This window comes from Hyperolius riggenbachi, chromosome 11, assembly GCF_040937935.1.
Source record: "Hyperolius riggenbachi isolate aHypRig1 chromosome 11, aHypRig1.pri, whole genome shotgun sequence".
Taxonomy (NCBI): Eukaryota; Metazoa; Chordata; class Amphibia; order Anura; family Hyperoliidae; genus Hyperolius; species Hyperolius riggenbachi.
The window spans coordinates 140,079,077-140,151,165 of NC_090656.1; the positions used below are offsets into that span (position 1 = coordinate 140,079,077).

The 72,089-nt window shown below is 44.9% G+C and overlaps 2 protein-coding genes across 5 annotated transcripts; one reads left to right on the forward strand and one right to left on the reverse strand.

Annotated features, from left to right (window-relative positions):
• Positions 1 to 23,210: 23,210 nt before the first annotated feature.
• NAA40 (N-alpha-acetyltransferase 40, NatD catalytic subunit) lies at positions 23,211 to 44,459 on the forward strand. Of its 4 annotated transcripts, none has more exons than XM_068261314.1 (8): positions 23,211 to 23,283; positions 30,235 to 30,330; positions 32,941 to 32,993; positions 33,070 to 33,165; positions 38,090 to 38,248; positions 42,050 to 42,133; positions 44,004 to 44,081; positions 44,154 to 44,459. In XM_068261314.1, the coding sequence occupies exons 2-8, from the start codon at positions 30,292 to 30,294 to the stop codon at positions 44,290 to 44,292; spliced, it is 648 nt and encodes a 215-aa protein (XP_068117415.1). In that variant the 5' UTR covers positions 23,211 to 23,283; positions 30,235 to 30,291; the 3' UTR covers positions 44,293 to 44,459. The 4 variants fall into 4 exon arrangements, with proteins under 4 accessions (XP_068117415.1, XP_068117414.1, XP_068117416.1 ...); XM_068261313.1 differs by lacking the exon at positions 23,211 to 23,283 and adding an exon at positions 23,307 to 23,427; XM_068261312.1 differs by lacking the exon at positions 23,211 to 23,283 and adding an exon at positions 23,640 to 23,972.
• Positions 44,460 to 47,728: 3,269 nt separating this feature from the next.
• LOC137538507 (actin, alpha skeletal muscle 3) lies at positions 47,729 to 54,597 on the reverse strand. The gene is made up of 7 exons (XM_068260724.1): positions 54,498 to 54,597; positions 53,234 to 53,381; positions 50,643 to 50,967; positions 49,748 to 49,909; positions 49,388 to 49,579; positions 49,103 to 49,284; positions 47,729 to 47,954 (listed from the first exon to the last, which is right to left on the reverse strand). Exons 2-7 carry the CDS (start codon positions 53,360 to 53,362, stop codon positions 47,811 to 47,813), a joined length of 1,134 nt encoding a protein of 377 aa, XP_068116825.1. The 5' UTR covers positions 53,363 to 53,381; positions 54,498 to 54,597; the 3' UTR covers positions 47,729 to 47,810.
• Between the last annotated feature and the right edge of the window lie 17,492 nt (positions 54,598 to 72,089).

The window sequence follows — 72,089 nt, forward strand, 5'->3', positions numbered from 1 at the left end:
CACCCGAGACACTCAAATAGCCGGCGGTCATTGCTTCAGTGTGATACGCAAGCCCCTTCACCGCGGCAAGGTAATGATCACGAAAGGGGATGGGCACATGTACATGCCTTTTGTTTATTTGTTGCAGCCGACCGCAGTGCAGCCAGAAAAGTTAGGCAGGCATGTACACGCACCAGATAAATCAGTGTAGTGGCCACTGCTAGCAGCGGCCTTAAAAATTCAGGAATCCGCCTACAGTCCTGGACCCTGTTGGTGGTGGTGGAGAAGGCAAGCGGCCTGCAGGCAGAGATGCTGTGTGTGGGGACTGCCTTAGTCTTCGGTCGTGCAGTAGCCCTCCATGATCCATTCCTCATTCATTTTGATAAAGGTCAGGTACTGAACACTGTCGTGACTTAGGCGACTTCTCTTCTCAGTAACTATGCCTCCAGCTGCACTGAAGGTCCTTTCTGACAGGACGCTTGCGGCAGGGCAAGAGAGAAGTTGTATGGCAAATTGGGACAGCTCTGGCCACAGGTCAAGCCTGCGCAACCAGTAGTCCAAGGGTTCATCGTCGCTTTTCGCAGTGTCTACATCCACACTCAAGGCCAGGTAGTCGGCTACCTGCCGGTCCAGGCATTGGTGGAGGTTGGATCCAGAAGGACTATGGCGAGGAGTTGGACTAAAGAATGTCCGACATCACCCTGAGATCGCTGGAGCGTCCTGTCCTTGCCTGCGTGGACTTGGGAGGAGGAGGGTTACTGCCAGTGGTACCTTGATTGCGTTGTGCAGCCACATCACCCTTAAACGCATTGTAAAGCTTTATCGACAGCTTGTTCTGCAAGTGCTGCATCCTTTCGGCCTTCTGTTGAGTTGGTAACAGGTCCACCACTTTGTGCCTGTACCGAGGGTCTAGTAGCGTGGCCACCCAGTACAGGTCATTCGCCTTGAGTTTTTTGATATGGGGGTCCCTCAACAGGCTGGACAACATGAAAGAGGACATCTGCACAAAGCTGGATGCAGACGTACTCTCCATCTCCTCTTGCTCTTCCTCAGTGACGGGACGCAACTCCTCTTCCTCCCCCCAGCCACGAACAATACCACGGGAACGTGGAGCAGCAGAACCCCCCTGTGATGGCTGCCGCGGTTGTTCTTCTTCCGCCGCCTCTTCCTCCTCCACAGAAACACCTTCCTCATCATCACCATCATCAGAGTCTGACTCCTATCCTTCCCCACACGACTCCTCTTCTTCCTCTTCCTCCTCCTCCCCCTCTGTGCTGCCGCAGGTGTTGTGGAAACATCGGGTTCGGATGTAAATCGCTCCCACAACTCCTGCTGCTGTAACTGTTCTCGTTCACGCTCCTCCACAGATGTATCCACCACTCTACGCACGGCATGCTCCAGGAAGTAGGCGTAGGGGATCAAGTCGCTGATGGTGCGCTCATCGCGACTCACCAGTTTGGTCACCTCCTTAACCACTTGAGGACCCACCCTTTACCCCCCCTTAAGGACCAGCGGCGTTTTAGCTGATCTGTGCTGGGTGGGCTCTGCAGCCCCCAGCAGCGGGTTCAGGGTGCAGGCAGAGCGACCAGATCGCCCCCCTTTTTTCCCCACTAGGGGGATGATGTGCTGGGGGGGTCTGATCGCTCCTGCCTGATGGGTGTTGCGGGGCAGGGCACCTCAAAGCCATCCTCCGCGGCGAGATTCCCCCCCTCCCTCTCCCCCCTGGTGATCTGGGCTGCACAGGACACTATCCGTCCTGTGCAGCCAGTGACAGACTGTCCCCTGTCACATGGCGGCGATCCCCGGCCGCTGATTGGCCGAGAGCGCCGTTCTGCCTTACGGCGCTGCTGCGCAGCAGCGCCGTACAATGTAAACAAAGCGGATTATTTCCGCTTGTGTTTAAATTTAGCCTGCGAGCCGCGATCGGCGGCCTGCAGGCTATTCACGGAGCCCCCCGCCGTGAATTGACACGCGCGAGCGGCTGCTTCCTGATTAATTAGCCTGCAGCCGGCGACGCAGAACTGCGTCGCTGGTCCTGCAGCTGCCGCTTTGCCGACGCGTGGTATGAGTGCGCGGTCGGCAAGTGGTTAAAGGGCTCCATGACCCTGCATGCATTTCGCATCAGTGTCCAGTTGTTGGGCCACAACATCCCCATCCTCCCAGATTGTGTCCTTGTACTGTAATGATACAGGTACTGGGTGACGGCTTTCTCCTGGTCTAGCAGGCGAGAGAACATCAGCAGGGTGGAATTCCAGCGAGTCGGGCTATCGCAAATCAGGCGTCTCACCGGCAAGTTGTTTCTATGCTAAATGTCCGCAAAGCGTGCCATGGCCTTGTAAGAGCGCCTGAAATGCCCACACAACTTCCTGGCCTGCTTCTGGACGTCCTCTAAGTCTGGGTACTTGGACACAAATCTTTGCACGACCAGATTCAGCACATGTGCCATACAGGGTATGTGTGTCAGCTTTCCCAAATTCAACGCAGCAATGAGAATGCTGCCGTTGTCACACACCACGTTGCCGATCTCAAGCTTGTGCGGGGTCAGCCATTGCTCCACCTGTTTGTTAAGAGCAGCCAGGAGAGCTGCTCCAGTGTGACTCTCCGCTTTCAGGCAAGACATGTCTAATACTGCGTGACACCGTCGTACCTGGCATGCAGCATAGGCCCTGGGGTGCTGGGGCTGTGTAGCTGGAGAGGAGATCGCGGCACCAGCCAAGGAGGAGGAGGAGGATGACGACAGCGAAGCGGTGGTAGCAGGTGGAGAGGAGGTGGCTGGAGGCCTGCCTGCAAGCCGTGGAGGTGTGACAAGTCGGTCCGCTGCGCAGCCACGTACTCCCTGCTTGCTGCCATCGGTCACCAGGTTGACCCAATGGGCTGTGTATGTAATGTAGTGACCCTGCCCGTGCTTGGCAGACCAGGCATCCGTGGTCAGGTGGACCCTTGAACCAACGCTGTGTGCCAGAGATGACACCACTTGCCTCCCAACTGCACGGTACAGTTTGAGTATGGCCTTTTGTGAAAAATAATTGCGGCCTGGTATCTTCCACTGCGGTGTACCAATGGCCACAAACTTACGGAAAGCCTCCGACTCAACCAGCTTGTATGGTAATAGCTGGTGAGCTAATAGTTCCGCCACGACAGCTGTCAGACGCTGGGCAAGAGGGTGACTGGCAGACATTTGCTTCTTACGCTCAAATACTTCCTTCACTGACAGCTGGGTACTGCTGTGGGCAGAGGAGAAGGAACCGCTGAAGGGAAGAGGCGGTGTGGAGGAGGGTGGCTGTGAAGGTGCACGGGAGAAAGTGGATGAAGATGATGCACCTGAAGGAGGAAGAGGAGAAGGAGGGTGGCTTGTCTTTTGAGGGGTACTGCTTTTCCTCAGGTGTTCTTGCCATAGCTGTTTGTGCCTTCTCTCCAGGTGCCTTCGTAAGGCACTTGTCCCTACGTGAGAGTTGGCCTTTCCACGGCTCAATTTTTGCTGGCAGAGACAACAGATGGCTTTGCTCCGATCTGAGACACACGTGAAAAAATTTCCAAACCGCTGAGCCCCTCTGGGGTGATGGCGCTACGGTGGCATCAGCAGATGACATTGAAGGGCATGTTGGCTGGCTGGCCATAGCTGGCGATTCATGGCGCCGGACACTGCCCCCAGCTGTTTCGCAGGACGAGCTCCCTCTGCTTCTATCATGGAGTCCTCTCCTCCTACTCCTCTCTGACTCCCCCTCTGAACTGTCCCCCTGGTCATCTCCTCTACCGGGAACATATGTGGTATCCGTATAATCGTCATCATAATCCCCCTGGCCAGCTTCGCTTTCCTCAGACACCTCCTCAACTGCACCAACTTCAGGTGGTTCATCATCCCCCTCCTCACATGATACGTCCATAGTATCGCCACCTAACTCAGACGTATGAGGTGGTGTACCTGCGCCTTCTTCTTGTAGTTGCAGTAGTGGCTGTGAATCAGTGATTTCACCACCACCACCAAATAACTCCTGCGAAGTGTCAAATTCAGCGGATGTTGTGCTTATTGTAGCGCTGGTGGCTGAGGGAGATTAGGTGTTCTGTGTTAAATAGTCAAGCACGTCCTGATCTTGGGAAGTGATGGCACGTGCCTTCTTCTGAGCACTGTATTTTGGGGCAGGTCCGCACGAAATTACAGCAACACCACCTCGCACAGACCTGCCGGTGCCTGATGGCCTTCCTCTGGGTCTGCCTCTACCTCTTCCTCTACCTGGTTTGTCCATTTTGTCCATCTCGGGTGGATGCTAGGTATATGCAGTGAGGTGGGTTCACTCAACACAACAGGTAGTAGGATCCAGTGAGCTGGATTCACTGAACAGTAAAGGTACTTAGATGCAGTGAGGTGGGTTCACTCAACACAACAGGTAGTAGGATGCAGTGAGCTGGGTTCACTGAACAGTAAAGGTACTTAGATGCAGTGAGGTGGGTTCACTCAACACAACAGGTAGTAGGATGCAGTGAGCTGGGTTCACTGAACAGTAAAGGTACTTAGATGCAGTGAGGTGGGTTCACTCAACACAACAGGTAGTAGGATGCAGTGAGCTGGGTTCACTGAACAGTAAAGGTACTTAGATGCAGTGAGGTGGGTTCACTCAACACAACAGGTAGTAGGATGCAGTGAGCTGGGTTCACTGAACAGTAAAGGTACTTAGATGCAGTGAGGTAGGTTCACTCATCACAGCAGGTAGTAAGATGCAGTGAGCTGGGTTGAACTCGATGGACGTATGTCTTTTTTCAACCAAAATAACTATGTAACTATGTAACAGTAAAGGTACTTAGATGCAGTGAGGTGGGTTCACTCAACACAACAGGTAGTAGGATGCAGTGAGCTGGGTTCACTGGACAGTAACGGTACTTAGATGCAGGGAGGTGGGTTCACTCAACACAACAGGTAGTAGGATGCAGTGAGCTGGGTTCACTGAACAGTAAAGGTACTTAGATGCAGTGAGGTAGGTTCACTCAACACAGCAGGTAGTAAGATGCAGTGAGCTGGGTTGAACTCGATGGACGTATGTCTTTTTTCAACCAAAATAACTATGTAACTATGTAACAGTAAAGGTACTTAGATGCAGTGAGGTGGGTTCACTCAACACAACAGGTAGTAGGATGCAGTGAGCTGGGTTCACTGGACAGTAAAGGTACTTAGATGCAGTGAGGTGGGTTCACTCAACACAACAGGTAGTAGGATGCAGTGAGCTGGGTTCACTGAACAGTAAAGGTACTTAGATGCAGTGAGGTGGGTTCACTCAACACAACAGGTAGTAGGATGCAGTGAGCTGGGTTCACTGAACAGTAAAGGTACTTAGATGTAGTGAGGTGGGTTCAATCAACACAACAGGTAGTAAGATGCAGTGATGAGGTGGGTTAAGTAAACACAACAGGTACTGGGTAGTACAATGTGCAGCTCCCTGTCACACACACAGGTAGTCACTGAATGTGCTGGGCTGCTGGCAGTGGCACACACACACTATCAATTGCAAGGCTGTGCATGCAACAAAAGTGTCAGTTTGACACACAGAAAAAAAAAAGTACAGGATGAGCTCTGAAAAGAGCTATTGAGGGGTGCTATAAAAGCAATAACAATCAGCCAGGAGCAAGATAAGCAGCCAAGAGCCTAACTAATCTGTCCCTAGAAGAACAAGTCTGCAGCAGCTGTCCCTACTCTGTCTCTAGCAGGCACACAAGTGAGGCTAATGGCTGCCGGAGCCTGCCTTATATAAGGGGGGGGTGGGGCTCCAGGGCTTAGTGTAGCCTGAATGGCTACAATGTGCCTGCTGACTGTGATGCAGAGGGTCAAAGTTGACCCTCATAGTGCATTATGGGGCGAATCGAACTTCCGCAAAAGTTCGCCTGGAACACGAACCCCCAAAGTTCGCCTGGAACCGTTCGCAGGCGAACTGTTCGCTACATCTCTAGTTATTTAATGTAAAATATTGAATATTGTATATTTGAGTCCAAATGGATTGTGATTCTCCATCCTTCACTGCACAGAAATGTATGTATATACCTTTATGTATGTGTTTTAATGAATATGTCTCTTTCTTATCAGAGCCGCATTGGATGCGGATCTGTTTGTAAGCGTATGGATTGCGCTGAACAGATCCGCATGATAGGCGTACCCTGCTTGTACTTTGGCACCACCTAGCGGTTATCCAACTGCTACGCATAGACCAGTTGTAGGTATGCATAGTATAGAGCCAGCGTGGAAGGCTCCATCTTCCTAGATGCTGACGTCAGTATGACGCGACATCCACCAGAAATGGGGCGGGCGGCAAGGTCCGGCGCGTCACTTGCAAGAGGACGGGAGTCCATTTAAATTACCCGATGTACGGAGCAACCAAGTGCGCGGAAGCCTCTGAAGACGCTCAAGGAGCGAAACGGTCGTTAGGCGACCCCTCTGCCCCCCACCTCACCCCACAGCCGTCAATAGCAGGGTAGGCATTACAGCCTTTTATGAAGATAAATGTATGTTTTTGTATGCATCAGCCGGAGTTATTAAAGCTGTTTTAATGCTTTGGAAATTGCATGTGCCAGCCTGCTTTCTTCTATACAAGTTACTAATTATTACAGTACCCCCCTTGAGGCGTGGACTCCGGACACGTCCTGCATGGCTTCTCCGGATGCAATTTATGAAACTCCTGTCTCAAATCCTCAGCGTGCATGCGGCGATCTGGCACCCAAGACCTCTCCTCAGGCCCATACCCCTTCCAATGAACTAAATATTGAACTGAGTTGCGTACCCAGTGAGAATCTAATATTTGCTCAATCTCGTACTCGGGTTCACCATCAATTACCACAGGGGGGGGGGGGGGGGGGGAGAGGAATCCACATGCGCAGACGGCTTCAACAAAGACACATGAAAAGATTTTGTACCTCTCATACTAGCTGGCAGTGCAATCACATACGTCGCATCGTTGATCTTTTTGGAGACTGGGTATGGGCCTACAAATCTGGGGCCCAATTAGGCCGAGGGTTGATTCAATGCCAGATGCCGGGTTGAAACTCACACCATGTCCCCAGGAACAAACTCCCATTCTACAGATCGCTTCTTATCAGCTTGTCTTTTCTGGGTTAGAAAGGCCTTTTCCAGATTTATTTTAACCATAGTCCAGATCTCCCTAAAAGATCTCTGCCAATCTTCCATCGCAGGAAGAGAAGAGGACACTACTGGTAACAGGGAAAATTTAGGAGATCTCCCCGAGACCACCTGGAAAGGAGAGAAGCCTGAAGAGGTACTTTTTAGATTATGTGCAAATTCTGCATACGGCAGGAATTTTGCCAATTCCAACTAAGCATCGGCCACATAGCACCTAAGGAACTGTTTGAGTGACTGGTTGACCCTTTCAGTTTGCCCATTGGTCTGTGTGTGATAGCCGGACGAGAATGACAGGTTCATTCCCAGATGAGGACAAAACGCTCTCCAGAACCTGGACACGAATTGGACTCCCCTATCTGACACCACATTTTCTGGTATCCCATGCAACCGAAAAATGTGTTGGATGAAGAGATCTGCCAGTTCCTGAGCTGAGGGGAGTCCGTCCAGTGGAATAAAATGAGCCATTTTGCTGAACCTGTCGACTACCACCCAGATGACAGTTTTACCTTCAGATCTAGGAAGTTCGCCCACAAAGTCCATGGACAGATGGTCCATGGTTGCTCAGGCACCGGCAATGACTGGAGCGTGCCCACCGGAGCCTGTCTGGAAGGTTTATTTCTGGCACAGACTGAACAATCTCTGATGAACTCCTTACAATCTGAGACCAGGGACGGCCACCAGACGCATCTAGCAAGCAAATCCTGCGTTCTAGCCACCCCAGGATGCCCTGCATTCTTATGTGCATGAAACAATTGTAAAAGTTGCAAGCGATAATGCAGTGGCACAAACCGAACCCCATCTGGTTTCCCCTCGGGAATGTCCTGTTGATAGGGACCCAATGTAGACAACCAATCCTCCCATGTGTCGGTGGCTGCTAAGACAACTTTCTCAGGCAGGATGTTCTCAGGGGTTGGTGGCTGTACTGTCTCAGGCTCAAAACATCTAGACAGAGCATCTGCCTTGATGTTTTTACTTCCTGGCTTGTAGGTAATGATGAATCTGAATCTCGAGAAGAGTAAAGACCAGCGAGCTTGTCGGGGGCTAAGTCTTTTGGCCCCCTCAATATATTCTAAATTATTGTGGTCAGTATAGACCGTAATCGTATGTTCTGCCCCTTCGAGCCAATGGCCCCATTCCTCAAACTCGAGTTTGATGGCCAACAACTCTCGGTTTCCAATATCATAATTTCTCTCGGCGGGAGAAAACTTCTGAGAGAAAAGTGCACAGGGATGCAATCTGCCCTGAAGACCAGAGTGTTGAGACAGTACAGCCCCAACCCCAACCTCTGATGCATCCACCTCCACAATAAAGGGAAAAGTGACATCAACATGCCGCAAAATGGGGGCAGAACAAAACAACTTTTTCAATGATGAAAAGGCAGAATGCGCTTCAGCTGACCAATTATAAGTGTCTGCCCCCTTCTTGCTAAGTTCCGTGAGAGGTGACACCACAGAAGAAAATCCCTTGATAAATTTTCTATAATAATTGGCAAAGCCAAGGAACCTCTGGAGTGCCTTCAGCCCTAGAGGCTGTGGCCACTCCAGCACAGCAGATACTTTTTTGGGGTCCATGGAGAGTCCGGCGGTAGAAATGATATATCCCAAAAAGGGAACCTCAGACACTTCAAAGAGGCATTTGTCTAGTTTTGCATATAAAGAATTCTTCCTCAGTTTCCTTAAAACAAACTTTACATGCTCCCTGTGTTCAGCCAAATTGGGTGAGAAAATAGGTATGTCGTCCAAGTAAACAAGGACGAACCGCCCTAGGACTTCTCTGAAGACCTCATTGATCAACTCCTGGAAGACAGCGGGAGCGTTACACAACCCGAAGGGCATAACTAGATACTCGTAGTGCCCGTCGGATGTGTTGAACGCCGTCTTCCATTCGTCACCCTCCCTTATGCGTACCAGGTTGTATGCTCCTCTTAGGTCGAGTTTAGAGAAGATACATGCATCAGTAACCTGGGAAAACAAGTCATCGATTAAAGGGAGTGGTTAACGATTTTTTATAGTAATCTGTCATCTCAGTAATCCATACATGGCCGGAGCCCACCGTCCTTCTTTTGTACAAAAAAGAATCCTGCTCCGGCCGGAGACTTTGAAGGACGGATGAACCCCTTGGCTAAGTGTTCTTTAATGTAATCCTGCATAGCAAGTTTTTCAGGACCAGAAAGGTTTTATAAATGGCCTCTAGGGGGCATACAACCTGGTCTTAACTCAATGGGACAGTCAATACTTCTATGTGGAGGAAGTTTGTCTGCCGGTTTAGGACAAAAGACATCAGTGAATTCAGTATATGGTGCAGGCAATCCTTCCATTTGAACCTTGGTAATGCAAATAGCAACTTTCTCCAAGCAATGATGATGACAGAAGGAGGACCAGCTTAATAGCTGCCCGGAACTCCAGTCAATCTGAGGGGAGTGCTTTTGCAACCAGAGCCGGGACAAGGTCCTTCAGCACCCAAGGCTGAGACAGCAAAGTGCGCCCCTCCATCCCTTCCACCCCAGCCATCACACACTGATTGCTATTAGACTAAGAGGTGCCCCAGGGCCCCCAACCTCCCCAACACCTTCATCTCTAGCTATCTGGCTTGCAGTCACTGTCATGTATCCCCTTTTCTTATTTCTCTCTGCTTCAAACACAATAGGGGAATGACAGCTGAATGAATTGTGCACCCCCTCCTACACTGTGCCCTGAGGCTGGAGCCTCTCCAGCCTCTGCCTCGGCCCGGCCCTGTTTGCAACCATGGCATACCAAGGATCACTGTGGAAGTGGCTATCTTGAGTACAAAAAATTGTATTTGCTCCTTATGAAGTACCCCCACTTGACATAACAATACAGGAGTCTGGGACAGAGGTTGTTTCCCCTGAAGTGGAGAGTCATCCACTGCAGTAACAAAAATCTGTCTATTCAAAGAAACAATGGGAATTCCCAACCTCATAGTGAAATCATAATCTATAAAATTCTATGAATGCCTGGTTAGACAAAACTCGATCTTCCCAGGTAATAGAACAAGGGAGAAGTAAACGATTCTCATTTAGAGGTAACACAGGCTCGCCTAGGGTAGAACCTCTAGCTACACCTAGGCGGCAGAGTTTTCCGCCTTCTTGGGGCAATTCTGTACCACATGGCCCTTCTCCGCACAGTATAAAGCAGAGCCTCTCTGTTCGTCTCCGATTTTTCTGTACCTCAGACAATTTGGAATGTCCGATCTGCATCGGCTCGTCCTGAGGAAGAGAAGGAGATGGAGAAGGAGAGGTGATAGAGACGGACCTCCCCGAGAATCTACCTCGAGTTTGTCTTTGATAACGAACCCGGCGATCTATTTTAACTGCTAATGAGATTGCATCGTCAATAGTCTTAGGTTCTGGATGACTTAACCTCCCTGGCGGTTAATTTTTTTTGCCAAATTGGCAAAAAAACTTTTTTTTTTTATTTTTTTTTTTTGTTTCATGTAAAGCTACCAGAGTGGTAGCTACATGAAACACCACTAGAGGGCGCATGTGTCCCTCTAGTGCGATCGTCGCCGGCATCTATAGCAAACAGGGGAACGCGTATACAACACGTTCCCGTTTGGCTTCTCCTGTCGCCATGGCGACGATCGGGATGACGTCATGGACGTCAGCCGACGTCCTGACGTCAGACACCTCCGATCCAGCCCATAGCGCTGCCCGGAACTCATTGGTCCGGGCAGCGCAGGGCTCTGGCGGGGGGGGGCCCTCTTTCGCCGCTGCGTGCGGCCGATCGCCGCAGAGCGGCGGCGATCAAGCTGTGCGCGCGGCTAGCAAAGTGCTGGCACAGCAATTTACAGAATAAAAATCGCCCCACCAGGGGCTGAGATCTCCCCCTGCGCGGCATAGCCCGAGCTCAGCTCAGGCTTACCGCCAGGGAGGTTAACATAAGATCAGCAACCGCATCAGATACGAAAGGCAGCGATTTCTGAAATTCTGAAAATCAGACCTGTGCCCTGAAAACTTTTCAGGGAGAGGTATCCTGGGCTCCATAACAACGGGATGGCACTGGTGCATTAGTTGCTTGAAGGGTGCGCACCACCTCAGACAACTGGTTGATCTGTGTCTGCTGAGCGTTTACCGTGTTGGTTAGGCCGTTAACGGCCGTGGTCAAAACTTTAACCTGACTGCAGTGTCTCCATAGACATTTTTTGGTCTGCTGTTCTGTAACGATTGGTGTCAGCAAATACAGAGTTCTGATTATTTGGTGATCTGCAGTATCGCCAAATAATGCAGATACTATATCTGATTATATGGTGATCTGCAGAATCACCAATAATACAAATATAGCAACACAAAGAAAATAACGTGACCTTAAACACACTTTATTGCACTGAGTGTAGTAATTGGTGCAAACAGTAAGTACTGATAGGTTTAGCAACACCTCACCAGAGGAGCTGGTGGGTACTAACAGTACGGAGCCCCTCACCAGAGACAAGGGCTCCCTGGTGAGAGTAGAGAGGTCAGACTAATCGATTCGGCAACAGACAGGCAGATCAGGTACAAATACAGAATGCAGAGGCAGAACGATATTCAGGCAGGGTTAGCAACAAGATCAGATGGGCAATGGTACAGAATCAGAAGACAGAGGCAGAACGGTATTCAGGCAGGGTTGGCAACAAGATCAGATGGGCAAAAGTACAGAATCAGAGAGCAGAGATTGGTCAGAGAAAGCCAGAGTCATACACAGAAAATAACACAGTAATAAAGTCACTAAATAGCTATAGAATAATTCCTATCTTGTGTGAAATCCCCGGTTTCCTCCCGGATCAAAGCACACCAGAACTATCTAAGGTCTGAGCGCTAACACGAGGTATTCGCAACAGCAGACAAGTTGCGACTGACTCCTCCGGGCTTAAGAGCCCGAGGAGACCCTGAGCCACGCCCCCCTACGCCCAGCCAATCAGCAGCGGCGGACACCTGACGTGACGTCAGCCGACCCGCAGGTCAGCTGATGCGCCTCCTTGCCGCATGAAGTTCGCAACTGTGCGCGCGCGCCAATGCGTCCCTATGTGCAGATGATAGACCCGTCCTCGCCGTGCTAGACGCCCGAGGCACGGGAGTACCGTTCATTAGGGAGGTAGATGCAGCTGCGGTGGCAGCGTGGTTCGCCGCAGCTGCCTCCTTACTATTTATTACACAAACCCAGGCGCAAACATAGTCCCCATTGCCGTCTTGCTCCTCTGAAGGTAGAACTCCCCACCATACATGAAGGAATTGTGTGCAAGTAGAAAAGTGAATTGCATCCAGAATTATTTTTGTTCCTCCTCCAATAGGGGGTCCTGCTCTAGGTAATGACATTATGATCAATCCAAGACAAAAATTAGCTTGCTTAAGGATTTGTAGCATGTCAAAAGCCAACTCACAATTTTTCTCTTGAAGTGATCATAATGGTACATGCTAGACTGGCATGTAGACTGGCATGTATATGGTGGTGGTATAGTGGTTAAGTGAGTTACCTACCACACACTCAGACCTGGGTTCAATTCCCAGCCACGGTATGTAAGCTGGCTTTTGAAATACTACAATTCCCTGGAAGACGAGACCTTCCTCCCTCCGGGAGTGAGGGAGGGGAGAGAGAGAGAGAGAGAGAGAGAAATATAAGGAATAACAATCAGCTAGGAACAAGGCTACAAGAGCCTAACTAAACTCTCCCTAGCAGAGTCTGTCAGCAGCTGTTCCTTAACTAATTACTGTAGGCAGACGAGTGAGTAAAACGACAGGAGAACCTTGCCTTTTATAAGGGGGGTGGGGCTCCAAGAGTGAGTGCAGTCTGATTGGTGACAATGTGTCTGCTGACAGTGATGTAGAGGGTCAAAGTTCTGCTCAATGGAGCATTATGGGGCGAATCGAACTTCCGCAAAAGTTTGCCTTCGCCAGCGAACGCGAACCACCTAAAGTTCGCCTGAAACCTTTCGCGGGCGAACTGTTCGGGACATCTCTAGTCCTAAGGTTGCCCAATGATGCTGCTTGGGCCTGATTCTTATTATGTTTCTTTCCACTAGATATTTGAATAGTTTGGATGTTTTTTTCTTCTCTATATTATCTGCCTCAAGTGTCTTTAGTCTGCTCTTTATATTTATCTCTAGATTTTGGTACTCTGGGACACTATTAAAGGACTCCATTTCTGTTTTCATATTTTTAATTTCCTGATTTATTTTCACTGTCTCCTTCTTGTGTCCCACCTGATTGACACCACAAATTATTTAAACATTCTATCCAATTCGTCTTGAACTAAAGGGGTCACGAGATCTGCTGGTAGTTGTTTATAAACAGTTAAAACTACTGGTGAGGTTTCCCAAAATAGATATTGATCCAATGTTGCCACTTCCCATTTATTTTTTGTTTCTTTTATTAAAGGTTTTTCGAAGGTTCTCACATTGAAGACTACATCTTCCCAATATAACCCCTCTCTTTCATCATTATTTTTCCTAGCTTTCTTCATATTATGTACGTGAAGTTATACAGTATTAATGCTGCCATGATGTTCTGTTTTCAATGCATAATCTTTATAAGATTGAATAATTTGGCTGTTAAAGCAGGGCTGTTAGCCATAAAATAAAATTCCATGTATCCACTGCTTTGTTTGTTATTTATGCAGTCTACAACCTGACCCTGCATTGCAAACATTCCAATATAATCATAAATGTTTCTGCTGTAATGAATATTATCTCAGACAGCCCTGGCTCTATTTGGTACATTGCTGAGGAGAAGGAAGCCTCCCACATTCCTGCTCCTCACTGATTGGCTGAGGGCAGTTCAATGTAACACGAGGCTTTACCCTTTAGATGGTAAGATTACAAGAGCATGGCTCTCTCCCCCTTTTGTGTCTTGGAATTGATTATACATGTTATTCATCATGTTACTTTTATCACTGTCATTACCAATTCTGTTTTTTGTACCAATTATGTATTTTGTCACCAATTATGTATTTTGTTTATTGGTGTATACCATTGTCTGTATTATTATGTACCCCAATGTTTGTCTCTTACATTGAACAGCTCCATGGAATATGTTGGCGCTTAATAAATCAATAATAATACCCCTCTGCAGAAGCTGCTGAAATACGATCTATGCAGTGCTTGCATGTGTTTACAAAGCATGGAAGATATGACCGTGCAGTTTCTAGGAGAAAAAAAAAAAAGAGTAATGGGGAAATTACATCAAAAGCAGTAAAGATGGGAAATGTAAGTAACCTGCCTGCCATGCCTGGCTGAAACTCCAAGTGCCCAAGTCAAAAGCATTGCTAGCACCGTTCAATTGGTGATGTGCCAAAATCAGAAGCTGCCATAAACTAAAGTTTTTTTGCAAGAATAGTTACTGACTAGGGGGTGCTTCTGAAGTTGTTAATACTATATTTCTTTGTCCTGCTGCTATCCTCCAATGGAGTGGGGTGACCCTTTCATCCACTCACAGAGAGCTAGGAGGATAGAGGAGCATAGGAAATACAGTTTATAAAATGTATAGTTTATTCTTAAAGGAGAAAGTCACCCTGCGCTGCCTTGGTGTAGGAGATGGTGATGTAGAAAGTTAATGTCTTGGGTGCTGCTCTTAGTGCTGGGTGGTGCCAGTAAGTCTAAAAGAGTGAAAAGAAAAAAAGAGTGCTCCTTCTTGTGCATTAACTTCATTTAATTCCAATAAAAGCGCTTACAATTGCACTTACAATGTTGTAGCGATGTAAAAGGTGCATCAGGGGCCTGCCGGCAAGTCCTCGCTCCTCTCCTGCGCTTGGCCAGAGCTGCAGGGGCGATGTTCGGCGTGGAGCGAGGTGCGGTGGGCGGGGCCTGGTCACGCTGGTGCCGTCTGACGTCACGACGCGTTTCGTCGTTTAACCACACCTTCGTCGGGTGACCTGACGAAGGTGTGGTTAAACGCGTCGTGACGTCAGACAGCACCAGCGCGACCAGGCCCCGCCCACCGCACCTCGCCCCTGCAGCTCTGGCCAAGCGCAAGAGGAGGGAGGACTTGCCGGCAGGCCCCTGATGCGCCCTTTACATCGCTACAACATTGTAAGTGCAAATGTAAGCGCTTTTATTGGAATTAAATGAAGTTTATTCTTAAAGGGAACCTAAACTGAGAAGGATATGGATTTTTCCTTTTAAAATAATACCAGTTACCTGACTCTCCTGCTGATCTTGTGTCTCTAATACTTTCAGCCACAGCCCCTCAACAAGCATGCAAATCAGGTGCTCTGACGTCAGACTGGATTAGCTGCATGCTTGTTTCAGGTGTGTGACTCAGCCACTACTGCAGCTAATGAGATCAGCGGACTGCCAGGCAACCGGTATTGTTCAAAAGGAAACATCCATATCCCTCTCAGTTAAGGTTCCCTTTAAAGTGTAACTGTCGGGCATACAATCAAAAATCAATTCTTTATTTTTATCTGGTAAACAAGTAATACGGATGCTAACCAGGCAATCTAAAAGTAAAAATCTTTATTACTTTTCTTGTTTATGAATGATCATTTCCCAGATTACCTGATTCTTATTTGGTACGTTGCCGCACAAAGGAAGTTGCAGGGCATGCTGGATTGTCTTTTTTTTTGCTTCTTTATTTCCCCTCAGACGTAACTAACGAACATATATATATATATATATATATATATATATATATATATATATATATATATATACAGTGGAGGAAATAATTATTTGACCCCTCATTGATTTTGTAAGTTTGTCCAATGACAAAGAAATGAAAAGTCTCAGAACAGTATCATTTCAATGGTAGGTTTATTTTAACAGTGGCAGATAGCACATCAAAAGGAAAATCGAAAAAATAACCTTAAATAAAAGATAGCAACTGATTTGCATTTCATTGAGTGAAATAAGTTTTTGAACCCTCTAACAATAAAAGACTTAATACTTAGTGGAAAAACCCTTGTTTGCAAGCACAGAGGTCAAACGTTTCTTGTAATTGATGACCAAGTTTGCACACATTTTAGGAGGAATGTTGGTCCACTCCTCTTTGCAGATCATCTCTAAATCCCTAAGGTTTTGAGGCTGTCTCTGTGCAACTCTGAGCTTGAGCTCCCTCCATAGGGTTTCTATTGGATTAAGGTCCGGAGATCGACTAGGCCACTCCAGGACCTTAATGTGCTTCTTCTTGAGCCACTCCTTTGTTGCCTTTGCTGTATGTTTTGGGTCATTGTCGTGCTGGAACACCCATCCACGACCCATTTTCAGTTTCCTGGCAGAGGGAAGGAGGTTGTCGTTCAGGATTTCACGATACATGGCTCCGTCCATTTTCCCGTTAATGCGATTAAGTTGTCCTGTGCCCTTAGCAGAAAAACACCCCCAAAGCAAAATGTTTCCACCCCCATGCTTGACGGTGGGGACGGTGTTTTGGGGGTCATAGGCAGCATTTTTCTTCCTCCAAACACAGCGAGTTGAGTTAATGCCAAAGAGCTCTATTTTGGTCTCATCAGACCACAGCACCTTCTCCCAGTCACTCACAGAATCATTCAGGTGTTCATTGGCAAACTTCAGACGGGCCTGCACATGTGCCTTCTTGAGCAGGGGGACCTTGCGAGCCCTGCAGGATTTTAATCCATTGCGGTGTAATGTGTTTCCAATGGTTTTCTTGGTGACTGTGGTCCCTGCTAATTTGAGGTCATTCACTAACTCCTCCCATGTAGTTCTAGGATGCTTTTTCACCTTTCTCAGAACCATTGACACCTCACGAGGTGAGATCTTGCGTGGAGCCCCAGAGCGAGGTCGATTGATGGTCAATTTGTGCTCCTTCCATTTTCGAACAATCGCACCAACAGTTGTCACCTTCTCTCCCAGCTTCTTGCTAATGGTTTTGTAGCCCATTCCAGCCTTGTGTAGGTCTACAATTTTGTCTCTGACATCCTTGGACAGCTCTTTGGTCTTTCCCATGTTGGAGAGTTTGGAGTCTGCTTGATTGATTGATTCTGTGGACAGGTGTCTTTTATACAGGTGACTAGTTAAGACAGGTGTCCTTAATGAGGGTGACTAATTGAGTAGAAGTGTCTAACCACACTGTGGGAGCCAGAACTCTTAATGGTTGGTAGGGGTTCAAAAACTTATTTCACTCAATGAAATGCAAATCAGTTGCTATCTTTTATTTAAGGTTATTTTTTCGATTTTCCTTTTGATGTGCTATCTGCAACTGTTAATATAAATCTACCATTGAAATGATACTGTTCTGAGACTTTTCATTTCTTTGTCATTGGACAAACTTACAAAATCAGTGAGGGGACAAGTAATTATTTCCTCCCCTGTACAGTGGGATGCAAAGGTTTGGGCAAGCTTGTTAGTCGTCATGATTTTCCTGTATAAATCGTTGGTTGTTACGATAAAAAATGTCATTGGAACTCAAATTCGCTTTGTGAGCTCAGTGACCCCTGACCTACATACACAGGTGAAAACAATTATAAGAAAGAGTAGTTAAAGCGGTATTGTCACCATAAAAATCAGCAACTGGTCTGAGTGTATTAAGTGATAAAGATGCTAATCCTGCATTCAAAACTTTTTTTTGCTGTTCTGGTTTGGAGTTATCACATACTTTAGGAGCACTGGCCCTAGTGCCAAACAGTGCCAAAAAGTTGAATGCTGGGAGTTCTTTTTATCTATAATATATTCCTCCTCTTCCTATTATTTCCCTGCCTAGCTGATCACTTGTGTTTACAAGCAAGGCTGAGGTGACTCAGTGATTGGATGTGTAAATAAAAAAAAGCTCTGGGAGGAGGGGAGCTAATTAATACACAGTGAGCAAGAGAAAGGAGGGGGGGGGGGAGGAAGAGTCAGGGAGGATACGATCTCAGCATTAGCTTGGCAAGATGGCCACTGCCTAGACTAGGATTTTCTGCTTTTCCTTTGTAAAATTCACAGGAATCATTACGTGGATAGCACAATACATCTGTTATGTAAATAGAAGTAGTATTTATCTACTTATATATGTGTTTTTTATTTCTAGGTTAGCATGGGTGTCGCTTGTTCTTTAAGGGGGTCAAATGTAAGTTTCCCTGCACTTAATTTTCTCTGAAGAGTAGCAACATGGGGGTCTCAAAACAACTCTCACATGACCTGAAGACAAAGATTATTCACAATCATGGTTTAGAGGAAGGGTACAGAAAGCTGTCTCAGAGATTTCAGCTGTCTGTTTCCACAGTTAGGAACATATTGAGGAAATGGAAGACCACAGGCTCAGTTCAAGTTAAAGAGACACTGAAGCGAAAAAAAAAATATGATATAATGAATTGGTTGTGTACTATGAATAATTTCTAGAAGATTAGCAGCAAAGAAAATATTCTCATACTTTTATTTTCAGGTATATAGTGTTTTTTCTAACATTGCATTATTCTATAATATGTGCAGATTACACAAGACTCAGCATTCAAAATGATTCTTTCAGAGCAGTCTGTGAAGTAATGACCTCTCCTCTAGCAGAGAAAAAGTAAACAGTTTACTTACAGTTGAGATAATAAAAGTCAGATAACAGCCCTCTCCACGACTAACTAGTCGGAGAGCTTAATGGCTTGTTTGCATAGAGATAACAACTGGAGTTTCTCAACTCTTCCTGTACTGGAAACAATTAGACTGATGTATCTGATCTTAATGTTTTATTTCTTAGCTGTACTACACATACAAATCATAATATCATAATTTTTTTTTCGCTTCAGTGTCTCTTTAAGGCTCGAAGTGGCAGACCAAGAAAAATCTCGGATAGACAGTAGCAACGAATGGTGAGAACAGTCAGTCAACCCACCGACCAGCACCTACAACATCATCTTACTGCAGATGGCGTCACTGTGCATCTTTCAACCATTCGGTTTACACAAGGAGATGCTGTATGCGAGAGTGATGCAGAGGAAGCCTTTTGTCCGCCCACAGCACAAACGGAGCCGCTTGAGGTATGCTAAAGCACATTTAGACAAGCCAGCATCACTTCGGAATAAGGTGCTGTGGACTGATGAAACTAAAATTTAGTTATTTGGGCATAACAAGGGGCATTATGCATGGAGGAAAAACAACACAGCATTCCAAGAAAAACACCTGCTACCTACAGTAAAATATGGTGGTGGTTCCATCATGCTGTGGGGCTGTGTGGCCAGTGCAGGGACTGGAAATCTTGTCAAAGTTGAGGGACACGTGGATTCCACTCAATATCAGCAGATTCTGGAGACCAATGTCCAGGAATCAGTGACAAAGCTGAAGCTGTGCCTGGGCTGGATCTTTCAACAAGACTACGACCCTAAACACTGCTCATAATCCACTAAGGCATTCATGCAGAGAAACAAGTACACCATTCTGGCATGGCAATCTCAGTCCGAAGACCAGAATATAATTGAAAATCTGTGGTGTGAGTTAACCCCCTTGCCGGTTATCCCGAGCTCAGCTCGGGGTAACCTGCGCAGGAGGATTCCTCAGGCCCCGCTGGGCCGATTTCTATCAAATAAAAAGCAGCACACGCAGCCGGCACTTTGCCAGCCGCGTGTGCTGCCTGATCGCCGCCGCTCTGCGGCGATCCGCCGCGAGCAGCGGCGAAAGAGGGTCCCCCCAGCCGCCCGACCCCAGCGCAGCCGGAACAAACAGTTCCGGCCAGCGCTAAGGGCTGGATCGGAGGCGGCAGACGTCAGGATGTCGGCTGACGTCCATGACGTCACTCCGCTCGTCGCCATGGCGACGAGGAAAGCGAAACAAGGAAGGCCGCTCATTGCGGCCTTCCTTGTTACTTTTGATCGCCGGAGGCGATCGAAAGTGCGGATCCGGAGCGCCCTCTAGTGGGCTTTCATGCAGCCAACTTTCAGTTGGCTGCATGAAATAGTTTTTTTTTTAATTTAAAAAAAACCCTCCCGCAGCCTCCCTGGCGATTTTAATAGAACGCCAGGGAGGTTAAAGAGAGCTGTCCATGATTGTAAGCCATCAAACCTGAATGAACTAGAGATGTTTTGTAAAGAGGAATGGTCCAAAATACCTTCAACCAGAATCCAGACTCTCATTGGAACCTACAGGAAGTGCTTATAGGCTGTAATTTCTGCAAAAGGAGGATCTACTAAATATTGATTTCATTTCTTTTTTGTGGTGCCCAAATTTACGTCCCTTCCTAATTTTATTTAAACAATTATAGCACACTTGTAAATCCAATAAACTTCATTTCACTTCTCAAATATCACTGTGTGTGTCTCCTATATGATATATTTAAAGCGGACCCAAACCAAACATTTTTTTAATTCAAAATATTTAGTTGCACCACTCTGACACATACAGATATAAATAAACACTCCTTCAAGCCTATGAGCATTTCAGTGCATGCTTTTCACCCTCCTCTTTGCATAACTAAGGTTATACAGGTGGCAGCCATTAGCAATTCCTCCTTTGCTGGACACCATCTACTCCACCAGTTTGCTGGATTATTTGCCGGCAATATGAAAGGAAGGGAGGGGTTTCTCCAATAAATGTAAAATATTTTATATTTGTCATCATGCAGCTGAAAAAAAGGCTGCTATTATTATAATTTAGAAAATAGATTTTATTTCTGAAATCTTGTATTTTTAGTTTGGGTCCACTTTAACTGACACTTTTTATCGTAGCAACCAACAATTTATACAGGAAAATCATGACGATTAACAAGGTTTCCTACACACACACACACACACACACACACACGTAAGTAAATGAAAAAAATAAAATATGTGCATATCAAAATATGCGTACATTAGGGTAAAGCCCATTAGCATTGAAAAGGTTGTACAGTGTATTGGTAGGGACTGCTATTATGCAGTGTTGCTATATTGGAGACTAGTATGTCCGTGATAAGTATCCACAAAGTCTCTTGGTCAGCATATATACCCCTCATATGCACAAGTTACTAATGTCCAAACAGACTGTCAGTGCCTCCTTGGTACCGGAACTACTAAAACAATTGGTAAGTACCTACACTGTGTCAGCCACTACGAGGATCGGACTTAGGCTGTGTTCCCACTAAGCGTTGAACAGGCATTTTTTGTCCATTCTTCGCTCATTTTAAAACTGACAGTAAACACTTAGAAATAGGAGCAATTCACTTTTGTCACTCTGCAACGGATCTGTAGGTTCCATTGCCATAAGCGGACTGCACTTCTGTGCAGTCCGCGATAATTCTGGACCAAGCAGATGCATTCCCCCTTATATCCTATGGGGGATGGCATCCGCCTCAGGGTACAGCAGGACCACGTGTCCCGCCGCCGCACAGTGCCTATACACAGCCCGGTGGCTGGCAAGAACATGGGGTTCTCCATTGGTCTGCAAAAGACCAATGGGAATCCTCAGCAACAGGGAGAATTCTCATTCGTACATGGTGGACCAATGAAAATTCTCCGTTGCTAGGAAGAATTGGTCTATTGCTTCCTATGGAGAGCTCCATGCTCCTGCCGTTCTCCCGGCTGAGTACAGTGGGATGGAGCAGTGGCAGGACACATGAGCTGCAATCGCTTCAGATGGGCAGGCGCAGCGGATGCAAAATGGATGGCTTACCGTGTCCATTTTGCATCTGCTGGGAACCGATCCTTAGGGCCCTTTTCCACAAGCGCGTTTGCGCTCGTGGAATCGCAAAATCGCAAACCGCTAGCGATTTTACAATCGCTAGGGTTTGCTAAATAACATAGGAATCGCGGTAGGGTATTTCCACTACCGCGATTCGTTTTTGCCTGAAACGTGATCGTGGCGCGGAGCGATATTTGCCACGATTTGCTATGCAGTGCATAGCATAGCAAAATCGCGGCCACAAACGTCGGGAAATCGCCGGTAATTTTTTACCTTTTGCGATTCAGCAGTCGCTAGCGTTCAGCGTGAACGCTAGCGACTGCTACTGGAAAAGGGCCCTACAGGTAGCCATACATCTATCGATGATGGGCAGACTCGACCAAGAGACAAATCTCTCTCTAGTTTAATCTGATTAGAGAGAGATCTGTAGGCTGCCGATACACCGCAGGCCCATTCCTAATCAATGCATTGTGAAATTGATCTGCTTCGCCGCCACGATGGGCAGTGTTATATACGGTCCCCGTCTGCTGCTTGTTCTTTGCTGTCCCCGGGCGCACTCCTCGCTCCATACTTGCGCCCCACGTGGCTGCCAGCGTTTGCGACATCACACGCACCCCGGTTACTCTGCAACCACGTGGTGTGCGTGTATGGAGCTAGGAATGCGCCCGAGGCCAGCAGAGGCCATGGACAGGTAATGTATAGCTTGCACTGTGCACCGGGGTAAACATAAAACATTAGGGGGGACAACGCCGGGGATTTAGTCTCTCGTCCCAATATCGCTCACCATTACCGCCGCGCACTCGGTCAAGCAAGTCGGCCCTACATCTTGCAGCATGTCCAATCGACTAATGCAATCAATTTCGGGCCGAAATTAGTTGCACTGTCGATTAGGCATGCACTTGGGGGCTCAGATTATAATAATTGAATCGGATGGTCGATCAGCCGACAGCCGTCAATTCGCCTGATGTATGGCCACCCTACAGTTGGCAACTGGTCCTGTCTATGCCCCCTCCTGCTGCGGCATGTTAGAGTCCTTGCTGGTGACTGTGCACAAAGATGCTAATATCTCCATCACCCAGACAGGCTCACTGCGTTCCCAGAATTAATATAATTAGACAGAATCTTGCCAAATATAATTAAGCTGTGTGAGCCCACCATTACAAATTTAAGTACACTGATCAGAAACAGCTCAGTGGGGGAGATGAGGGACCTTAATTCTTGGACATGTTTATTGTACACTTGTAACACGATGAGACTCTTCTCCACTTCAATCTTGTTTTACAGACTGTACAACCAACACCCCACTGTGAAACTTTATACAATTAAAGTCAGATATACCCACATATCTCTCATGGCAGATTAAAAAAAAAATGACAATTATGACTACTCCACGTTCGTTTTTTTTTTAATGAAAACTGAAATCATAGAATTTCCTGCAGTTCTATGATATGTGCTTCCTAGTTATCAGTGCAGTATGCCAGCCCTGTTAGCACCATAGCAACAGCCACTCTCCCGCCGATACCATATGCAAGTCTGCAACCCTCCCCACGATGTCGCAAGAGCTGCGCTTTTTGTCACACAGACAAAGACTCGAAGAGTGGGTGGAGTTTTCACTTTCCCCGCCAACCTTGTGTGAGGCTTGACACGCAGACGCTGCACACGCGTGCGTTCCACAGCTTTTTAATCGGGTGAGGGAGATGCTGGGTGGGCGTGTTCGGTGTTGTGCGTGATGATCTCATTAGTGTTTGCCGCTCACTCTTTTTTTTTTTTACTGCCCCTCCAGCACCGAACCGAACCGGGATTGAGTTTACGTCATCACCTACGTCATGGGGGTGAGGCGGGAGGGGGAATGGGTGGCAAAAGATGTAGGGGTAGTTAGTGCCATAAATAGTTGCCTTATGGGCTGTCTAGCAGTGGGTGGTTGTGGGCATGGTACATAGTGTGTGGGGTGGCTGTAAAATATATTACCTTTGCGGTCACAACTTCTGGTTGATAGAGACTGAATCTTTTGTAATTTTGTAATATACCAGATTTAACTGTATTTGTCAAGAAAGATGCATGCAGTGACTTTTGTAGCTGTTAAGAAATAACACTATTGTTGGTTTTGTGATGTTACTGTGGTGTGTATGTATATGCATGGCTCTTATCTGTTATGGTCTGTATACACAGTAAGAATTATCTGAACAATCTGTAAAATAGAATTGGCTCAAAATGAATTATTAGCAACAAGAAAATTGCATCTTGAAACAATTGATTTGTACCATGTAGCGAAGGGATCGATCCCTATCTGATAGCTCTACCATGCCAACAACATTAGGTGGAACCTAGACTACACTAGAGTAACTTGGAAGTTACTTGTGCTGATTACATGTATGATGTAGGTACTAGAGCTGTAAATCTCTTTATATGATTGATTCATGGTCAATTTGATCACTTTGTTTGAATCTTCTGGTCACCTATTGCACCATTGCATCCTGTTCACTTTTAAATGATTTCAAGCAGTTTATCAATAGAAACACTGATTAGACATGTTGGAAAAATCTCTGTGCGAGGGCAGGAGCGGTGGGGGATTGATGGCCCATACCATGCACTGCATCAAGCTGTCGAATGATTGTAGTTCAATCAATATGTGACAGATTTCTGCTGAAATCCGAGACTGAGTGTGTCGTCTAGCGAAGGGATTGATCCCTATCTGATTGAATTTTAATCCGGTAGGGATCTATCAGTTTGGCTTATTCGGTAATAATCAACTTGTGCTATGGCCAGCTTAAAGTAATGTTCACAGTGACCGTTGCATTCCTTGTGACAGAAGGCATGTATCGGATCAGGAAAGTGGCGCTACTTGCTATCCATGTGTTATGTTGCATATAGTGGCGCATACAGTCTATAAAAAGTATGCTTCACTGTAATGTTAATGCATTGCTTGCAGAGGGTTACCATGCTGCACTCCATTACACCGTATGCATCCACTACGGTGTGAATGACACATTGGTGGTGCACTGAAGTGCAGCAAGCCACGTTACAGAGTGGCTGTTATGCTGCAACGCACCACTGTGAACGTGGCCGAAGTGTAGCTAAGTGCCCAATTTAAAGCGTACCTTAGATGGGGCCACAAAAAAAAATTATACTTACCTGGAGTTTTCTTCAGCACCCTCCGACCTGATCGCTCCCTCGTCGTCCTCCGTCACCTCCTCCTTCACCCTCAACTGACCCCGATAAAATCTTTTAGCCGGGGTCATTCAGTGCATGTGCGCTCTCCATCTCACTCCCTATGGCGTGATTGGGCTCTATTCACAAAACTATGTGTGTTTTTATTTTATTTTTTTGGGGGTGAAAAATTACCTCCAGTGATAAATACCGAATTTTTTTTATTTATTATTTTAATTCAATAAAAATTTACAAAGTGTGATAAATGTTTGATAAAAGTGCGGTAAAACAGGTGATACAACAGTCAGTAATATGTACGGGAAAAAAGTTTTTTTTTTATTTATTTTTTTTAACCACTGTAGGGCAGCCCATATGCTTGCCACCCATTACACAGAGACGACCCAGGAAAGCCTGTCACATTTAATGTGGGGCCTCAACTTTTGCGCAGGACAGAAGGAAAACATATATAAATGCAGCCTGTATTGTATATAATTTATCCTGTCTAATTCCCCCTCATCTGTGAATAATCACAACTGTAATTTGAGCTCTCAGCTGTGCCAGCTGGCTGCCTCAGCAGAGCAGCTAATGTGTAAACACAGGATGTTAACCCTATTCTGCTTTCATGAAAGCAGGAAGTACACACACTGGAGATTTTTTTGTTGGATTTGTATCAGCTGTAACAAAAAACATTTTTCTTTAAAGCTTCTTATGCTGTTGCTTATCTTTTAGAGCAGAGAGGAATTCCCTCATTGGCATCTATAAAATCAGCTAAAAGACTGTACAAGGTCTGAAAGTGCACCTTGAGATTAGACACACTCGTCTTCTCTGCCTTCTATGTAAAATTGACATAAACTCGAGCGAACAAATCTCAAAAGGCTCCACCCTGCAGGCCAAAAGCAGAAAAGTGTAAATTATCCTCTATCATTTGTAGATGATAAAAAAAATCTTTAATTAACACCAACTATTCAATTGAAAATCTCAAACTGGAGATACATTTTGAGGTAATTACCACACTTTTACCACAAGAGGTAATTTAGGGAGAAAATAAATTGTAAATTTCAAAAAGGAGATATTTTGTAGTGATAGGAAGTTTGGATATTTTCAATGATTCAGATGATTCGAATCGGATCATTGAAAATATCTTTGATCCGAATCTCAAATCATTTTTACTAGGGAAGCATTCAGGGTGAAATGACTAGCAGGACAGGATTTTCCCTGCAGTGGACAGAGAAGGGGAGGGGGGTGGACAGACAGAGACGGGGGGATGGTGGACAGAGAAGGGCAGGGAGTAAACAGAGAAGGGAGGAGGTGGACGAAGAGCGGTGAGCAGAGAGCAGAAATGTTTTTTGCACACATTACCCGCATGTTGCAATCATATTCTTTAAAAATATTTTGCCTATATGTTCATCTGTATACTTTGAATGCAAAGGTCTCACAGTGAAAGAAAACATTCCCCACCCCAATGTTTTCACCTCCAACACGCATCATACATTTAGGGAGAAGTTAAGTGCAGCTGTTTAGAGCAGAGTGCAGGAGTGCCTGCCCTGTCCTAGCCCAGCACTCTGCAAAGTTACTGAGCTGTGCTTCTGAGCCAAAAGTTTCCCATTTGTTCACTATGCAGCACTACGGAACAGGCAGCCTAAAATCAGCAGCACATTATAGTCACTATGTGTGCTCTACACATATATGGCAGTGGCACCGATGTCCCCTCTCTCTCATCTACCTGTCCCTGCAAGGCTGGCTCCCCTCCAACAGAGCGATCCATCTCTGCTCTGCTTCCAGGACCCCGCTGCCCGCTGAGAGGGGGGCATGCAGCTCCTGGCTCCACCCCCTTTTTGATCCGATTCATTCGTTTTGGTGATCCGGATGATTCGACTCACAAAAGAGATTTGGATCAAAGATCCGAATCGTTTATCATCCGGACAACACTAATATTTTGGATGGTCTTTATCACTACCTAAATTACCTCATGCGGTAACTCATTGTGAATAGAGCCCATTGTGGCGGGAGCGCGCGAGCAGGCTGCACAGTTGGCCCCGGACTGAAGGAATTTCTGGAGCCAATTGCGAACAAATGGGAGTCGGAGGAGATTGGCATGGGAGCGATCAGGCCGAAGGAGGCTGGAGGAAGCCACAAGTGTGTGTAAAATAAATATATATATATATATATATATATATATATATATATATATATATATATACACGTTTTAGGGGACGTTAAGATCGCATAACGTGCCCCTAACGCAACGCATGGTCGTGTTGAAGTTGGACGTCAGATTGAGCCGCGTTATGCGGCTCTTGGTGCGCTGTTTTCGTTCTATCTATGCTGATAGAACAGCCCTCCAGGATAGTGATGGGAAGTCCGGATCTTTTCAAGGTTTCGGATGTTTTGAATCAGATCATTGAAACGATCCGGATCTTTGAACCGAATCATTTGAATCATTTTACTAGGGAAGCAGACTGGGTGAAATGACTAGCAGGACAGGACTTTCCCTGCACTGTACATTCTGTATGTTTCTGTTTCTTCCAGACAGACATCCACTGTGAACCGAAACGTTCATTGTGATGATCTGGATGATTCGACTCACAAAAAAGATCCGGATCAAATGAACTATTCATTCATGATCCGGACAACAGTATGAGTCCAGGTTACGTGAATATTAATTAGCCATATGGCTAGTCACTGAGCATGTGCAAGCAGTCTAACGCAGCTAAAGCCCAGTATAACACACAGCATGCTGCACTTTCCCAGAACATGCAGCGTTACAATGTAACGCAACGTGGGCACTGTGAACAGCCCCTTGATTTTTCATTACTGTGCGGTGGGCTGTGTTACAGGCTGCTCTAACGTGCGCCTGTAACGTTCACTGTAAAAGCAGCCTTAAAGGACACCCAAACTAGGAGGGGTATGGCGGCTGCCATATTTATTTACTTTTAAAGGAAACTTGAGATGGGGGAATAAATAAAAAAAAAAAAAAAATGAATACATACCTGGGGCTTTTTCCAGCAGCCTTCAGGATGTTGGCTCCCTCACCATCCTCCTGGGCCGCCTGGATTCCCTGCTAGCTTCCCCAGTATTTCCTCCAGTCAAATATTGCTTGGCAGTTGGGAAAAAAAACATTATTTCCCACAATGCAATGAGGTTCACAGACTGCAAACTGTCAGGGCCATAGTTATGACATTACATTGTGGGAGAGTTATCACCAAAATATCAGCCATACAGACCCCCCTGGTGATCTATTTCGAGAAAAGGTAAAGATTTCTTGTGGGATAGAGGGTATCAGCTACTGATTGGAATGAAGTTCAATCTGGCTTAAGTTTTTGTGTAATTATTTTTATTTTTTTTTACTGTTACCACCTTGTCACAGCACTGTTTTGCCAACCTTCACTTTTAATATGGTAATAGTGTTACTACACAGCTTGCTGTGTATGGAGCTGTGGAGCCACAAACCCATCAGTGTGTCCATGTTGACTGCTGTCCAACACTGAAAGTGACTACAATGGATGTATGATCAATCAAACTAGACAATGAAGCAATGGAAAATCATAAATCGTGCTCTCTCTGGACTCCCATTTTCCCAGATTTCCATTTGAGGAAGGGCTCTTCGGTTTTTAGTGCCATGCATTTGTGGGCCAGTGCTGCATTTGGCTGTACAATTTTTTTTTTCAGTGTTTTCTCCCCCTTTTATTACCAGCATCCAAGAGAAGCAATCTTTTGAAGAAAGCTTAAAGAGAACCCGAGGTGGACTTTAAGAATCCTATTAGCACACAGAGGCTGGTTCTGCATATAATCACCAGCCTCTGTTACTATACTGTCACCCCCCCCCCCCCCCCCCTACACTTTGCTGTCCTCCCCATCCCCCCCAAAAGAAACCGCCCTGCTAGCGACACGCAGTTTGTCACTAGCAGGCTGTTTACATGCAGACTTTCACTCTCCGCGGCTCCCCTGCCTCCTCTATAGCACCGCTTCCCGCCTTCATCCCTTCCCTCCAATCAGCTTACAGAGGCGGGGAGGGAAAGGACGCAGGCAGGGAACGACGCTATAGAGGAGGCGGGGGAGCGACAGAGAGTGACAGTCTGCATGTAAACAACCTGCTAGCGACACGCTGCGTGTTGCTAGCACAGCGGTTTCTTTTTGGGGACCTGGGGGGGGGGGGGGGGGGGACAGCATAGTAACAGAGGCTGGTGATTATATGCAGAACCAGCCTCTGTGTGCTAATAGGATTCTTAAAACCCACCTCGGGTTCTCTTTAATGACTGGCAATGGTCGACACTTTTTCCTTGACCTTATTTTTCTACAATTTTTTTTTTTTACTTTGGGGCAGATCTTTAGGGCACATCCTTATTTATTTACTTCTGTTGGGAGAGTCATTTGCTATCCTTCAGTGTAATGCTAGGTACACATCATACAATTTTCTTTTAGATTTACCTTCCAGATGGTGGTTTGTTTTTTTTGGGGTTTTTTTTCAAATTTGTTTTCTAAAAGAAAATTGTATGGTGTGTACCAGGGCTGTGGAGTCAGAGTTGGAGTCGGAATTGAGGAGTCGGGGCAATTTTGGGCACCCGGAGTCAGTCGTTGATTTCATAAACTGAGGAGTCGGGGTCTGGAGTCGGATGATTTTTGTACAAAATCCACAGCCCTCTTAAAGGGATACTGTAGGGGGTCGGGGGAAAATGAGTTGAACTTACCCGGGGCTTCTAATGGTCCCCCGCAGACATCCTGTGCCCGTGCAGCCACTCCCCAATGCTCTGGCCCCGCCTCCCGTTCACTTCTGGAATTTCAGACTTTAAAGTCTGAAAAACACTGCGCCTGCGTTGCCGTGTCCTCGATCCCGCTGATGTCACCAGAAGCGTACTACGCAGGCCTAATATAGTCTGTGTCTGCGCAGTACGCTCCTGGTGACATCAGCGGGAAGGAGGACACAGCAATGCAGGAACAGTGGTTTTCAGACTTTAAAGTCTGAAATTCTAGAAGTGAACCGGAGGCGGGGCCAGAGCATCGGTGAGTGGCTGCGTGGGCACAGGATGTCTGCGGGGGACCGTTAGAAGCCCCGGGTAAGTTCAACTCATTTTCCCCTGACCCCCCATACAGTATCCCTTTAAGTATTAGACTAAGGAGTCGGAGTTGGGAGTCGGAGTCGTGGTTTCATAAACTGAGGAGTCGGAGTCGGAAGATTTTTGTACCGACTCCACAGCCCTGGTGTGTACCTAGCATTAACTTGGATGCAAATACACTTTTCTAGAGAGCAGCCTGTTTCTTGAGCTTCATTGTGGCAAGTTAGGATGAACCTGTAGTCCCCACATTCTGGTTATTGTGGCTGCCTAATTGCTAACCCTTAATTGTGAATATCAATTTAACCTCTATTTTCTTCAATCACACCTTACATTACACTAGATTAGCTCTTGGTATACTTTTTGTGTGTGTGTATTCTCGCTCTTTAAGTTGATTTTATTTTTTTTTTCCCCTTTATAAATCTCTTCTTTCATTCTTAGCGGAAATCTGTTCGGGCAAAAGAAAAGAAGCAGAAGCGCCAAGAGGAGCGTGCGGCCATGGCTGCTGTGCTTGCAAAGGTGCAAGCAGCCAACCAGGTAATTTCCTTCTGTACACAGAATTTAGGTTAGTTAGTTATACAGGCACGTCGTTAGGCTATTTCATTCGGGTCTTGTGTCTGTGTTCTAATCCACTGTGCCCGGAATGTGTACTTCCACCACATAAAATAACCCCACCTACATTGGCAAGCCTGGAGACACGGAACTTTTGCCGTGCATTAACCTCAGCCTGCTAGAGTTCGGCACAGCGGAAGGATACAGTTGCAGTGCGGCTGTTTTTGAAATGCAGGACGGCCTCCAGCGAGGTGGAAGCTGGAGGAATGTGCCTGGTGCTGCCTGTAATAGAGGATGCTTTGCACAGCAGTCAGCTATTTGTTTGTAAACATTCCCCTCTTTTTCCCTCACACATGGGCTGTAAAGAGAAGGTCTGTAATCCGGGGGATGTTTAAAGGGACTCCGAGCTCACGAAAAAAAGAAAAGTTGTACTCACCAGGGGCTTTCTCCAGCCCAGTGCTGGTCGGGAGGTCCCACGCCGGCGTCCTGGCTCCTCTCCTTCTCCCCGCTCCGGTATAGCTGACAGGCCGCAGCCCGGGCGACACTCGGTGGAGTGTCGGGCTGCAGCTTCCGCGTATGACGCGGATTACGTCACACGCCGGCCGCCTCGCGTCATCACGGCGGCCGGCATGAAAGTACTGCGCATGCGCGCTTTAATCGCGCATGCGCAGTACTTTCACGCCGGCCGCCGTGATGACGCGAGGCGGCCGGCGTGTGACGTAATCCGCGTCATACGCGGAAGCTGCAGCCCGACACTCCACCGAGTGTCGCCCGGGCTGCGGCCTGTCAGCTATACCGGAGCGGGGAGAAGGAGAGGAGCCAGGACGCCGGCGTGGGACCTCCCGACCAGCACTGGGCTGGAGAAAGCCCCTGGTGAGTACAACTTTTCTTTTTTTTCGTGAGCTCGGAGTCCCTTTAAGTTCTAGTGCTGCTGCCTGTGACGTCCTAAGAGCTAGTCCACACTAGGTCCGGAAACGTATCCGTGGCTGCGTTTTTTCAGCCCTGAGTCCTGGATACTAATGTTAAAAATAGCAGCCGTCCTCACCCAAGAAAAAAACGGATCTGTCTGCGTTTGCAGGGACCCGTTTTCAAAACCCGAACGGAAGGTCCGGAATTGCTGCATTTTTTTACGGACCACGGATACACGGATGGGTAGTGAAAAGCAATGAGAAAACGCATCTCCACAGGCAAAATAGCACCAAAAACTGATGAGAAAACGGATAGCCTGAACTTTATTATTGGCCCAAAACCTCCTCCCACTACCTTCCTAATGATAGAGACGTTTTTTGGGGTAAAAAACTGAACGGAAACTGATGCAAAACTGATGCACTTTTTTTTTTAATACGGATCAGTTTGCTGTCTGGTGGTACTTCCCCTGATCCCAGACTGCAGCGTCCGTCCTGCAACTGTGCCTAGTGTGGACCTAGCCTAAAGGTCCGTACACACGCCGGACTGGAGGCAACGACGGGTCCGTCGTCACCTCCCGCTGGGTGGGCGATCCAACGACAGTCCGGCGTGTGTACGCACTGTCGGCGGACTGATACGGCTGCTTCTGAGCGATCCTAGCACTGTGCCTACGCAGAACACTCCCAGCTGTGGGAGAGCAACAATCCACTATGGGGACAGGAGCATGAAGCAGCGCAGACCTGGGGTGAGGGAACACATACTCACTCACTCACTCACTCACTCTCTTCTAGGAGCTGGAAGAATCTTCAGGTAAGTAAATCTAAATAGAGGTTTGTCACCTCACAACTCCTTTAAGGGATAATAGGAGATACCGATCAACTTTTTGCAATTTTTCACTTTCACACCCTTTCAAAGGAAGAGGACTCTTGGAGGGGAATTGTGTACAATAAACTGCTATAGGAGATATGTTGCCTAATTGTTGTGCAGGGATAATCTATCCCTGCCTAAGTTATGAAGGGATATACTGCCTAATTGCCATAGGACATAGGCCCTGATGCACTAAACTGTGGTAAAGTTGCCATGCACAGGGAGCACACAGCAATTTTACCATTACTAACATCAGGGCAGTGCCGCCCGCCTGTTAACCCATCAGCAACATGTACTTGCTGTGGTAAAGTGCGTTATGCTGGGAACACACAATGATATTTTTTAGCAGGTTTACTGCCCTATCAATTTATCTATCGTTTTTCTGATCGATTTCTATTTATGTCTCTGAGAAATCGAACAAAAAAAATGATCGAAAATCAAATCGGACCTGTCGGAAATTATGTATCAAACATCTATCTGGCAAAAAATCTCATGGTGTATTCCCAGCATGCATTACACTGTACGTTACCATAACAAAGCATGGATTAACTTGGTAACTCGTGTGGTTCTAATGATTCCCCCGCGTTAGTAATGCTAAATTTGTTGTGTGCTCCCTGTGAACAGCTAATTTACCTCAGTTTATTGCATCAGGCTGTTGGTGGACCACGCCCACTGCACCACAATTATTCACATGGTCCCCATCACTGGTGCCCAAAAGTGCCCCGGATCTCCTGGGAACCTAGCAACACCCCTGTAGTTATATAATGATAATTGTTACTTGCTCCCTAATGTGACTTCTTATTTTATGTAATTTTCTTGTAGCTTGGAGATCCACTTGGGGCCTTTCCAGTATTTAAGAAATTTGACAGAAACGGGTAAGCTTTAAACACTGTACGAATGCTTATGAGATTAATTATCTTTTGGTAACATGCTTGCTTTCCATTCCCTCAGGCTGAATCTGACAATAGAATGCTGCAGAGTTACAGACTTGGACCAGAAGACTCTAGACTGGGCATTTGAACTCACAAAATCAAATATGCAGCTTCTGTAAGTTAGAGCATTTTACTCCTATTTCACATGGATCTAATTATCCAGATGAATGTTTTTGTTAACCCCCTTGCCGGTTATCCCGAGCTCAGCTCGGGGTAACCTGCGCAGGAGGATTCCTCAGGCCCCGCTGGGCCGATTTCTATCAAATAAAAAGCAGCACACGCAGCCGGCACTTTGCCAGCCGCGTGTGCTGCCTGATCGCTGCCGCTCTGCGGCGATCCGCCGCGAGCAGCGGCGAAAGAGGGTCCCCCCAGCCGCCCGAGCCCAGCGCAGCCGGAACAAACAGTTCCGGCCAGCGCTAAGGGCTGGATCGGAGGCGGCAGACGTCAGGACGTCCATGACGTCACTCCGCTCGTCGCCATGGCGACGAGGAAAGCGAAACAAGGAAGGCCGCTCATTGCGGCCTTCCTTGTTACTTTTGATCGCCGGAGGCGATCGAAAGTGCGGATCCGGAGCGCCCTCTAGTGGGCTTTCATGCAGCCAACTTTCAGTTGGCTGCATGAAATAGTTTTTTTTTAATTTAAAAAAAAAACCTCCCGCAGCCTCCCTGGCGATTTTAATAGAACGCCAGGGAGGTTAAAGATTAGTATGTGCAGAGAACTTGTGAGTAATTGAACTGTCCGATAAGTGACTGGATAGTTGGGGAGAATCCTTTCTGACCTGAAGCCTGAAAGAACCTTTAATATATGGGGATTTCTAACTCAGAATAATAACTCTTCTAGCCATTCTGGTAAGAACCACACTGCTTCTGCAGTGCGAAGAGAAATCTAGAAGAAAGCAGATCAAGAACGGACGTTTAGTGGAGAGTAGAGGCTTTGGACAGTGAAGGAGAAGTGATGTGTGACTGTGGAGATTGACAGTATGCATTATAAGCATATGCTTGCACACAAAAGGCGTGCATGAAATATACTCCCATTTTTTTAATTTTATTTTTTTGTACCATAAGCCACACCGGACCATAAGACGCACCTAGACTTAGAGGACAAAACTCGAGGGAAGAAAATTCCAAACCTGGTGTGCCCATGGTGCAGGGGCATCTTGTGGTGCCCCCTCTTGTTGACCCCAGTGCAATAATGTCACCTGAAGGGGTGGGCTACTTGCTACAAACAGAATTATGCACATTTGTCCCAACTTTTGTGCCTGGCGTCTGGGGCTGTTCTGGGGTACATTCCTCATGAGCACCAAGATCCAGATGTTCAGTCTTTTAAGCTCATCCACACTAAGTAGCTGGTAGTCAGATGTATAGATGGACAGCTGACTGTGCTGTATGGTGTCTCAGCACTAGCAGCATGTGCAGAGGCACTTTGTTTCTCAAGGGGGTACCCTGATAGTGATTTAGTGCTTGGGGAAACAAGAGCAGCTGTACATCCTTTGGAAGAGAGCAAAGGCAGTGTGTGCTGTGCTGCACTGTTGCTTGTGTGAGAAGAGAAGCCACTGGGCTGTTAAGGACACTTGTGGGTCGAGGAGGGAGAGTGTGGGGCAAGCAGCTGTTCAGCTGACACGGACTAATGGCACAGCGTTACAGTAACCTGCGGGATGGGCTGCTGGTAGAGAGCCTGTAAACCTGTGCAGGGGAAGGAATCGCGCCACCCACAGCAGCTATGGGGCTGGATCTGTGTTTGCACAGGAGTTGTTTGAATGTGCAGCCGGGAGAGCCGTTAGTGTTTAGTGGGGTAGCTGGAGAACAGCATGACGTGAGTTACCTCTAAAGTGCTCTCATTCTTCCAGCTGCTCCGAGTTCCAAGTCTTCCGTCGCGTCCCATCTTGTGCCATCGCTTGTGCTCCCTCTCACACTGTGACTTGGCAATGCACACTGTAGCGTGATTGACACTGTCCTGCACCAATCACGTTGAACCCCTTAAAGAGAATCTGAAGCGAGTATAAAACTCGCTTCTTCTCTTATATTCAGCAGGGGCATGTGTGCCCCTGCTAAACCACCGCTATCGCGCTGCACAACGGGGGTCCCTTACCCCCCAAATCCCCTCCGTCCTTGCCGGGGATCGCTTCCTGGTGAGGCAGGGCTAATGGCCGCAGCCCTGCCTCCACGCGCGTCTGTCAGCGCATATCTCCGCCTCTCCCCCGCCCCTCTGTCTTCCTTCGCTGAGAGGGGCGGGGGAGAGGCGGCGATGCGCCGCTGATAGACGCGCTGTGAGGCAGGGCTGCAGCCGTTAGCCCTGCCTCTAGGAGCAGCAAAATCTACGACGCAAGTTGGTCGTAGATTTTGCAGGGGGGAGAATGGGGGGTAAGGGACCCCCGTTGTGCGGCGGTTTAGCAGGGGCACACATGCCCCTGCTGAATATAAGAGAAGAAGCGAGTTTTTTACTCGCTTCAGTGTCTCTTTAAAGGGAACCTGAATTTAGTATAATTATTTAAAATAAACACATGAGGTAACTTTAAATGAATATTACATAGCTATCTTGCCATCAGTTCCTCTCAGAAGTTCAACATTTTCTTCTGACAATGATCCCTTCCAGTTCTGACAACATTTTTGTCAGAACTGAAATATATCAGTTGCTGTCAGTTATATATCAGTTGCTTTCAATAATAGCTTAGAGGACAACTGATGTGCCAGGTAATGTCCATGTTTCCCTATGGCTCAAGTGAGCGATGTTACAGTTTTAACAGTGTGCTGAGCAGAAAGCTGTGATGGGGTAATGGCCATTTTCAAAATGGAGGACAGAGAATTCCATTGATCACAGTGGACAAACAGGATGCAGGAGAGGAGGAAGAGATTGAGGAGTAGACTACACGGGAGGAAAGTACGACTTGTGTATGTTTTGTTGGACTTTTCAGTTGAGGTTCTCTTTAAGCCTGCCACTCTGATAGGTACCGATAGCACCTCGGGCAGGCTCAACAAAGTCTCTGTTGGGGCGAGCACTGTAGTGAGATTAACACTGTCCTGCACGCTGGCAGTCACGTGCCAGTCACGTGGAGTACCTTTTAAGCCTGCATCTCGGGCGGGCTCAGAGAATCTGTACGTCTTATAGTCTGAAAAATACGGTATTTGGATCTTTCAGTATCTTTTGTGTGCGTATGTGTTCGTGTGTGTTCAATGAACATTTTTCTCCCATTGGCTATACCATGACCTGGATAAATTAGGACCTTCACGTAATTACTTTAGAAGTTTGATAGTTCCAAAAGGCTGCTTGGATTTAAAAAAAACAAAACACCAGTATAAGAACACTTGTTATAACGTTATACACTGCTCAAAACAATGAAGGAAACACAAAAATGACACATCCTAGATCTTAATGAATGAAATATTCGTATTACATACTTCATTCTTTACATAGTTTGAATGTGCTTACAACAAAATTACACAAAAAATATCAATGGCAATCAAATTTATCGACCCATGGTGGTTTGGATTTGGAGTCACACTCCAAAATTAAAGTTGAAATTTACGCTACTGGCTGATCCAACTTTCATGTAATGCCCTTAAAACAAGTCAAAATGAGGCTCAATAGTGTGTGTGAGCTCCATGTGCCTGCATGACCTCCCTACAATGCCTGGGCATGCTCCTGATGAGGATGCGGATGGTCTCCTAAGGGATCTCCTCCCATACCTAGACTAAAGCATCCACCAACTTTTGGATAGTCTGTGGTACAACATGGTGTTGGTGGATGGAGCGAGACATGTCTTAGATGTGCTCCATTGGATTCAGGTCTTTGGAACGGGCAGGTGAGTTCATAGCAACAATGCCTTCGTCTTGCAGGAACTGCTGCCACACTCCAGCCACATGAGGTCTAGCATTGTCTTGCATTAGGAGGATCCCAGGGTCAACCGCATCAGCATATGGTCTCTCAAGGGGTCTGAGGACCTCATCTCGATACCTAATGGCAGTTAGGCTACCTCTGGCGAGCATGTGGAGGGCTGTGTGGCCCCCTCAAAGAGATGCCACTCCACCCCAAGATATGCTTGTAAATGTGCTGAAAGGTTATTTTTATCAATTAGATCTGTCATTTATGAGAGGCTTTGTGAATAGAGCCCATTGCTGTTCAGTCCAGCTAAGCAGCATCTTACACTGGCACAGGAAGACCGTTTTGCAAACACAGCAATCTAGATCATAAACAAATGCAAACATGTATTCTGTGCATAGAAGATTATGATATATTCCACACAAAACATATTGAAAAATACATGTGTACATGAATTAAAGCTATAATTGCATACATACGCAATCAGAACTTGTCTTTTTAACCTCCCTGGCAGTATGATTCATTCCTGATTTTTAGGGTCTAAAAGCAGTGCAATTCTTTTAATGTGCTTTAAGTCCCTAAAAGCGGGGGGGGGGGGGGGGGGAATCGTACCCCTCCGTGTTCACCCCAGTTGTTTTTTGTTTTGTTTGTTTTTTTTAGCCGGGTGGGGCAGAATATGGGAATGCAAGGCTGCTTCAACTCGGCTTACAGCATAGAAGGACAATGAGGAGGCAAGCCGGTGACAGCCTGGTGCTCACCAAAATTAGCTCGGAGGAGCACATGGCTAAAACAGCCTGGGGAGAACACTGCTCCTGTTTGGTTGTATGGTTTATACTTTATGCCTATCTCTACCTGCATGGACATTCAGGATATTTGTGTAGCTTTTGTCTGATGACAATTGGACAGAACTTGTCTTGCAATAATGTTTTTTGGAACGTTTTCTTGCCCTTTTTGCACAATGAAAACCTTATTGAAAGAAAAGAGCATAAATTATAGAAAAAAAAATCATGCCCTCAGAGGGATGTACAGCAGCCCCTGCACATTACTCACCTCCCCGGGATCCAGCGATGCAAATTCTATCCCTATGTCCCTATGAAATGCCTATGTTTCTGCTCTTATAACTTTCTATTATTTTGAAATAGTAATGCACTGTTTTTACCACGCCTGCTTTAGAAAATCCTACATATGAAGAGCTACGTTTTCCTGATTCTCTTTTATAATAGGTATGAGCAAAGTGAATGGGGATGGAAAGAGAAGGAAAAGCGTGAGGAACTGTCAGATGAGCGTGCCTGGTACCTTATCGCCAGGGATGAGCTTGGAGCTCCTGTTGCTTTTGTACACTTCAGATTTGATGTTGAATGTGGAGATGAGGTCCTTTATTGGTAAGGATGCTATTCAGTTTGTTTATAAACCCCGTAGGGGGTATTGTATGGGTGTATTGGTATATTGAGTATACAACTTTATTTAGCTGCTAGCGCCCCTTGTTTTGTTTACCTGCTATTTAGTTTGTGACAGCTGTTCAAGATTTTATGCTGTGCCTTACATATCCATATTTTAGCACTGATGTGCAGCAACCTATAGATTTCCTACAAGGAGGAAGAAATGAGGATGCATGAATTTTTGCAGCAGGAAACTGGCCATGTGAGAAATATAGAAACTGCTTTTTTATATAAATTAGGGGTCCGATTCAGTTACAGTTATTGAGAGCATTAAAGGAAAAACAGAGCTGAGGCAAAAAACAAAGAAAAAAAAAGTTTTTACACATACCTTGGGCTTTCTCCAGCCCCATGCGCTAAGATCGCTCCCTCAGTCTTCTGTACCGGGTCCAGTTATGTCCTCCAGTCGCGGGCCAGTCTGTGCAAAAGAAGTGCTCCCTCTATGTATCTCTCTGGTAGCTGCTGGAGAGATTAGTAAATGGCGCACTTCACTTGCGTCAGACTTGACCGGACCCAGTACAGAAGACAGAAAAGACTGAGGACGGCAGCGTGGGAGCGATCCCAGCACATGGGGCAGGAGGAAGCCCCAGGTATGTATTAAACTTATTAATTTTTTTTCCTCAGCTCTTGTACACTTTAAAGGTTAATAATAGCCTAATACATGCAGGTTTGTGTTTTTTTGTTTTTTTGTTTTTTTTTACCCATGCGATAAGGCATCTTACTCATCTCAGGATGGAGCCTTGTTAAAGCAGAACTACAGTCTGGTATAAGATACTATGAATAACCCGTCTTGCAACTTCTCATTGCCATCATGGTTATCCCACCCACCTCTGGCCCAAAGTAAAGCATCCAGCCCTATGGGGAGGAATCAACATCTGTTCTCATAAACTTCTTCTGGAGACAACAATGGAAATGAAACATTAGATGGATGAGTAGAGATGGTCGATGAGATGCTAATAATTTCTGCTTCTGTAGATTTAATGTAAATTGTATGCAGCTTGAAATTGAGCCAATCTAAATTTGCAGAATGTTAATTTAACTGACTCAGTTTTAAACTACATACAATTTGCAGGGATGTAATTATTAGCATTTTGTTGACCATCTCTAATATTACTGGATTGAAGTACGTCCCAAAAACACATGTATGATGAGTAATAAGTGGTTTATTACTCATTCATTCCTGCAATGGTCATCAGCTCACTACTTTTTATCTAACAGCTTCTGATGTGCTGGCTCTGGAAGAGGCTTGCAGGTTATGAGAACAGATGGAATAAAAAGAAAAATGCCTTTATTTTTTTTATTTTTTTCCTCCTTTACAAACAACTTGATCTGATTAGTGTTCCTAAGCGGTCCCCCAACCTTTTTGGACCCGAGGACCACTTTGATGCAAGACATTTTTTCCAAGGCTCGGCAGACCGGGATGGGGAGAAATCAAGCACGCTGCTCGACCTCCCTCCGTCGTCCTCCTGCATAGCAACACTGCACATCATCAGTCATCAGCTATTCAGCTGATGCGCGTCTGTGCAGCCTGGCCCAGAGAAGTCACCCAAGGGGATCAGGTCCTGATCTCCGATGGGTGACATCAGTTGCTAGTGTGTACGCGGCTTAAAGTATACCTGAGAGAAGAAATCAGAAAGATTTTATACTAACCTGGGGCTTCCTTCAGCCCCATACACAGCCTCGCATGCGCAGAAGAGCCCGACTTGCACAACCGAGCCAGATTACCAGGGTTGATTGCGGCTGACGGAGCCACACGGGATGCGGCGGTGCTTATGGGGCTGGAGGAAGCCCCAGGTAAGAATAAAATCTCTCTGATTCCTGCTCTCAAGTTTCAGCTAGAAAAGTACCAAAAGTATAAGGCAGGAGGAAAAAGATAAAGGGGAAAAAAATCCAAAACACCACTGCAGAACAGAATAAACAGGAGCCCCCCCCCCCCCCCTTTTTTGTACTGCCAATACCCTCCCTCAGGAAGCACAATAAGCATGAAAAACATAGAAAATATTGCACAAGGTGATGGCATACATACTAGCTTGCTGTATTCAAAGGTTCCAGGCTCTCTCCAGTGCTCCCCACTCAGCTCAGTAACAAAGGTGGAAGGTGCTCTTCGTGGGGACAAAGGCTCAAAGTACTCCTTCCATTGTTCCCAACGCTGCCCCTGATGGAGGTTTTGAAAATGCACGGCAGTAGTCGTGGCCGTGCACACACACTACACGTCCTTGAAGCTCATGGAAGAGACTGTAATTGAGGGGGGGGGGCTAAGCGCAGCTGATGGATTGATAGAGGGGGTGGGACTGGAGGCTTCAGGGTAGCGCGATTGTTACACAACAATGTTAATTACAGCCACAGCTGCCAGTGAAGTGAGTTATAGCTGCACTGCAGTGAGGCAGGGGACCAAGGCCCAATAAATGTCCTGCAGTCCAGTATTGGGCCGCTGCAGATCACCCCTTGATTGCTCCTTGTTGTTCCACCCATTTTTATGTTTTTCTTTACAGCATCACTTAGTGACAAACTGAGAGCAGCAATTAAAGGGGTCTGCCTCTCTGATCCATTTGAACACTTCACCCCAGAACCGAGGGGGTTATATGGTACCTTTTTGGACACCTTATCTAGAGCAAACTTTCTCAACCTGTGGACCCCCAGGGTTCCTGGAGTACTTTGCAGGGGTTCCTTGCATTTCTCTCCCCCCCCCCCCCTCCCCCCAATCGCGGGGGAAGTATAATAGATCACACTATAATAAGGGGTGCTGTGTAAAAACAAAAAAAAACTAAATTGGGGGTCAAAATAATAATAATGAGCACATTAATAAAAAACACTAGAATAGGCAGAAGGTATAATGAGGGGCAGTGTAATACGGGATAATGAAATAAACAGCCACTCCTATTTTCAACCAAATGAGGACCGACGCTGTACGAATCTACGTCCAGCAGGTGGTGCTGCTGCTCTGACTGGACGTAGATTCAACATCGCAGTAAATGAAGAATCCCACTGCGGACCCCAGAGGGGAGATTAAGCGGTCATATGACAGCTGACCTCTCCCCTCAGTGATCAGGAGCCATTACGATTGGCTCCTGATCATGTGATCACTACGATCGTCGGCGGATCGTAGTGATCACTGTTAGAGCTGCGGCGGTGGGAGGGGAAGAAGAGGATCCATTCACTTTCCTGTCGTTCCCACGACGATCGTCGCTCCGCTCTGGCCAGCATCCCTGCTCGCTCTGACTCTGTCGGGTCCTAGCTTGATGATGACATCAAGCCGCGACCCGGAAATTAGAGTCGGTGCGAGCAGGGATGCCGACCAGAGCAGAGGGGGCTAGAGTTGCTCATTGCTGGAGCCTGGGAGGTGAGTAAAGGCTGCTGGCCACACTGGGGACACCATACCTACCTAGCCATACTGGGGATTTGGCTGCCTGACCCCCAAATGCAATACACCCCCACCCTCCCACCCATAGGTATAATGCACTGGTCCTTAAAGGGGAGTAGGCTGCCAGTCCCCAAAAAGTCCATGCCCCCTGCAAAATAAATGCTTGGGTTCTTCAAGAGCCAACAATTGCAGGGTTCCTCCAGGGTAAAACATTTGAGAAAGGCTAATCTAGAGTGTAGCATTTAAATAACTTTCACATAATGAGTGAGCTTGATTTTAGAAAATATATTTGATACTCACCTTGTTGAGCTGCATAATTTACTTAACGATACAGTCTCAGCAGTTTTAGCTACTTGTTTACCTATGTGCTTTCTCTACTTTTTCAGTTATGAAGTACAGTTAGAAGTTCGCGTCCGCAGGAAAGGAGTGGGAAAATTTTTGGTACAAATTTTACAGCTTATGGCAAACAGGTTAGTTTTTACAGCTCCTATTATTTGGCATCTGTTTTCTATAAAGGGGCTATTAAAATGAACCCAAGGTGAGAGGTATATGGAGGCTGCCTTATTTGTTTCTTTTTAAACAATACCAGTTGCCTGGCAGCCCTGCTGGCCTATTTGGCTGCAATAGTGGCTGAAGTACATCAGAAGTAAGCATGCAGCTAATCCTGTCAGATTTGACAATATTGTCAGAAACACCTGATCTGCTGCATGCTTCTTCAGGGTCTATGGCTGAAAGTATTAGAGACAGAGGGTCAGCAGGATAGCCAGGCAACTAGTATTGCTTAAAAGGAAATAAATATGGCAGCCTCTATATTACTCACATCTGGTTCACTTGAAGTGCGAGGAATATAGATGCTGTCATCTTCATTTTCTAATAAACCTTGCATGATTAATGTTCTGCTTCAAATTCTTTCATTCACTGGCCCAGAGTAAGCATGCAGATCAGATGCGTTGACTCTGGTCTCATTCCACTGGCTCTATGCTTGTCGCAGGCATGGGACTTAAAAACAACTATAAAGCCTAAAGTTCAGCATTTTAGCCAGCAACTGGCGTTGTTTATAAGGAAATGAAGATGTCAGCCTCCATATTCCTCTCACTTCAGGTTCCCATTGGGTCTGTTAAATTTACCAATAGCTTAATTTATGTATTTCCAAGAAACCGCTGGTTTCAAGATTATTTGTAGATGCATAAGATTTATAGAGCCGTACCCATAGATTAGATGTCCAATTCTATAAAAATATTGACTCTAATAAATAGTGTTTTCCTTAGCACAGTTAATTAACCGCTTCTGGACCACGCTGATTGAAATCTACGCCCTGTTTGGAACCTGTCATTCCTGCTAGGGCGTAGATTTTAATCATCCCTGCCACACGCTACCGCCGATCGCGCCGCTCTTACCGCTGCAGTCCCCTCACTCTGCCATTGGTATGACTGCAAAGCTCCCTGAGCCAGTCAGGAGCCGATTTCATGGCTGCTGACCCTGTCAGTACTGTGAGCCAATCACATTGGCTCATATTGATCACAGGGTCAGGAGCCAATGAAATCTGCTCCTGACTGTCTCAGGGAGCTTTGCTGTCATAGGGATGCAGAGCGAGAGGGCTACAGTGATGGGATAGCCACGTGAATGGCAGTAGAAGCAGGATAGTGAAGTGTGACGCGGATGAGCTCAGTTTTTTTTTTTTTTCAACCAGCAGTCTCTGGTTCGGGACCAGATACTGCAGGTACGGAAGTGGTGAAAGTATACAGTACCTGACACGAGGCAAAGGTAAGCACAAAGGTATGTTTATGCTGAATCTTAATACCGCTGTGCATTGTCCGATCCTTTTCTCCTTGCTCCTTTCCTCATTCTCCCTGGTTTTTGTAATCACTGCTTAAAAATTTAGACTTGATTTTTTGGGGGTGCTGCAGACACAAATAAATTACTTTTCATGACGGACTATAAGGAACATGGTGATGGTAACAAAGGTAGACGTAGAGGAATTATAGAAGTATGCCATGTATTTCAAATATTGAAACAATTTGTACACAGTGTTAATTATTTCAGAGAAAATGTAGAGTTTAACAAGTTTATGGCAGCTGGGAAAAAGCTAGTTTTCAGTCTAATGGAAGGAGCTCAAACAAGGCATTTCCAGGTTGAGTGTTGTTCTTGATAATGTTTTTGGCCCTTCTCATACAAGAAAGTTCAAGTGATGGTAGTTCACAGCTGATAATGACTGCGTGTATACACATTTTTATTGTTTGTTTTTAACTGAATGGACAATTTCTACAGTTGATAGTTTTGTGGTTACCTTTATCAAATAGACTTAGTAGCTCCTCTTACTGTCATGCCATGTCTCCACAGCACACAGATGAAGAAAGTTGTTCTCACAGTATTTAAACACAATCATGCGGCTTACCACTTCTTCAGAGATGCTTTACAGTAAGTCTGGTCACTGCTTCTCATGTTTGTCCTTTTCTTCCCCATGTTATCTCTTCCTTCCTCTTCTGTCAGGTTTGAGATAGACGAGACCTCTCCCAGTATATCGGGATGCTGCAGTGATGATTGCTCTTATGAAATCCTGAGCCGCAGGACAAAGTACGGAGATGCTTCACATGCACATACAGGACAGTGTGCTGGCTGCTGCCACTGAACTTCACTCCTGATGTTTTTGTGGAGTTTTTGTTGTTTTCAATGGACAAAGACTTGTCATTTTTTTTTCTTCCATTTTTAGTGTTGTACTGTACTTTTGTGCACATGAACTTGACTTGCATAAATGCAAACCCTTTTAATTTTAAATAAATATCTTTTTTGAAACTATCATGTCAAGTCTAAAATAAGATTAACTGAGGCATAATTCTACTTGATAAAATCTGTGGTGTGTGTGTGTATGTATGTGTTGCCCCACTAGGCAGGCTCAGGGCTGCGGGGGTGGAGGGAGGAGTCTCTTGCGAGTCATTGGTGTTTGTGCACGCTCAGGTGCACGAGTCATGGCCGTGTGTGCTAGCCTGCGCACCACTGCAGCTCCTGTTATTGAATGGGCTAAATAGACTAGTATGTAATAAATTAATTCAGCTTGGAAAGAATTCAAGCTTCTATTATATGAAACAGCCCCCGATTATATCAGTTATGGCAATTGGTTTTCAAATATAAATGTTGCTATGCTTATAACCCGCCCTGAAATGTTATTAAAAAAGAGATTGTGTGTGTGTGTCCTGAAATGTTATTTAAAAAGTTTTATTTTTATATATATATATCTCCTGCGGTGTTAGTGGTTAGCAGTTTCTTCCAGGCTCAACCCACTCATTCTGTTGTCTTGAAATTTATTTTTCTCTCATGCTGTCCCTTTTTAAAACTGTTTCAGCTCATAACTTCTTCAGAGGGCAAAACATTCTTTAAAAAGGTGCCTAATCAGTGCCATTTTATGTAGCTCTCTTCTCAAAGAAAATCTTAAGTGTGAAGGAAAAAAAAAAGTTTAACTTGCCTGGGGCTTCTTGCAGCTCTCTGGGGTGATCCTTTTTCCACGCTGTCCTCTGTACAATCACCCCTCCCCCCCCCCCCCCCCCCGGCCAGCAGCAATGACCCCCGCAAGGTGGCCAGCCATGCGCATCTCCACCACGCTCCCGATGCTGGAAGCTCAATACGCGAAAATCACTGCTGCACATGCACAGGGCGCGATCAGGGTGCGCGTGGCTCAGGGCCGCACAGTAACTGCCGATTCGCGGCGGCCAACTTTGTGGGGGACGCTGCTGCTGGCCGGAGGTACTCAGGACGGCATGGAAACAGGATCACTCCAGGGGGCATACTTCTTCAAGACAGCCAGGCAATTAGCATTGTTTAAATTTAAAGGACTACTGTAATGAGAGGAATATGGAGGCTGCTTTTTTTATTACCTTTAAACAGTACCAGCTCTGCTGGTCTATTTGGCTGCGGTAGTATCTGAATCACACCAGAAACAAGCATGCAGATAATTTTGTGAGATCTGACAGTAAGTTAAAAAATACCTGATTTGCATATGCTGGTTCAGGGTGTATGGCTAAATGTATTATGCTGGGAATACACGGCTCGATTCTGAGCCATTAAGATGGCTTGGTAGATAATTTCCGACCTGTCCGATCACCGTTCAATCGTATTGCTGCTCGATTCACCATTGAAGTTAATTGAAAAAATATCATAAAAAGGATCGGAAGATAAGAGAATCGAGCAGGCAAAACGATCGGGCGCAGAATCGACCTGTGTATTCCCAGCATAAGAGGCAGAGGATCAGCATGATAGCCAGGCAACTGGTATTGCTTAAGTGGAAATTGATATGACAGCCTCCATATACCTCTCGCTTCAGTTGTCCTTTAAATAAAGGTCAGCCTCCATATCCTTATTTCATGTACACTTTTAAGGTGCAGTGAGGCACATCACTAGTGACACACCTCATCTGTTCGTAAGGCTGGGTTTGCACATAAAAGGTGCCCCGTCCTGTAATGTCAGTTTTGGACAGTTGTCATCAGTTTTGAATGAGTTTTCTATGGCTTGGTTCACACATAAAAGGTGTACATTTCGGCCCAGTCCAGTCATGTCAGTTTTCTATTGGTGTGTTCACACAGAAAAGGTGTACAGTTCCAATCCTGTCAGGTAAAACTGATAGAAAACTGAGGGCAGAAATGTACAGATTTATGTGCGACCCAAGCTTCAGACTAGCTGCTATACTTTAGTTGGCATACTGCTCAGGCCTCTGGAGCAGCAGAGAATCCTTGCAACCTGCTGTGAGCACAAGCTCATCCTACTTGACTGGGCTTCATCAATCAACCACCTGTTGAAGCCATTTCTTTCAGTTGGTGGTGTGTGTGTGTGTGTGTGGGGGGGGGGGGGGTATCCTGCTTTTCCATTGGTAATGTTTCCAAAATAATTTAAAGGACAACTGTAGCAAGAGGACTATGGAGGCTGCCATATTTATTTAATTTGAAGTTAACCAGTTGCCTGGTAATGCAGCTGATTCTCTGCCGCTAATACTTTTAGCCATAGGACCTGAACAAGCATATGTAGATTGTGAGTTTCTGTCATTGTCAGATCTGACAAGATTAGCTGTATGCTTGTTTCTGATATTTTTCAGAGGCTACTGCAACCAAATGGATCAGCAGTGCTGCCAGACAACTGGTATTGTTTAAAAGGAAATAAATATGGCAGCCTCCATATTCTTCTCACTTTTTGTCGTCAGTTGATTGGTAACCAGCAACTAGAGCCTAGGATCTCAATGCATGGTACACATACCCCAAGGGGTAAATTGCTGTCAGTGGAAACCTGAACTTGTCATAGTCAAAACATTTATATTAAGTTTTTTTGAGATGTAGATAATTTTATAACTAAATAAATCATTTATAAGTAAATATAAATACAACTTTTATAATTAAAAGGATCAGTAAATGTTTAAAAAGTTTTCATACACAATTATGGAGTACTTCTAGGAAACATATATCGGTCAAGAAGTACTTGAGCTTATGTCAACCAAAAACTGCGTTTAACAGTAGATAAAATAATTTTTTTTTCTATCCTTTTTATCTGGATTTAATGCAGTTTATCATCATTTGGGTGCATCTTTACCCCCTTTGTGCATTATACCGTCCTTTTGGAGGGAACCTAGTTCCCAGTATTCCAGTGTGTAGCTGGTAACTAGCAGAAAACTATTTCTCCAGAGAGCGGCCGCACCAGGGTCCAGACCTTGAAGACGGGGTGTAAATATCCACCTGTTCTTTTGGTTGGTAGCTGCAGCTCCCTCTGGTGAGTACCATTTTCTTTTTCACTACTCCTCTTGTAGTGACGTATTGCACTATTAAGGGCTCCTGCTGCGCTTTTTCTAAAGGTGTTTCACCATCTTAACCAAATCTTGCACATTAGGGAATACTTGGATACGCAACCATTAATAAAGGGGTTCATTCAATAATAATGTTGAGAAACACTGAGCTAGAGAATAATTACTTATGCTTTAGATGAGCAGATATGCTTATTTTTCCCCAGGTCAGGGTAAAGTGTGAAGCAGCGACCCATTACCACTGTTTAGATAAGCCCACCTTTTGTAAGGGAATCTAAAACGCCAAAGATTTATTCAAAATGTGTATTTATTGTATGTAGGAATAGTTTATTTTTGTATTTGACGGGACAAAAAACAAAAAAGTTGTTAAATTAGAAGCATTTTCTGTGCACAATGGAAGGTCCAGCCTCATCGTACTCCTGCTTGCTGATCCACATCTGTTGGAAGGTGGACAGAGAAGCCAGGATGGAGCCACCAATCCATACAGAGTATTTACGCTCAGGTGGAGCAATGATCTGTAAAAGACAGCAAAAGAAATTGTTATAGGCCACGTAAGTCTTGGTGACTGAAATTAAATGGTTTTCTATACTTGTATCCTGGAAATACAGACATTATTCTGCAGTGTGTTCACAAAAGCTTTGAATATAAAAAGAAAGTAATTCCAGATTGCACATTGGGCTAGCAATAAACCTATTCTTATAGGGGCTAAAATAATTATTTATAATTCATTTATAATAGCCTTTGCCACTTGGTAAAAACTGTCAACTTAGAGCCTAGTTAACCTAGGCACATATGCACCCCCACAGAAATGCTAATAATTTGGGTATTTTAAAAAATATATGTTTGTTTGTTTTTTTTGATACCCACCTTATTGGCAGGAAAGACCTGCTTCCATCCCCATACAGAAACAGGACTTTTATTGGATTAAACTATTAAAATTGTTATTCTTTATTGTTCTAGCTAACAGTTTGAAGGCAGGCAGTGACAGTGAGTACAGATTCAACTTGGTCATGCTGCCTGTGCTTTTATACAGAAGGGGGAGGAGGGACAGAAGGCCCCCTGCAATGTCCCAGGGAAAAAGCAGTTGGCTGGGAAAAAAAAAACTGCTGCAGCAGATTGCGTGACACCCCATGTTTTGAGAGGCTCATGCGTTCCAGACTTCAGCCAGCCTGTAATTGCAAATGATTTGCAACCAAGTATTAAAAAGTGAAAGTTTGATTTATGATTTTTATTCCGTCCCATTACTTTTGGTCCCTTAACAAGTTTGATGCAAGTATGTTAACTGTTGTTTCCTACACCGTTCACTTGATTTGGATGTAAATACCCAAATAAAAATACTCAAATTTTAAAGCTGACAGTCTGCAGTTAAAGCACAACATGTTCATTTCATTTCAAATCCATTGTGGTTGTGTCTAGAGCCAAAAATGTTAGAAGTATGTCGATGTCCCAGTATTTTTCTATGTTTTCCTTCTGTCCTTTGCAAGAGTTCAGATCCACTTTAACAGATTTACTTTTGTTTGTCTGTAGAGCCAGGCCAGTGTGCCACACAACCTTAGAGAGGTTGCCAGACTGCTAGATTTTTCTATTCCTTTAGACTGCACAACACAAGGCTACTTTATAGTAATACGCTTTATGTGAGGCTGTGAGACTTTTACAAATTTACCTTAATCTTCATGGTGCTTGGAGCCAAGGCTGTGATTTCCTTCTGCATACGGTCAGCAATACCAGGGTACATGGTGGTACCACCAGAAAGCACATTGTTTGCATAGAGGTCCTTGCGGATGTCAATATCGCATTTCATGATGGAGTTGTAGGTGGTCTCATGGATACCAGCAGATTCCATGCCTAGAGTTAAACAAACAAAATATTGGTGGTTTGAGATTTTCTTGGCATTATTGGGGTACACTGGATATAAGAATGTATATTGGGAAAATAGTACTTTACTCACCAATGAAGGATGGCTGGAAGAGGGTCTCAGGGCAACGGAACCTTTCATTACCAATTGTGATGACCTGTCCATCAGGCAGTTCATAGCTCTTCTCCAGGGAGGATGAAGAGGCAGCTGTTGCCATCTCATTCTCAAAGTCCAAAGCTACGTATGCAAGCTTTTCCTTGATGTCACGCACAATCTCACGCTCAGCTATGGTTAAAGAAAATGTGCATTATTTTTTGGTCAATTAAAAACTTTGTTAGAAAGTAGTTTTTTTTTTTTTCTATGAACCAACAGTTATTTACTTTAGTTATTCAAAATGAACAGCTCAATTTATTTATGCTTCCAAACTATTACGTGAAGAAAGCCAGCCCTCACCAGTAGTGACAAAAGAGTAGCCTCTCTCAGTCAAGATCTTCATGAGGTAGTCTGTGAGGTCACGACCAGCCAAGTCCAGACGTTGGATGGCATGGGGCAAGGCATAACCTTCATAGATGGGCACATTGTGGGTAACACCATCTCCAGAGTCCAAGACAATACCTACAAATCCAAATTATACTGTCAAAAGTAATAAAGTAGTAGATATTTCTTATAAATCAAGAAACTAACCACAGATTTCCACAAGGTACAATGCTACCATTGGCATAAATAAAGGGAAAAAAAGTTCAGGCAAATATGTTGGTGATTAGACTCCCTCAAATAAAGGTTACTGTAGTGGCAATGTTTTGAAAGCTTAGTGAGGGCCCTATAGCAATGCAGTCAATTTAAAAATGGAGGCATTTGCCTATGAGTACCTAATGCTTATGCAAATAGTAGCGTTTCTGTTTACTCTGAGGAACTACAGGTGTGCTGCAAGGCACGCACAGTCCTTCTAAAGATAGACTGAAAATCACAATAGTCTCACCTGTATTGCATTGCTGCTAGATGCGTTATTGTATACAGATTAATTTAATATACTGGCTACCCGGATATGTACAGATTACTAAGAACATTTTCTACTATGCTTTATAAATTGGAGGTACCTTAAATCTGCAAAACAATGTGTCATTTTGTCTTTAGCACTAATATATAGTTTTGTCAAGTATGTATTATATCTAAAGATTATGTTTGAAATCTGTTATTTTCTACTAAATAGGGTTAGAAGTGCTGCTATGGGTATCCTTAGCACATACTGATTTTTCCTGTAATTATCATGTATATGTTTTATGAAGTATTTTTTGGCCTATCCTTTCTATGCTTGCATGCATATTTACATTTATCTTGTAAGTCTTACCAGTGGTACGGCCAGAGGCATACAGGGACAGTACAGCCTGGATGGCAACGTACATTGCAGGCACATTGAAGGTCTCAAACATGATCTGTGTCATCTTCTCACGGTTGGCCTTGGGGTTCAGAGGAGCTTCAGTCAGCAGGGTGGGGTGTTCTTCTGGGGCTACACGGAGTTCATTGTAGAAGGTATGGTGCCAGATCTTCTCCATATCATCCCAGTTGGTGATGATACCATGTTCAATTGGGTACTTCAAGGTCAGGATACCTCTCTTGCTCTGGGCTTCATCCCCAACGTAGGAGTCTTTCTGACCCATACCAACCATGACACCCTGTGGGGGAATAAAAGGATGACTATATATCCTATATGCTTACAATAAGCACTAGGTAGAAAAAATATTATTTAAAGTGTATATAAAGTTTGGTAAAGAACTGTAATGCCCACATCAGTTTTTTGAAGATCTTAAACAGACCCTAGCTGCGCACACTACAGGTGGTTCAGCTACCTTAGCAAGAAAAGCTGTGTGGTTAATTTGCTACAGTATCAGAATATTTTCAACCACCATTTAAACGGTCTCTCAGAAACAGTCTGATTTGTCCACTTGCACTTGAAGCTTAGGCCTAGCGCACACCATGCAATCTTCGCTTCAGATCCTATTTCCGATCAAGAAAATGATCAGATCGGGGGGGAAAAATATACAGCCTAATGATTGCCTGCAAACGATCCTAAACTCAAAATCAATTTCTTTCTCAATCAGAAGCAGATCAACATGCTGTAAGTTATTAATCATAATACTTCTAATCATACTACTACTAGTCATAATACTGGCTATTGTCCCATATGTATGTCCTTTCCAATCAAGCTCAAGTCAGAAGAATAAAAAAAAAATGCGTACATGTACATGCTACCCATCTTCTATAATCGACTGATGTCAAATCTGTCTGATCACTCACTCAAATAGGATCTTGAAGTGAAAATTGCATGGTGTGTACTAGGCTTTATATGGCTGAGAAAAACGGATGTATCAACTAGCACTATTGGAAAATGATCCTTAATATGTATGCCAAATGGTCCTTAGATTGTTCCTTAGGCAACTGGCTGATCATATTGCAAAGTGTATGGCTACTTTGACTTCTTGAAACAAATACACGGTCCTGGTGGACCAGGCGGATTGAATACCAACCCTGTTTGATCCTGCGATCAAAAGGATGGCCCTATGGGCCTAAACATAACTTTTATTTTTCAGTGAAAATAATTATCGTGGTCGGAGGTACAACATTGAACATACCAGTGGATTGCTAATTACAGTTCCCCTTAAGATAATATTGATCTGTTGTGTAAGGCCTGCAAACTCACTGCTGGATAACCTCACACCAATAATAAAGCTAGTCAGCCATACAGTCAAAACTCCTGAGTCTGCAAAGAAAATGCTGTTGTGACTCAAGTGGATAATATGCTGAATTGGTGGATTAGGACAGGTGCTCTTAGACTACCAGATACCTGTCTATGGCCATTAGACCAAAAACTGTAACACCCTGTATCTGGAATTAGCAGTTGGACTAATGATATGCTGAACTAGTGATCGGGACAGGTGCTCTTGAACTAGTAGCTCCCCGTCTAACAGCTAGATCAACAAACTGCAAATCTCTATATCTGGTGTTGGCAGTTAGAATAATAAAGGGTAACACTGTGTGCAGCTTGAAAATGCTAAGTGCTAACTAACTTAAAGACACCCCCTAAACTAACCAAAGGTTACTTTAGGGGTGATGTTCTAGTTAAATTAGATTTAGGTTTTGGTTTTCCAATGAAAATTAATGGTGGACTTTTGGCTTAGGGACTGCGCATGGGCACTTTTAAAAATCCATGCAGCTTTTTATTCCTATTTGCATCATGTTATACAATGTGATTAGTTTATGTAGAAAACAAAAGATAAAAATTGTTTAAAAGAAACAAAAAGAAAAACATGCAGCAGTCTAGAGCAGCTACATTTAAATAATGAACAATGTGTCATAAATGATTAATAATGTAAAATGATTTGCAATGAATGCTATTTTTGTCAATAAAAGCTCATATCTCAGCTCAACAAAGTGGAGGTCACAAGTAATAAAACAACCATTGAGTATTTTTACTTATATTATCTACTGTAAGCTGTCAGTTATATGAAGTGCATGCATACAGTCATATTTTAGATGTTGAGTCTTTCTGAGTCAGATTTTGTAAGTTGTTTAATGTACTCTAAAGAAGTGCAAAAGAAAGTGTCAGCACTGTAGAGCTCCACAATAAAAAAAAAAATAGGAACATTGAAAAGATTATAACAATATAAAATTGGGGAAAATAAATATGTAAAATATGCTTGGTGTTCTGACACACAGGATTTTCTATAGGATCTGCACATGAATTTGATATGTTATAACTAACAATGAAAACAGAACTTTTCTACCAATGTTTCTATTAGGGCAGTAACTACGGTACTTTTATCTTTTCCGGGTGGGAAGTCATTAAATGGATTTTTATTGTGTAGCTTTAATTACAAACTATTAAGAAAGTCCATGTCTATTATATAGGTGTGTAGTTAAGTATATTTCATTGATTTTTACCTGGTGACGAGGACGTCCAACAATGGAAGGGAAGACAGCACGGGGAGCATCATCTCCAGCAAAGCCAGCTTTCACCAGCCCTGAGCCGTTGTCGCACACCAAGGCGGTGGTCTCGTCGTCGTCACACATGGTGGATTCTGGAGAGGTGCTGCAAGAGACATAAATATTGTGCTTAATATTATTTAGAGAGGCAGTGAAATGCTTTTATTATTTGCCCTCGTGTGCAAGTATGCCACCTGTCCACAGGCCTCTAACACCTCTTTTATAGCCCATCTGTTGCTCTCTGTCTCAGCTGTCGCTTACAAGAACTTGATGGTTAAGGTTTTGGCTGGAGAATAACTGTAATGGTTGGCAAGAATTTCTTACTGAGGAGTTGAATAACACTCTGCAGGACTCTGGAGTGGAGTACATGCATCTCTGAGAAGGGGATTAAATGACTACTTGACTTAAAATGATATGGGAAGTCTTTTTGCAAACCATGCAGCAAGGATCATACAGTAAGGAAACACTTCTAGGTATGCTATGTTTGATAATTCTGAGAACATTTTTATGTTGGGGTTTGAGAGCCACTGGTGGACTGAAAGGGTTTAGAATATATTTCTAAGCACAGAATGCTGTTGCAACTAATTATATTTTGTGGTTACATTTTATGGTAGGGAAATTTATTTTACAGGATTGCTGTATAGCGATTTTAATGACTGTAAAACACAGCTAAATGGGCAAGTGTGCAGTTAAGTTATTTTTTACTGACATTTAGCAAGTGATTAAAATGAGTATTTGCTGAACTGGCAAAAGCATAATGCCCTGTGCTATTTACTATCTGGGTTATTTATGATGAGCAAAACTGTCAGGGTAGAAGAGATGCAGAAGTTGCAAAGTTAGCATAAGTTTGTTAATATTCATTCCTGGCCTTAGAAGTTAACATTTTAGACTAAGAATGGTTCTTTAGATATTTTGTAAATAAGGGTAGAATCAATTATATAGGTACTCAGAAAGTGTTATGCCAAGTCTGTCAAGAGTTTTAACACTATATTCTCATGGGAGATATTAAATAAGACATTTGGCACAGTAATAATAAGGTGGACATAATGGGCTTTGGAGATAGCAATAACATGTTAAAGGGGTCCTCTCCTTAACAGGTTGAAGAGATGCTACATGAATTAAATGGTGAAAGAAATGATAATAGATGCCATGCAAGACTAACAAGGAATGTGTTAAATCTAACTACTCTGTTACTGTGAAGGTGATGCTGTGCAGGACTCACCGTGCTGCAGCAGTAAGGACGGAGAAGTAGCTGAGAGCTGGGAAGTGCTGGACCCAGCCATATATTTATATTGGTAGCCCCTGTATTGGTGGTCAGGGAAACCCCACTCTAACACAGCTCCATATTTGGAGAGAAGCCAGCACTGGCCAGCCTTGTGAGGGTCCAAGCTGGGGGTCTGAGTGCTGACCAAATATAGAGGGTTCTCCCTCCCCCAAGCCTGTATACAGCTTGCCCATAGACATAGCTATTCCTGGATATAGAACTGGAGAGGCTTTACTTAGAAAGTGCTGTGTGTGTATCGATGGCAAACTCAACACAGACAAATTAACATATTAAAGTGAGATTATCAGATATTTAAACCTGTATGCTTTTGAGACTGTATAATTAAGTGGTGTTAAGACCATGTTTGAGTACTTGCATTTTCTTATGGTGTTAAAACTTATATAAACGGATACATAATCCAACAAAACTGCAACATATAATGGCTTTAAAAGTGACTATTTGGACATGCATTCAGTAGAATAAATCAGTTTTTATCTTTTGGATTAACCTTTTTTCCCATCTAGATTGTATTAAACTATTATTATTAAGACAGTGCAGTCCTTAAAATTACTGTACAGTTTACAGTAACATCTTAACAGTTATAGCATATCATTAAAACCAAGTGCAATGCAGACATACAAAAATTTCGCATAATATTTTATCGAACTTATAAGTACAGTGATTAACTGTTTTTAAAGTGATTTTCACAGACTGCTCATGATGAATACAAGTATATTGTATTATTGAGTTTTGCATCTGTAAGGTAATACAACAGAGAGATAAGGAAAGTTGTTTGTTTACATACTTTAGGATGCAGAAAAAAGCATTGTGCTCAAATTTTTCAACAAAGCTTTACAACTTACAGTCAAATGTTTTACTTTAAAGGATACCTGAACTAAGAGGTATATGGAGGCTGACATATTTTTTTCTTTTTAAAAAATATCATTTCAAGTCAGGTAAAAAGGGGGCTGCACGCTGCTGAGGGCATTTGGGTGCCACCATAGGCCGTAATGGGAATTACGGCTATATCAGTGCTCAGTGAGTACCTTAGGTGCCGGCAAAAGACGGAGCCCAAATTACGATAAAAAATTTGCAATTCGGCTGCCAGCAATTGCTGAAAGCCGAATTGCATTTTACCCCCACTATACGGCGCCATGGAGGGGTAATAGTAAATAACACCGCTGGGAATTGAGCCATTTCCGGCTTCACCCTGTGCCCTTTTTACATGTATGCTACGAGTTGCCTGGCAATTTTGGTGATTTTACTAACATCAGTAGTATCTGAATTCATCTGAAACAAGCGTGTAGCAAATCCAGTCAGAAACATCTGATTCTCATGCTTGTTTAGGATCTATGGCTAAAAGTATTAGAAACAGAGTATCAGCAGGGCAGCCAGGCATTGTTTAAAAGGAAATAAATATGTCAGTCTCCATACACCTCTTACTTCAGGTACTGTATGCTTTAAGTTTTGGGTAGATTGATATAGTGGAAAAGAGAACCTCTGTCAGACTTTTATTGCTGTCTGGGTTACCTAATGCTGGAAATATACGGTTCGTTTTTTAGGTGGGTAGATGGTTCGATAATTTCCGACATGTTCGATTTCCCTTTCCCATAACTCTGTGACAGGGTGTCTAAAGGCTGGTTCACAAAATTGCAAATATCAATTGCATAGTATTTTTTTTTTTCAGAGATTGCGCATTGCATTTCCGTTCAGGCAGCGAAAAATGCATCAGAATCTCAAAAAATGCTACATGCAGTGCACAAATCACAATGCTGCCGTAAGAATACTCACATTAAAGTACTTTGTCACAGCGCTTTGCTGATTGCCAGCAATCAAAAAAGCAATGGAAAAACACCCCAAAAAACACTCCAGTGTGAAGAACCTGTTAGTAGGGCACGTATACACATTTAATTTTGATTGACCAGTGTGTGGCCAATTTTACCACTTCCATGTAATATGAGAGCTTATCAACAGAATGAACAGTTGTCCCTCATGCTGCATGGGGGTGGTAATATTGGCCAATTGGATATACAGTGCTGCCCATAATTATTCATACCCCTGGCAAATTTTGACTTCGTTACTTTTATTCAACCAGCAAGTAATTTTTTGACGGGAAATGACATCGGTGTCTCCCAAAAGATAATAAGGCGATGTACAAGAGGCAATATTGTGGGGGAAAAAACTTTTTTCAGCTTTTATTTACATTTGAGCTAAAAGTGTCCAGTCCAAAATTATTGGATTTCACTGTAATCACAGGAGTGCTGTGTTGCAAGATGATGGTGGGGTCTCTACTTCCCTGCACTAGAGCGAAGAGGTGATCGTGCATCAGTGGAAAGGGGTGGGGCTGGCACCAGCTTGCACACTGTAGTTTCATCCCTACAGCATGTGTGCCAGCTTAAAAACGATATTACATGGTGCAGCATGGTACTAAAGTGTCAGATATTGTCTGACAATTTGATCCACATAGTCTCACGCTGTGCCAGGACTACATCCAGCAACAGCGCCCCAAATGTGCCCACATAGTTTTGAAAATAAATGGTACAGCGGCAGGGGACAGGACCAACACTTTGATCTGGCAACAGCGCCCACTAACAGCAGCCATTTGTCCTATATCAGACTATGTCCAGCATTGGGCCTTTACTGGAAAAGGCCAATATCTAACATAGGAAGGAAAGGGTTAGCAGTGCTTTACACTCTTTGAAAAGATAAGTTCAGGTCACGTAACTACTGTTTTTGGTAACTGAAAAGTATTTTTGCCTGTCTCCAGGGTTCCTCCTTATTTCCTGGTCTGATCAACTCCATTCTCAGCTTCATGTTGATGATTACCTGCAAAGAATGTTTATTTTAATGGGATACTATACCATCTAGTGGGTGGCACTGTGATATAGTGAATAGCACTCATGCCTTTCAGCACTTGATTCAAATGTGGATTCAAATGTGGGCTAGGACATTATCTGCATGGAGTTTGTATGTTGTTGCATAGGTTTCCACTAACAACCCTCCACATACACACGAACAAATGTCCTTAGACTAGAATAGGAACATAAAATAATGACTGCGGTAGGGATTAGATTGTTAGCTTCTCTGTTGGAAAGAAAGCCACATGAATATATTTGTACACTATGCAATGGCACTGTGGAAGATGCCAGAAATATATAAATCTACAATAATAATCTAATTGCAACATATGGGAATTGCAGCCATTGTTCCATCCCATCTAAATAATTAAGCACAGGTAACCTTAACCTATTGATTTCTTTTTCTTCCAGTTTGTTAATAACTTTGCTTATTTCCTGTAACCAGCCTTGGCTTGTCTACTAGTTATTCGCTGGTCACTGTCTGCCCTGACCTTGTCTGGATATACGGTAACATTTCCTGGCCACTGGTTTGCTCTACGACACACCTCCTACTCACTGTTTCTGCAGTCGTTTGTTACCAAGACTATGCCCAGTGGATGATAATGATATTGGGTGACCAGTAATGGTTTGCTCAGTCTATGGACCACATTGATATGTTGCTGCCAAAATCCCTGTTATACCTGCTTCATTGGGTGCAGCAGCAAGCCAATCACGTCCCGGTCATGTGGTTCCTGTGCAGGTTGGTCTACGCTTCAGTGACCACAAGCTAAATAGGCCCTCTACATTTCCCAATTTAATTTTACCTTGTCATATGAGGTTGCTTGCATGAAAAGATAATGTCTTGCTGTGCTCTTTTCAAGTGAATGACCAAGAACCTGAACCCAGAGGTTTATGTAGAAGAATATAGCAGGCATGGTATTTGCCCTGGACTCCAAATGACTGGGGTGTATGGTATAAGGCATGCTCTGCTATACCTCAGATTAGGTGCCACATTAGGGCAGCTTTGAGGGTGGGCTTCCGGTATAGGAAGATGACACTAGCGTGTCCCGACCAGCACTCTTACATCAACCAGCATTCATCTTTGCTGTGCAGCATCTGCAGGCTTCCTTCTCCTAAACACCCCCATTGTCCAATCATTGAGGAGGTATGCAGGGTGTTGCAAGGTGGGGGATGCAGCATGGCTTAGCCTTAGAGGATTGCAGGTGGAGATGAACAGTGTGCAGACATAAGTGCTGTTACACTACACAAGGGGACTGTCATGGAATGTGCTGAGGTCTGGGATATGGTGCTGTCTGTTACTGTGGTCTGCCATGGGGAGCTGTCATGGCGGGGCTTTGTGTTACTAAGGACTGTTGTCTGTTTTTAGGGCCTGTTGTAGTGTGTTGTCTGTTATTGGGTTCTGTCATAGATTGTTTGTAACTAGGGGGTGTATGTAATAAACTATGTTAGAGCAGAATTACGTGCATAAAATGTTACACACTATAAGTAGAGCATAATACATTGTAATGTATAGCATTCTTCTCTACTCATCATGCGGAAAAACTTTACACTGCTTAACACAGTTTATTGCATACACACAGGAACTGTCATTAAGGGGGCTGCCTGTAACTGCGGTCTGTCATAGGGTGCTCTCTGTTACTGGGGTCTGTTGCAGGGGCACTGTTTATTACTGGGACTGTAATGCTGTTTTTCCAGGGGGTCTAAATGGGGTGCTAGTAGTGTTGGGCGAACATCTAGATGTTCGGGTTCGGGCCGAACAGGCCGAACATGGCCGCGATGTTCGGGTGTTCGACCCGAACTCCGAACATAATGGAAGTCAATGGGGACCCGAACTTTTGTGCTTTGTAAAGCCTCCTTACATGCTACATACCCCAAATTTACAGGGTATGTGCACCTTGGGAGTGGGTACAAGAGGGAAAAAAATTTAGCAAAAAGAGCTTATAGTTTTTGAGAAAATTGATTGTAAAGTTTCAAAGGAAAAATTGTCTTTTAAATGCTGAAAATGTCATGTTTCTTTGCACAGGTAACATGGTTTTTACCGCCAGGCAGTCATAAATGTAATAAAGAGAAGAGGTTCCATAAACAGGGACCGGTAACGCTAACCCAGCAGCAGCAGCAGCACACGTGATGGAACAGGAGGAGGCGCAGGAGGAGAAGGCCACGCTTTTTGAGACACAACAACCCAGGCCTTGCATGAGGACAAGAAGCGTGCGGATAGCATGCTTTTTACCGCCATGCAGTCATAAATGTAATAAAGATAAGAGGTTCAATAAACAGGGACCGGTAACGCTAACCCAGCAGCAGCAGCAGCACACGTGATGGAACAGGAGGAGGCGCAGGAGGAGAAGGCCACGCTTTTTGAGACACAACAACCCAGGCCTTGCATGAGGACAAGAAGCGTGCGGATATAGCAGCAATGCTTTTTGCCGCCATGCAGTCATAAATGTAATAAAGAGAAGAGGCTCAATAAACAGGGACCGGTAACGCTAACCCAGCAGCAGCAGCAGCACAGAGCACACGTGACGGAACAGGAGGAGGCGCAGGAGGAGAAGGCCACGCTTTGAGACACAACAACCCAGGCCTTGCATGAGGACAAGAAGCGTGCAGATAGCATGCTTTTTACCGCCATGCAGTCATAAATGTAATAAAGATAAGAGGTTCAATAAACAGGGACCGGTAACGCTAACCCAGCAGCAGCAGCAGCAGCACAGAGCACACATGATGGAACAGGAGGAGGCGCAGGAGGAGAAGGCTACGCTTTGAGACACAACAACCCAGGCCTTGCATGAGGACAAGAAGCGTGCGGATATAGCAATGCTTTTTGCCGCCATGCAGTCATAAATGTAATACAGATGAGAGGTTCAATAAACAGGGACCGGTAACGCTAACCCAGCAGCAGCAGCAGCACAGAGCACACGTGATGGAACAGGAGGAGGCGCAGGAGGAGAAGGCCACGCTTTTTGAGACGCAACCCAGGCCTTGCATGAGGACAAAAAGCGTGCGGATATAGCAATGCTTTTTGCCGCCATGCAGTCATAAATGTAATACAGATGAGAGGTTCAATAAACAGGGACCGGTAACGCTAACCCAGCAGCAGCAGCAGCACAGAGCACACGTGATGGAACAGGAGGAGGCGCAGGAGGAGAAGGCCACGCTTTTTGAGACGCAACCCAGGCCTTGCATGAGGACAAAAAGCGTGCGGATATAGCAATGCTTTTTGCCGCCATGCAGTCATAAATGTAATACAGATGAGAGGTTCCATAAACAGGGACCGGAAACGCTAACCCAGCAGCAGCAGCACACGTGATGGAACAGGAGCAGGCGCAGGAGGAGAAGGCCATGCTTTTTGAGACACAACAACCCAGGCCTTGCATGAGGACAAAAAGCGTGCGGATATAGCAGCAATGCTTTTTGCCGCCATGCAGTCATAAATGTAATACAGATGAGAGGTTCAATAAACAGGGACCGGAAACGCTAAACCATCCCAGATGTTCATTGGTCATGTTACTTGGTTGGGGTCCTGGAGTGTTGCGTAGTCATTTCCAATCCAGGATTGATTCATTTTAATTTGAGTCAGACGGTCTGCATTTTCTGTGGAGAGGCGGATACGTGAACCTTGCAGGCAACGGCATTCTTCAAGCTTCGGGTTATTTTGCTGACCACGTGCTCATGCAACTCAGGCACTGCAGAGCGCGCAAAGTGGTAGCGGCTGGGAACCACGTAACGTGGGATGGCCACTGACATCATGCCCTTGAAGCTGTTTGTCTCCACCACTCGATATGGCAGCATTTCGCAGGCCAGAAGCTTGGCTATGCTGGCTCTTACTGCCACGGCCCGGGGGTCATTTGCTGGCAATTTCCTCTTGCGCTCAAACATCTCCGAGACAGACAACTGAACCGTAGGGCTGCACAACGAAGGGCTGTTGGTTGTTGTGTTTGATGAACACTGGGAGACCTCAAGAGCACTACTCCGGAAAGTGACAGTGTCAGCGTCATCTGATTTTTTGGAATGTTTTGAACCACGCAATGGCTGGGCTACTGCTGCTGCTGAGGCGGGTCTGGTGGTGAGTCTGGTGAACCCAAGGGAGGCAGTGTTGCTGGTGGTACCCTGTCCTGCCGCGTTTGCCCACAGAGTGGGATGTTTGGATAGCATGTGGCGGCTCATGCTGGTGGTGGAGAGGTTGTTAATACTTTTCCCCCTGCTCAGGCGGGTCTTGCACACCTTGCAAATCGCCATGGTAACATCCTCAGTGCAGTCTTCAAAGAAAGCCCAGAATTTGGAGCACCTGCCTTGCTGGCGATTTCTGTTTGCGCCTCTTTTGCCTCTCACTTGAACTTCCACGCTTGTGGTGCCTGAAATTGCGCGCCGCCTACCTTGTGGCACAAGGCGAACTCGTGCAGCAGTGGGTTCTTCAACAGACTCATCTGTGCTGCTGCTACGACGGCGATGTTCTCGTTCACAAACAAAATCTGGGTCTATGTCCACATTGTCCATACCCTCCTCTTCCATCTCCTCAAACTCGTCATATGTCATTGTGGGGGGCCGCCGCCGTGGAGTACAGCTCCCCAGCACAACCGTCAGGGGAAACACCTCTTCCCTTGCCCCTCCCTCTTTCACCGGATTTCTTCCTCATTTCACTTATCCTTACAGTACACGCTGACTGGCAGCAGTACAGTGGCAGTACAGAAATGCTATACAGTGGTGGGTGAGCGGTGTACCACTATTGCCAGCAGCGACACAGAGCACAATGCTATACAGTGGCGGGTGAGCGGTGTACTACTGTTCCCAGCAGACAAAGAGTGGCAGTAAACACAATGCTATATAGTGTGGCTGAGCCGTGTACACAGAGTGGCAGTAAACACAATGCTATATAGTCTGCTATATAGTCACCCCGAACGGGGTGATGTTCTGCAGCACCCGAACAGTGGCGAACACTGTTCGCCCAACACTACTGGGAACGCAGATTTTAGTACCTAAACACACGATACAACATGTTTTCCGGGGTCGGACTCTGAGGCACATACAGATGGTCCCGATCATCATCCTCATCATACAACTCTTCTCCTGAGTCTGACCCACCCACCACCTCTGCCACCCCAACATCCCCAGACACAGTCACAGACCCCTCATCGTCCTCAACATTAACTTGGGATGCTGGCCTGAGCCCGACCTCCTCCTCCACATCAGGCCCCATCATCCCCTCAATGGCAGCCCTCATTAATCGCTCTGGCGCCGGACCGATGGACACAACGTTCTCCTCCGGGGAGGGCTGCTGCTGACCACTGGCTGCTGGGGTGGATGTTATAGCTTGCGTGGGGCGTTGGCTGTTGCTGTTGTTGGGAGTGCTGCTCACAGCGGAGGTCTCTGAGGAACTCATGGTGAGCTCATATAGTGGTTGACGGTGAGTGGAGTATTACTGATCCCAGCAATATACACACTGACTGGCAGAGTACGCAATGCTATATAGTCTGGCTGAGCCGTGTACACAGAGTGGCAGTGAACAATGCTATATAGTCTGGCTGAGCGGTGTACACAGAGTGGCAGTACACACAATGCTATATAGTCTGGCTGAGCCATGTACACAGAGTGGCAGTAAACAATGGTATATAGTCTGGCTGAGCGGTGTACACAGAGTGTCAGTAAACAATGGTATATAGTCTGGCTGAGCGGTGTACACAGAGTGTCAGTAAACAATGGTATATAGTCTGGCTGAGCGGTGTACACAGAGTGTCAGTAAACAATGGTATATAGTCTGGCTGAGCGGTGTACACCGAGTGTCAGTAAACAATGGTATATAGTCTGGCTGAGCGGTGTACACAGAGTGTCAGTAAACAATGGTATATAGTCTGGCTGAGCGGTGTACACAGAGTGTCAGTAAACAATGGTATATAGTCTGGCTGAGCGGTGTACACAGAGTGTCAGTAAACAATGGTATATAGTCTGGCTGAGCGGTGTACACAGAGTGTCAGTAAACAATGGTATATAGTCTGGCTGAGCGGTGTACACAGAGTGTCAGTAAACAATGGTATATAGTCTGGCTGAGCGGTGTACACCGAGTGTCAGTAAACAATGGTATATAGTCTGGCTGAGCGGTGTACACAGAGTGTCAGTAAACAATGGTATATAGTCTGGCTGAGCGGTGTACACAGAGTGTCAGTAAACAATGGTATATAGTCTGGCTGAGCGGTGTACACAGAGTGTCAGTAAACAATGGTATATAGTCTGGCTGAGCGGTGTACACAGAGTGGCAGTACACACAATGCTATAGAGTCTGGCTGAGCGGTGTACACAGAGTGGCAGTACACACAATGCTATAGAGTCTGGCTGAGCGGTGTACACAGAGTGGCAGTACACACAATGCTATGTAGTCTGGCTGAGCGGTGTACACAGAGTGGCAGTAAACACAATGCTATATATAGCGTGGCTGAGCGAGGTGCACAGTGGCAGTACACACAATGCTATATAGTCAGGCTGAGCCGTGTACACAGAGTGGCAGTACACACAATGCTATATAGTGTGGCTGAGCGAGCGGTGTACTACTATTCCCAGCAGACACAGAACAGTAAACACAATGCTATATAGTGTGGGTGAGCGAGCGGTGTACCACTATTCCCAGCAGACACAGAACAGTAAACAGAATGCTATATAGTGTGGCTGAACGAGCGGTGTACCACTATTCCCAGCAGACACAGAACAGTAAACAGAATGCTATATAGTGTGGCTGAGCGAGCGGTGTACCACTATTCCCAGCAGACACAGAACAGTGAACAGAATGCTATATAGTGTGGCTGAGCGAGCGGTGTACTACTATTCCCAGCAGACACAGAACAGTAAACAGAATGCTATATAGTGTGGCTGAGCGAGGTACACAGAGTGGCAGTAAACAGAATGCTATATAGTGTGGCTGAGCGAGCGGTGTACTACTGTTCCCAGCAGCGACACACAATGACTGGGGGGGACCCTGGCTAGCGTGGCTGGAGAGCGAACTACCCTGCCTGCCTACCCAAAGCTAAACCCACAGAGAAATGGCGGAGATATGACGTGGTTCGGGTATTTATTTACCCGAACCACGTGACCGTTCGGCCAATCAGAGCGCGTTCGGGCCCGAACCACGTGACCCGTTCGGCCAATCACAGCGCTAGCCGAACGTTCGGGGAACGTTCGGCCATGCGCTCTTAGTTCGGCCATGTGGCCGAACGGTTTGGCCGAGCACCGTCAGGTGTTCGGCCGAACTCGAACATCACCCGAACAGGGTGATGTTCTGCAGAACCCGAACAGTGGCGAACACTGTTCGCCCATCACTAGGTGCTAGTACTAGGGACTATCATGGAGTGCTGTCTTGTACATTGAAAAGAGGGGGGGGGGAGGGTTATTTGGGAGAAAACAACTGTCTAATTTTGTTATTTTAAAGGACAACTGTAACAAGAGGGATATGGATGCCACCATATTTCTTTCTTTTTTTAAGCAATACCAGTTGCCTGGCTATTCTGATGATTCTCTGCCTCTAATCCTTTTAGCCATAGACCCCGAACAAGCATGCAGCAGATCAGGGGTTTCTGACATTATTGTCAGATATGACAAGATTAGATCTGACAAGATTTGCTAATTTTCATAATTTTAAGAGCTGAACTATAATTGGATGGAAACTTTTAACAAGACAGTTACAACCTATTATATCTATCTCCATTAATCTATGAGTTCACATGCTAAACAGCACTAAATACTTTAAAGGACAATTGAAGCAAGAGGTATATGGAGTCTTCCATATTTATTTCCTTTTAAGCAATACTAGTTACCTGGCATCCTGCTGCCTCTAATATTTTTAGCCATAGACCCTGAACAAGCATGCAGAAGATCAGGTGTTTATGACATTATTGTCAGTTCTTCAGCAGCTGCTGGAGAGATACGCAAACAGCGCACATCTCTTACGTTAGACTGGCCCCGACTGACAGAAGTCACGGGACCCATAGCTGGACTATGTCTTCTGGAGCACCATAAGAAATAATCAGCTACGTTATATTTTTTTTATGTATTTCTGTTCCTTCTCTTTGTTTTGTCTCTTTGACGTTTGTAAAATGACACCCGTGCGGTGATTATCCCACGCATGTTTATGCAATTGTTCATGTTTCTGTTATTTGAAAATACAAATACCAATAAAAATTTTGAAACAAAAAAAAAAAGGAAGTGACGGGACCCTATACCGCAGCTGCAGACAGTGGAGGACGGCGGCGTGGGAGCGATCCAGGCTTATGGGGCTGGAGGAAGCCCCAGGTATGTATAAAACTTTTTTCTTTTCATGAGCTCTGGTTCCCTTCAATGTCAGCCCCAAAAACTGCTTCAGCTTTTCACATTGGTGAGTTTCCAGATGCCATGCTTTGATTAATTATCCATTATAAATTGCTCTGCATCATTCTGAATGTGCGGATGTTGTTGAGTTAGAATTGCTGATCAAACAGGCACTTGGTGGGATCAGTGAAGAGGAAAGTGTACAGGCAGAGCAAAGTACAGAAGTTGCTAGTTCAGTTACAGAAGCCGTAAGGTGGAAAATGTTATGAAGGCTAGTCCTGCGTTAGCACACCTAATATAATAAGGTATGTATTCATGATATTAGGGATACTACTTTGATGTAGTGGGTCGGTGGCAGATTATGTCCTCCAGCAACCAGGGGATGGATTACAGAAAGGAGAATGGGAATAGGAGTGAAGCAAAAGCTCAACAGGTGCTTGTGGACTCCTCTTATAAAGCAGGCACACAGAGTAATCTATTAAAGGGACCATGCATGCCATACAGTATGCTGTATCCACTGGTGCCTAGGTTCAGCATATGGTTGATCGCACATACAGAATAATGGGTAGGATTAGAATGGACACACCTGTCATACATAAGTGCTAATGGCAAAGTAAGTGAAAGATAGAAGGTTCTAAAAATAATTTCAGGGAATTAGAAGATGAACTAAAATTAAGGACCTCCAATGTGGTCTTAACATAAATTCTGCCAGAAACACCTGCTTCGCCTGAAAAGCAGAAGGCACTTTTTGAGTTAGGTAAGTGGCTGAGAAGTTGGTATAGGAGGAGGGGTTTGGGCTCTTGGAAAACTGGGCACATATTCGAGTGAACTATGAGCTCTACAGTAGAGGCAGCCAACAACTAAATGTGGAGGGTGCAGCTGTGTGAGTGAGGAATGGGGGGATGGTTAGGTTTGAGAATATTTTAAACACCTGGGAGGTGGTGGAGGGAGAGTATGGAGAAAATGCGAACAAGATAGAGTTAAACAGACAGTGGAAGTCTGTAGTTATAAGAGTTGAAGGGCGACTGAGCAAGAATAAGGCTTAAGGAGGTAATTGAAAATTCACATGTTCCATGACGGTTTCCTAAAATAGTAAAAAGTGATGCATGGTAAAAACATAAAATGCATTCTAACCAATGAAAGAAGCTTTAAAAATACCACAATACGGTAATATATATATATATATATATATATATATATATATATATATATATATATATATATATATATATATATATATATATATATATATATATATATATATATATATATATATATATATGCTTGTGAATAAGCAGGCAACTAATTATACAGTGTGCAAGTGATTGCCCTATCGCCAAAGGTAAAAGTATTAGATTCACAAGTATGGCTGCATTTACATAGATTCCAGCTATAGAGGGATTAAATCAGTAGGGAGTGTAATGAGCAAACTAGCCTAATAGTTTAATTTAGTTGCTAGGAAGAATACAGATATGAAAAATAAACTATATATACAGGTCAAAAAGAGATTTATAGCTTGAAGGTAAATTCCTATTACTGTTTTAGCAAAAAGCTTAGACCGAGGGCTTCAGCGGGTGCTTAATCCTGGTTTGTTCCTGCTTCCTTCTTATAAGAGGAGGGTGGCAACGCTCTTTTTATAAGAAGAAGTGGAGCCGGATTGGTTGGGGCAATATTGTTGTTGGGCATGTGCGAATCACGCAGCATGCCAGATCACATCCACACCCTCTTCAAGTCCGGGGGAGGGGGGGGGGGTGGTGGCTGATTCAGAGGAGTCAATTGGTGCAGTGGGGGTGCCAGCCACCCAAAAGGGCCTGCTGTGACCCCGATTCCCAAAGGTATCCTGTCAGGTATTTCAGGTGAGGGCAACAGCAAAAAGAGGAGATTTACTCTATAAATCCACCCTCAAGAGCACAAGAATCAGCTCTCGCAGCCATAACCCAAACAACCATCAGAACTAAGGACATATGAACAAGAACAGTGTGAGTGTGCTTATAAACAACTCTTTAGAAATCGCTTATAACGGAATACATAACACTCATAGTGACATACCCAATTACTTATTTCCTCAATGAATGTTGAAATTGTGATCACACAGTCCAACACCTACATGGAGCCCAGTTTTTAAATAGTTATTAAAGTATATCCATACAGACTAACAATTTGACTATTATTCAAGTTATAGGAAATGATCACTATTTATTATATAACTTAAGAATGTTTATTTATAGATGCAGATCATGTATCATATATGAACTTAGTAGAAGAGGGCCAAAATGTGGACAAAATATAGTTCAAAAGAACAGGGAGGGGAAAAATCATAACTTGTTATGGTAATATTAAAGTGGGCAAATGGGGGGTGAGGAAGGAAACAGAGGGGGAGGGAAGGGGGGGAGGGGAAGAAGGGGACGAGTGACGGGATCCATGCACTTGCCACACCAGCAATGCACTCCTAGAGCCTCATCTGCTAGTATACATAAAGAAAATGAAGACAAACAAAGATGAACACTACATAAAAAAGTACGTAATTTACATAATTTACCTAACTTTTTTCTCTCTTTGTTCATGTTCATTCATGTTCATAATTTTAAGAGCAGAACCATAATTCGCCGGAAAGTGTTAATCACATACTTAAATATGTTCCAACATTATATCTATCTCCTATATTCTATGAGTTCACATGCTAAAGCTGCACTATATACTCTAACCTCCCTAGCTGATCATTTCTTTCTGGATTTATGGGTCTAAAAGCGGTACATTTTTTTTTCAAGAATTCTTTCAAGAATTTTAGGCCTCCAATTCTTAAGTCATAACTCCCCTAAATATGTCAGAATAAAGGTCTTGTAGAAATAATAAGACTAGAACACAAAATTGTTGAAATAATTCAATTGAGCAATACAATTGTGAAACTGTACAAATAAGGCACCAGACTATACAGTATGTACATATATACCTAACACAACTCCTGCGTATGGTATATTTTGAAATGGGAAATGGCATAGAGGGTGACCATCACAATCGGGACAGTAGAAGTGTGATTCCTTTATGACTTTTTTCCCTTTGCTATCAGTCTTGCTGCAGCATACAACACACAACCTGGTTGGTAAATTTTTTGGGGAGTGTGAGGAATTTACTCCATAAATTGACAGAAGTCAGGGCAGGCTGCAGGCAGAGGTCAGTGCAGGCTCCAGGCAGAGATTAGTCAAAATCCAGGCAGAGGTTGGTACAGGCAGCAGGCAGAGAGTAGTCAAAATCCAGGCAGAGGTCGGTGCAGGCGGCAGGTAGAGAGTACTCAAAATCCAGGCAAAAATCGGTAACAGTAAGGTAGATTAGCAGAAGCACTTAGCTCAGAAGCAGTTGGGAACCAAATGGCTACACTGTTAACATCCTGTGCTTTCAAATGAGCTTATTTGCCATCTCTGCCATGGTAGTGATGTGACGCAGGGAGAGATTAAATTACAAGTTGTGATTAGAGATAAATGAGGGGGAAATAGACAGGTTAAACTCTATACATACATACAGGGTGATTTTCTCTATGTTTTCCTTCTGTCCTGTGCAAGAGTTCAGGACCAGAGGGGGAATTAGACAGGCTAAACTTTCTACATTCATACCGGGTGCACTTCTCTCTGTTTTCCTTCTGTCCTTTTGCGGAGGGTGGGGGTTGGTGTTCCTGTATAAATGCACTTACAGTAGGAATAGTTTCCACAATGGTATATTCCTTCTAGGATAGAAGATTTAGTTTTGGTGTATCATAATGACTTGTTAGGACATCTCTGAGAGATTTTGCTCTCCTAAGAGTAATTTCTGGTCTATCCTTAAAGTGTAACTGTCGGGCATAAAATCAAAAATCAATTCTTTATTTTTATCTGGTAAACAAGTAATAAGGATGCTAACCAGGCAATCCAAAAGTTAAAATCTCTATTACTTTTCTTGTTTATAAATGATCATTCCCCAGTTTACCTGACTCTTATTTGGTACGTTGCCGCACAAAGGAAGTTGCCGGGCATGCTGAGTTGTCCTTTTTTGCTTCGATACATTAGTTAAGTCTGAGGGGAAATAAGAAAAAAAAGACAACCCAGCATGCCCTGCAACTTCCTTTGTGCAACAACGTACCAAATAAGAGTCAGGTAAACTGGGGAATGATAATTTATAAACAAGAAAAGTAATAGAGATTTTAACTTTTGGATTGCCTGGTTAGCATCCGTATTACTTGTTTCCCAGGTAAAAATAAAGAATTGATTTTTGATTTTATGCCCGACAGTTACACTTTAACAAAAAGGCACAAGTGTGTATCACCTCTCAAGTGTATCACTATTCAGTGTGAATGGCGGGTTAGAATATTTTGCACTTGCACATGATCTCCAGTGTACTGTGTGATAAAACTAACTGTTTCTCCAGTTTTTTTGAGGCACTTTTTGGGCTTTGGCTGTAAAAAGTCAGTTTGATTTCCTGTCTTTGCCTATTTATAGGCTTTTTTTTAATCTTTTTGTTGTATCCTCTAGCTATTAATCTTTGATATAGTTCCTTTGCTTTCTGCTCAAATTCGATTACAACTGAACAAATACATCTTAGGGCCTGTTCAGACTATATGAGTTCCTAGCCGTTTTCAGGGAACGCGTACTGGTACCAAAAACGCATAGAAACGGCTCCTAATGCTTTTGAATGGGCTAGTTCACATGTATGCGTATGAGACGCATACGTTTCTCATCCGCATTGCTGCACGCAGTTCTGTGCGATACGCATAGAAACGGACGCAATGAAAGTCTATGGACGCGTATCAAAAACGCGTACTATTGCGTTTTTAGCGTCCGTTTTCCTCTGCGGTTCCCATAATTCTTTTTTTTCCCCTGGGTCACGTGTTTGTGCAAAACGCAATAGAAAACGCATTCAAACGCAAGAAAAACGCATGCGTTTTTCAACTTGCGTTTCTTTGAATTTATACGCGTTCTACAAACGCAGCAAGTATGAACAGGCCCTTAGTCTTAGATATTGGCAAACTGGTTTAGTGTATGTGCACTATCCGCATGCAAAATTGTAGTTGAAGCTGTCTTTTTACAAAACAAACCAGTAAGGGCCCGTTTCTACTATTGCGTTGCGGAATCGCCGGCGAATCACCGCAGGCAAATCGCATGCGAGTGCGATTCCGCATGCGGTTTTTGCCACGATTTCGCATGCGCTTTCGCATAGGTTAGGGTGATGCGATTTTAACCATGTCACTGCCTGTGTGAATTAACATGGGTACCTATGCGAAATCGCATGCTAATTCGCGGCAAAAAACGCATGGGGAAAACGCATGCGATTTCTCTATTAAATACATTGCGTGCGATTCGCCTGCATTCCACACGCAGGCGAATTCTGAGGGCTGTGCCATGCAGAAAAATCCTGCTCAGCAAAACGCACAGCAAAACTGACAAGTGGAAACAAGCCCATCCACTTGTATTGGCTGTGCGAATCTGCATGCGGGCAACGCATGCGGATTCGCGATAGTGGAAATGGGCCCTTAAATACTACCATTCTGCTTCTTGTATTCCCGCCCGGCACAGCAGCACCCCTCCCGATATGCATATCACTATTGAAAACACTACCATCCGCCCAGTGGCATAGCTAAGGAGCTGTGGGCCCCTATGCAAGTTTTACATGGGGCCCCCCAAGCACTTTATGCATAACAATTGATACGGCGCACCAAAATCTGCCAATTGCAACTACATTGTCAGAGGTGCAAGAAGGGGATGGGGAACAGTTTGTTAATGATTACCACTATTCAAAGTATCTATAGAAGTGATTATTTTGAGCACAGGACCAATAGAGAGCTAATACTGCAGTTGAGGGAGGGCCCTTAGGGGCCCTTCTGGCTCAAGAGCCCCAATGCGGTCGCAACCTCTGCAACCCCTATTGCTACGCCCCTGCATCCGCCGTCCCTCCCAAGCCTGCTGCCTAGGTGTCACCCAGGACTCTGCACTTTCCTTTGCACCCCACATTCAAACTTGCCCAGTCCTGCGAATTCCACCTCTGCAACATCTCCAGGATCTGCTCCTACCTGTCTCCTGACACCACTAAACTTTTCATGCCCTTGTCATTTCCAGCCTAGACTATTGCAATTCCCTTTTATCGGGCCTCCCATCTAACCGTATTGTCCCCGTTCAATGGGTAATGAATGCAGCAGCCAGAATGATCAACTCCTCCCATCGCCCCGCCTCCACAACTCCCCTCTGGAAAGCCCTCCACTGGCTCCCCATCCGCTTCAGGTTAAATTCTGTGCTTGGCCTACAAATCAGTGCACCTGCCCAGGAGCGTCCCTGCTTCCTTCCGCATCACACAGAGCAGCCGGAGATACGCTGCTTGAATATACACGCGCCGGAGAGGGGAGAGCGGCAGCTGTTAAGGTAATAACAGCGGCGTGGACGGGCGG

Excerpts from the sequence above, each read along its gene's own strand:
- LOC137538507 (XM_068260724.1), bottom strand. The coding sequence starts at position 53,362 with ATGTGTGACGACGACGAGACCACCGCCTTGGTGTGCGACAACGGCTCA. Across the intron at positions 49,580-49,747 it reads CTACTCTTTTGTCACTACTG|CTGAGCGTGAGATTGTGCGT; the intron begins GTGAGGGCTGGC and ends CTTTAACCATAG. Across the intron at positions 49,285-49,387 it reads CTTCCAGCCATCCTTCATTG|GCATGGAATCTGCTGGTATC; the intron begins GTGAGTAAAGTA and ends GTTTAACTCTAG.
- NAA40 (XM_068261312.1), top strand. Across the intron at positions 42,134-44,003 it reads TTACAGCTTATGGCAAACAG|CACACAGATGAAGAAAGTTG; the intron begins GTTAGTTTTTAC and ends ATGTCTCCACAG. Across the intron at positions 44,082-44,153 it reads TTCTTCAGAGATGCTTTACA|GTTTGAGATAGACGAGACCT; the intron begins GTAAGTCTGGTC and ends CTCTTCTGTCAG.